Source organism: Gymnoscopelus braueri (assembly GCF_963280865.1).
Source record: "Gymnoscopelus braueri genome assembly, chromosome: 11".
NCBI lineage: Eukaryota > Metazoa > Chordata > Actinopteri > Myctophiformes > Myctophidae > Gymnoscopelus > Gymnoscopelus braueri.
Window position 1 is genome coordinate 20035096 of NC_137613.1, and position 72089 is coordinate 20107184.

General features: G+C 44.8%; 2 protein-coding genes across 2 annotated transcripts in view; both read left to right on the forward strand.

Moving 5' to 3' along the window:
- Positions 1-5344: 5344 nt before the first annotated feature.
- On the forward strand, positions 5345-44063 carry erf (Ets2 repressor factor). The gene is made up of 5 exons (XM_080442002.1): positions 5345-6132; positions 30589-30823; positions 36484-36596; positions 39785-40698; positions 40856-44063. The coding sequence occupies exons 1-5, from the start codon at positions 6111-6113 to the stop codon at positions 41579-41581; spliced, it is 2010 nt and encodes a 669-aa protein (XP_080298128.1). The 5' UTR covers positions 5345-6110; the 3' UTR covers positions 41582-44063.
- Positions 44064-56411: 12348 nt separating this feature from the next.
- Positions 56412-72089, forward strand: part of cica (capicua transcriptional repressor a) — a 56436-nt gene continuing 40758 nt past the window's right edge. The window contains 3 exon segments of the mRNA XM_080443094.1: positions 56412-56586; positions 63107-67067; positions 67540-67816. Of these exon segments, the coding sequence (XP_080299220.1) occupies positions 63381-67067; positions 67540-67816 (3964 nt within the window). The 5' untranslated portion in view covers positions 56412-56586; positions 63107-63380.

A 72089-nucleotide genomic window follows, 5' to 3' on the forward strand; every position in this document is an offset into this window, starting at 1 on the left:
ACCCCCTCCTCTCCTCACTGCCCTCCCCCCCCCCCCATTTCTTCCATAGCCTTATCCCCCCCTTCCCTCCATTTCTGTCCTCTCTCCTCCCTGGCACAAGAGCGTGTTAATCCCATTACACATGTGTGAATACCAGCTGGAAGATACAGAGGGAGGGAGTGAGAGAGAGAAAGAAAGAGAGGAACAGTGAGTACTTGTGTGAGCGTGAATAACATGTATAGTAAGACCATGTTCATGCTTGCCCACTCTAAAGGCCTCTAGTGTAATGTAATGTAAAGCAATGTACTGCAACTGGTAAAGCAATAGCTTTATACAAGGGATACTGCATTATATCGCCCCCTGGCCCAGAAGCTAGTAATCTATTTGAACGTGAAATATTTAAAAGTGGTTTTATAGTTGAACATTTCCTGAACAAAATAAGTGTGTTTTTTATACGAGGCAGCAGAATCCTGAGTGTTAATTTAACTATTGCAGTTTAATTTTACAGTATTATTAAGCATTGCATTGTTAGCATCCGGGTCGTCTCCTTGGAGCTGTGGAGAGAGTTGGGATGTTTGTGGAGGCGTCCTCCTCGCCTCCACATGAGGCTAGACCAGTGTTTCCCAAACACTGGCCTTTTGGGCCGGGAGTCAGGACCCTTTTTTTTTTTTTTTTGTAAATAGGCCTACCCCTTTTTCATTGTTTAAAAAATTATTATTTCGAAAGATTTTCAAAATAATCAGAAAGTTTTTTTTCTAAACAATTACAGAATTAAAAAAAATCATTCCACAACTTTAAAACTTTTAAGAAATAGTGAAAATAGCAGATCTACAAGCTCACAACACGTTGTATATATTTTCACAATTAAATAGGGCTGAAGTAGATTCATTATCTATTTTTGTAACTTTGTGTCCCGGGGAGACACCAAATTTCTTTTTTTTGATCTCGACTGAAGCTAAAAAGTTTGGGAAACACTTCGCTAGACAGTGCAGACAGATCCAATGTGGTTCTGAAGAGTTCAAGCGCCAAGAAAATAAACAAGCCTTTTGATCACAAAGAGCCCATTCACTCTGTCTCTTCTTTCTTTGCCTCCTCCTCCTCCTACCCCCCCCCCCCCCTCCTCTACTTACCCTCTTCTCCTCCTCTCCTCTCCTGACCCCTCTTTTTAAATCCTTTTTCCTCCTGAAATTCTCTTGCCTCTCTCTCTCTCTCTCCCTCCCTCTCTCCTTCCCCTCCATTTCCAGGCTCTTTTCCTCATCAGCTCTCCCTGTCTGTCTGTCTGTCTGTCTTTGTTTTTGAAATCTCGTCTGTCTGTCTTGTTTGATCACACCACTGTCTCCAAGCTTTCGCTGAGACACACACACACACACACACACGTTGGTATTACTATTCTGGATCTAAAAAGGTCACAACGCGTTGCAGCACAATGCGTTGTGAGCGTAAATCAGGAATTACTCCAACCCCTAAACCTAACCCCTACATGTCACCTTATACTAAACCCAACCCCAACCTGAATCTTTTTCTAATTGTCATCCTAACTCTAGAAAACATTTTCAACTAAAACAACCACTTCGAAGGGACCGAGGGGACATTTGTCCCTTGAAAGTAATAAGTACACACACACACACACACACCCACACACACACATCCACACTGACTGACAGACTGACTGACCTCTTTTTCAAGGGACGTACAACCAAGTGTGACATGGAAAATATCGTCATTGCTCCGTCCTTTGCACAAAGCCCTGAGAGAGACGAAAGTTTCACTCTTACCACACAGTTAAATCCACAGCGTTCATGTAACCTTCACATCTGAAAAGGTTCAATGAACACTCTGCATTTAACTGTGCATCCATATACACTATATATTTTGGCTTCATTAAAACATCCAACAACAACGTGTGTGTGTGTGTGTGTGTGTGTGTGTGTGTGTGTGTGTGTGTGTGTGTGTGTGTGTGTGTGTGTGTGTGTGTGTGTGTGTGTGTGTGTGTGTGTGTGTGTTTGTGTCTGTTTTTTATGCATACAGATGTTCTGGTGTGAAGAGGCCTCTCCCACTACAATTTAGAGACTTTAGCGTGCGTGTGTGTGTGTGTGTGTGTGTGTGTGTGTGTGTGTGTGTGTGTGTGTGTGTGTGTGTGTGTGTGTGCGCGCGCGTGTGTATTTGTGTCTGTTTTTTATGCATACAGATGTTCTGGTGTGAAGAGGCCTATCCCACTACAATTTAGAGACTTTAGCGTGCGTGTGTGTGTGTGTGTGTGTGTGTGTGTGTGTGTGTGTGTGTGTGTGTGTGTGTGTGTGTGTGTGTGTGTGTGTGTGTGTGTGTGTGTGCGCGCGTGCGTGTGCACATGCTCACCCGGGGTGTGGCTCTGTTTACTATTGCCCCCTCAGGCCCCATTTTCCATGTTAAAAACTTTGCAGATTTCCTCAGCAGCAACATGCTCGTCTAATTAGAGCCAAATAAAAATGCAAATGCTATATTGTAGCAGGTCCTTCTAGACTCTCTGCAATAAAAGTAACATTTTCAGGAACTAATAAAAAGACAATGGTTGATGACCATTCATTTTACATCTCTTTGGACATAAATTAAATGGGGATTATGCTCTCATTTTGCTTTTCATTTGGAAACAAGTCAGTCACGCTTGTGACTGATTAATACCACAAAAGTAAAACAAACATGACATATAGCAGGTAGAAGATGTCCCTGATTGTTAAATAACATTTAATCAACAGGGTCATCTCTACATTTTAGAGCTGTTAACAAATCAATGACTTTAACTCTTTAATCTCTCTTCACATACTGGCAGCATACATATTCAATATCTACATTTTCCAGGTCTTTGGAAAATCATATCTTTCCAAATTAGTCAAGATTTTTGAGCTTCTACCACCTTAAGGTCACCCTAAATACAGTAACTAACTTTCTCAATTCAGCCAAAGAGAGGGTAATTGCACTTACAATGTCCATATTAATCAGTTGTGATGTCCTATTGTGTAAGCCTTATCAGCAAGTTCTGGTATTCGCCCTCTCGTGTTATTTATGACTTCCACTGATCAAAAGTTATAGGACTACATCATTTCACCAGTCGATGATGAATCGCTGAAATGATTTACTGCTCCTGTTTACTGAGTGGGGTCATTAGCACCATGGTAATGAACTGCCAGCGAGTCTTGTGATCAATTAGTCTCAATCACCCCGCCAATTCACACCTATGCAGCCAGAGGCTCCCCTGCTAAGCCTTTGTTTGTATTCTTTTCACATGCAGCAGGCAACCTCATCTCCCAACATCGCTGACATGGGTTCAGCTTGAGTGTCGTGGACACTGTGGGCTCCTTGTTGTCGTTGTCTCATCAGTAAACTGTTATATCCAGTGGAGCTTTTTCATCTGTTCGTCAGAAAAGTTCCACTTTAGGATGCTCTGTATCTTACAACTTGGAAATATGTAATGATTTATTCAGTTGTTGGCCCCACTTGTACAGTCAGACAGACAGACAGACAGTGTTGTTATACAATGGAGGGTTGACACATACCCCTGTATAGGTAGTGATTCACTCATCTCTGTTGGTTGATTGATTGATTGAATACTTTTATTAGACAGAAATGTAAACAGCACATGGTACAGTCAGACGTTAAAGCTAAAAGGATAGGAAGAAACACAAAAAAGTTGAAGTGCAATTCATCTGACAAAATCTTAATCATTGTGCTTGCGTATCTTCCTCTTTATCACATGGCCGTATGCCCAGATCATGCTGTATGATCCGAGTACATCAATAGTCAGCAGTGTTACATGTCATCATTTTTGGCCCCATCTCAGCCCTGCTTGGCCCACCAGAACGGACACTGAAAAATGTACTGAGACATGCCGTGCTGAGTAGGTGTGCGTCGACTTGATAGCAGTTCTGGGCGTTACACTGTCAGTTAAATTAACCCCAACAGCATCCATATTGAGGGGGAACATTATAGCCAAAAATAGCAGTAGGGTATTTATGGTATTTTTGGTGAAGATTTTTAGCTGTAGACAGGAAAAAGCGGTCCAAGTACAGAGCCAACTCAGGTCCAGTTTACTAAAAGTCTAGAAGGTTTGGTGGTTAACACTCGGGATCTTCCTGTGTAGCGGCGTAGGAGGATGACATTAAAGTATGCAGGCGAAAGGAGGTGGGGATGGCAGCAGAGAGGGCAGAGGTGTGTGTGTGTGTGTGTGTGTGTGTGTGTGTGTGTGTGTGTGTGTGTGTGTGTGTGTGTGTGTGTGTGTGTGTGTGTGTGTGTGTGTGTGTGTGTGTGTGTGTGTGTGCATGTGCGTGCGTGCTGTTGACACTGTTGTGCCACTCAGCCACGGGTGTGCAACAGTGTGACAGTGGCATGAAATACATCATCTTGCTGGCTGGCCTTCACTTCCCACACGCTGCCACTCAACAAAGATGAGGAGGCAACCGAAGATGGAGGAGAGAGCACGACGGAGAGAAACACATACGGAGAGGAGAAAGAGAGAGACCAGGAGAGATCAGACAGAAAGACTGAGAGAGAGAGAGAATAGAGAGACCAAAGTGACCAATGTGGAAGGAATGTGTAGGTTAGTGGAAGGAAATAAAGAAAGCAAGGTGAGAGAGATAGAATGAAAGAAAAACAAAGATTGCTAACAATCAGCACTCACTTTCGTTTACAGGTTACTTCCCTTCCTACCCTTCAATTCACCTCTAACCCCTCTCCTCCGAATCAATCTCTCCCTAACCCTCAACGCACACATTTGTACACACACTCACCCAAACACACACACACAGTTCTTGGAGGAATGCAAGTTCTGAAGAGTGTAAATTATGTTCAAGTGAGTGTGTGTGTGTGTGTGTGTGTGTGTGTGTGTGTGTGTGTGTGTGTGTGTGTGTGTGTGTGTGTGTGGGGGGGGGGTTAATATAATGCCAATAAACACTTCGCAATGTCCTCTGACTCTTGCTATAATCCCTCTCACCCTCAGCCACCACAACCCCTGGCCTGCACTGTGATTTAAAATCACCTGTTGATCGCCTTCACACACAGTCTAGTCGTGAACATATAACGTGCTTGGTTGGATGGATGGATGCCGGCGGCTCTCTTAGCTGTTATTGCAGTTGTACACTAGTGCACATTTACCGGTAAACAGGATACCTCGGCAGCAACGAGTCTCCTCGGCAACGACGTGACGCGCCAAACCGGAGCCGAGCGACAAAGTGGGCGTTCCGTTCCTCTCCCTCCTCTCCTCGGCCGGGCGGGTTGGCGTGGGCGGCCCCGTGTGGCAGAGAGGAGAGAGAGAAACACGACACCCCGACACAGAGCGAGAGGAAAAGGGGGGGGCCAAGGGGGGGGGGTTGGTACTTGGTTGATAATACGAAGAGAGAGTGGAAAAAGAAAAGTCTGTGCGCCGGAGAGAGAAGTGGTGGGAGAGGAAAGAAGAGAATCAGTGTTTTCTCCATTTTGGGTTGATGATACTTTTCTTTTCTGCGGTGCGCTTTTGTTGCGACTATCGGTGATGAAGGATGAGGTGGTGGAAGGGAAGAGTCGACCATCATGCAACATTGTTGTAACAAACGGCTTGAAATAGTAGATCTGTGTTCAGTTGCAGCCGCGGTGCATTCCCCCACTCTCTCTCTCTCCTCTGTCTGTCGGCACGACTCTCTCTCTCTCTCTCTCCCACTCTTGAGTCTACCTCTCTCGCTCAAAGTTAGAGCTGCGCCATTCAACACATCCTGGCGAGTGGGTTTCTCCCCCCCTGAGGCCAGACAGCAGCGCAACAACTTTTTTCCTTCAGCCTCCGTCCGTAACAACACTAAAAACAAAGATATATATAGATACATTATATTTTGTTTTGGTTTATTTTTTTAAGGGCAAAAGTTGTCGCGAGAAACGTCGCGAACGACGCGTATGTACGCAATTAGCGGAACTCTCTCCGTGAGAACGTAACCAGGAGGGGGGCAGGGGGTGGCTGAACTACTTTAGCATAAAGCTCGCGCTGCTGCTACAACGGCGAGGCTCGGTGTTTTTAAAGCCGCTCGGGACGCTCACAGCACCGGACTGTAAAGGAGAGGAGTGGGTGTCAGTCACTACTGCTGCTAACCAGCTAACCCCAGGCTAGCGCAACAACAAGACCTGCGACCCACACAATGAAAACCCCGGGAGATTCGGGTAAGAAACTTTTTTTTTTTTACAGACAAGTTTTGTTATTTTTATGTACAAACAACTTGAAACAACAGTGTGTAGACTAGCTTCCTAAGCTAACACAGTTAGCCTCGCTAACTAACCCCCCCCCACCTCCTCGTCTCTCTTGCTCCGCTGCTCCAGAGAAAGTGTGACAAATTATGGCGCTGGAATGGATTCATCTAAAAAAAAAAACTCTTGTCATTGTTTCAGCAAAAACGTGCAAAGTTAGCATCACTTACATCACTTTGTCTCCTTTCAACTGTTGTGTGAACGGCCACGGAGTGTTTTTAACGGGCGCTGTACAAACTTTAGTCAAATGTAGAAGCAAGTTAGCAGGAGGAGATAGTTTAGCTTCGTAGATTAGAGAACGGGGACACATTCCACACGGTGGAAACGTTTCTGTGTTTACTATAAATTCCGTGCGAGTTGTTAAGACAATGTAGCACTAAAGACATAAACACGGTTTATATTGTTTCACAGTTAGACGTGACATTGTTACACGGTTGTCAGTCGACAACTTTAGAGATGTGGGTGAACCTTCTAAACTCTAGTTCATCATCTTTTAACCTAGAAGCGCACGCAAAATAGGATTCGGTCTATTTACTGGAACGAAGCACTGTGCAGCTCCGTTTGTAGCATTCACATCCATAATGTTTTGGTTGGACCTTTTTATTATTATTTAATTTTTTACCGCATTTGAAGTTAATCTGCAGACTGCTGCCCATGACTTGATGGCTAGTTTGTCGTGACTTTAGATGCTTAAAACCAGGGCAGGCACCATCTAGCAGTTTAAAAACATTTGAGTGGTCAGCTAGGGACGGCAATGTTCCAACAACCTTGGAACTCGACATTTGAGAGGGGAATACCACGCGACAGCACAACTTGTATAATATATACAATTGTATCACAGGTATACACATTATAACCATGCAATGCCTTAAGGTGACCCACTTGTCAGCGAGTCTAACGTTGTTAAACTTTAAGTTTTATTATTGTTTGGTCTATCAAAATATTTGGTCTATCAAATTGATGTGTATCCTCACAAACTAATATACAGGTAATATGAGTATGTATTGTTTTGGAATATATGTTTACGGTTTTGAAGATTGTGGGGTATGTAACCCCTTGATATTAGGCCTAATACAGCCTGCTACAACAGGACCTGGGTCAACCTGTCTTTGGACCTTAAACCGCACATTGTAGGCTATCAGACACAAGGGTGTACATTCAGACATTAAATTTGGGGCTACGTTGCATTTTCCAGGTATCTGGTGTGAAAACATTGCTGTGTAAGTTTCTTAAGCTGTGTGTGTACAGTCAGACCATACCGACTTATAAGGGAGACTCTGCCAAAGAGTATCAGGATATGTATTTGTGAGGTCTGTTTTGATATTTTGTATATGACTTGTGTGAAAATCCATTGTAGTTCATTGCATTTGTGTAAACAACATTTTCCATAATCACCCAGGTCAGCAAAGTGCACTTAATTTGGTTTAAAAAGTAGGCGTGTTTTTTTCTTCTTTGTTTCAGGAAACATTTGCTAGTCCCATTTGTTGGGTTTATTTATGATGTTTTGCTTTTGTTTATATAGTCAATTGAGAGCTACCTACCCATGGCCCTTTTGTAGGAGTTTCTTCTGTTATTAATGATTAACATTAAACATAAGGGAGACGTGTTTTTCTCTGCCCCCAACATGTATGCCACAGTGATAATAGCAGTCAGCCCCCCAGTATTTCACATACGTAGCAAAAGTGTAACCTGGGTTGCCAGCATTCTTTTAAGTTCTCTTTAAAATCCATATGAAGTTGTGACCATGCTATTAAAACAGCCATTATTGCATTATACTTGCCCAATGCCCACAGCATATGGTTGGCTTATTGAGAAGAACAACAGACACTGTATTCCTCAGGTGGATAGAGAAACCAATCTTATTTTTAACTTGACACATGTCACAACTCATAGGCAAGCTGTGTGAATGTGGCCTTATTATAGTTATTTTAGTTTTACATTTTAAGGGACCACCCATCCCCATCATAATATCAAGAGAATCTACCTGGAATCCCAAGCCCTTATGACAACCCACTGTATATGTTTGTTTGTTTTTTGGTTAAATGTTGGCGTTAATAACTACGAGAGTGTAAAACCTGACTTGTAAGCACTAAGCATCCATTTGGGTCAATATTCTACCCTCTCTACACTCTCAACCTGGCATATATCTAAGGACACACATGGTTTCCCAGTCCCTCGGTTGACATCTGATGGTATATATATCCTACTTGCATAGCTCTATTCAGTGCAGCACCACACAGGTCTTTTGTCCTTCTGTTTCCCGTGGTCATGGCGTCAGCCTATGGCCTGTTATATATGTGGGTCAGCCTCCACTCTCTTCCTACCAGGAAGTCAGCCGTCTGGCCCCACCAGCTCCAATTTTCCACTTGTGTTACTCCTTGTATCAACAACACGCCACATGTGAGACGTCACAGCTGTACATGGACCAGCCAGAGGGCCGAGCCACGCTACAAAGTGTATTTGTATGTATGTGTATATGGATTAAATGGAGCTGTACATGAGCAATTAGATGGTGGTACGTCTGTAGGGCAGGCCAGGCCTGCTGTTTTGACCATATGTGCTTCGGAGTGTATGCGCGCCGCACATGTGTTTCCTCATGTCTGTGTGCGCGTGCGCCCATATGTCCGCCACTGTGCGGCTATACCTGACATTGATGTGGTTGGCCTGTGTTCACAACAAAGTGACTGTTTGACTTTTACCAGCGTAACCAAATTGCCCTTGAGGAAATCCATTTGGTTGCGGGTTGTTGAGTCAGCCCATTGTAATTACAGGAAGAAAAACAAGACATCTTTCATGCAAATCTGCGTAGATGTAATAATAATGCAGGCAAGACTAAAAGGCTCTACCCATGGTAGGGAAAATAGAACTCATTTCAAGGAACAATAGGCATTGTTTGTCCTTGAGAAAAAAAACGAGTTCCCCTGAGACCGACCAATATTCCAGAATTGTAGCGTTGACACCAACAGCATAGGGAGGGAGCATGATTGCACTTCAAGTTGAGGCTGAGATGTTTGTTTCAAAATTTTGGAAGCCACTTAGGTGACGGATGCACAGGAATGTGTTTTTTTTTGTTCTGACCTTTTCATCCTGATTTCTGGAACCACAGCTGCTGTTTGAGATTTTTGAGGTTGTGTGAAAATAAAAAGTTAAATGACGTGGACCCTGGGATCCAAATACGATGTAACGAATAGCGTGTATCGAATTGGTAACTCGGACTTCATGTGGTCAGCCTGTGACGTCAGGCGTCTATGACGCATCTCTATGATGTAGAACTCCAAATTTGGGCAAGGTTTCAGACTTGTATGAGCCTCATGAACTTCCATTATTAAATTAAATATGTCAAAACATTTAAAAAGTGAAAAAATGCATGAAGTTGACATGGCAGTGTGTACAAGCAATATACACTCTGGAGGGGATACTAGCATGTCATGTTACATTGTCCATTTTAGATGGCATTTTGTCACTCTACTCCAATTTAGTGTGTGTGTGTGTGTGTGTGTGTGTGTGTGTGTGTGTGTGTGAGAGAGAGAGGAGAGCAGGGGGACAAGACAGAAACTTTATTGTACAGTATGGTTTTAATATTGGAGATCATTATGATTAATTCTAATGTAGATGTAATGTACGAGTACACAGTAGGTATGAGTTCTATGCTTTTGTGTCTACACTACGTCTTCTATACATTCTATACACTGTTCCTTTGGAAAGTCAGAATACACAAAGATGGAACAAAGTGATGCAAAGTTCATCATAATAATAATATGAAAAAGATCATTTGACATTACACTAAACGGATGAATAGGAAGAATTAAAGAACCAATCAGACAAATACAATGTGGGATGGGGTGGATGAAGATGGAACAGAGATTTAGAGTAGAGGAAAGACGAGCAGAGATATTTACCCCAGTAAGTTTCGCTGAGTGGTATTCCATTTGATGTATTTATGTTTTAACCTGATTTATAGTTCTTATAGTTAACTAAAACTAACTAGTCTTTGCAAAGAAAAAGATGACCAACTAAAATCATAGAGAAAATGTCCTTGGTTTCAGTCTCAGCATTTCATACATAAAACTAATATTTTGATTGGACATGACATGTCTTTTCCAATTCTTTTTAGCTGTGCCAGTTTTAACTGTGAATATATCTTTTAAAATGACTAGTTTCTATTTGTTATACAATACTTTTCTGAAGCTCATCCCTGACAAATACCTCCTTTATTATGAAATATAAATAAATAAATTAACTAGCTTGTAGATGGCTATTTTAGGCACTTATAAATCAGGCCTAAGTGTGAATGAGGCCATTGCTAGAATAGGCCATTTGTTCTCAGTAACTTTCCTTGAACAAATACAGTTTTTTAATGGAGAGGGGTACAGAAAAGGTGGCAATGTTGACCATTTTCTGCTGTCTGCAGACAAAAAAACTAAATTGAATAACCGGACAACATGACAGAAAAAAATGATATAAAAAGTGGTATGCTATTCACAGGTGATTCCTTTCCCTTGCTCATACACTCCTATCCAGCTTATTTATATTGACCCAACCACATTCCTAATACCTGATGGTCCCAGGCTAGGAAAGCAAGGTGTGGAAAAAGTACCGTTGGTCGCTATTGCAGTGACGTCAACAGTTCTCTGGTGTGTCGTCTAGCTTTACGTCAACAGTTCTCTGGTGTGTCGTCTAGCTTTTCTTCTGTCATCAGGACGCTGACCCCACCACCTGAACTAAGACCCCAGCCTCTGTTTTTCATGCTGTCCCTCGATGCTACAGAAGGCCTCTTTTCCTGTGTGTGTGTGTGTGTGTGTGTGTGTGTGTGTGTGTGTGTGTGTGTGTGTGTGTGTGTGTGTGAGAGATGACTATGGTAATCCATGCAGAGCAGTGATAGAGTAGAGAAAACACAGTCAGAGCAGGGCAAAACATAAACCATGGGTGTATTAGAAAGTTGTGTAGGAAATGGTTTATCTTTGCAAGTCCGGTTTAATTAGGTTTATCCAGTGCATAGAGTTTAAATGTCGGCGAAAAATGGAAAACCCTTTTACGAGTTTGAAAAAGGAAAAATCTCCACGAGCTCATGATATGTTGGGATGTGACAGTTTTTACGGGGGACCAACTTTTACATCCAGTGTTTTCATCTCTCTCGCTTTGCTTTTTGTGCTTCCAACCAAATCCCTAAGCTTAAATGTACATAACCCTGGTCTTGTTGCAGATATACAAATGACAGATATGTGTTGCTTGCCAAGAATAGAGACTCATAGTGTAGGGCTGTGTAATACATAAATCAGGGGCTCCCAATCTTTCTCATATGACCCATGTTGACATTGGGAAATTACTGTAAATGCATAACTTTAACACAGAGGATTAAGCTAGTCTTTGACATTGTACTGGTTAACTTTAGCTTGCGATGAAGCTTCCCTCTTTTATAATTCTAATAAGATGCCATTTTTTACTGACCACGAGATCCATTCAAGGATTTTGCTTTGGCTCATAGTGCAATGGCAAGGGGGGGGGGTGTAGTTTAGGTGGTACTGGGGGGAGAGGGAGATGGACATGCCAAATATCTCAACAGCGATAATGATAGTTCAGTCCCAATGCACGCTCTCTTGTGAGGGTATGTGGCTTGTTACGGGTTGGTGTCACATGATGTAAAACCAATTATATAATGCCATTGTGGTATATCTTTCTGACATACACACAGGATATACAGTTAGGGATTTGGAGAACTGTTCTCCAAATCCATTTGTACTGTATATCCTGTGTTGTGGACATGTGTGCAGAGAGTAGACCATACATTAGGCAAGCAAACAATACTTATAGCTTAACATTGTGCAGCCGGTCATTTCACATCACATGCCTGATTATGGAAAAGGTCTGACCTGCAGCCCTGTGGGAGCCTGTCTAGAGTAAAGACTAGGTGTTCCACAGGGATCTGTGTAATTTTAGTTTGAGGAATTCAGTTTTATAGCTCCCAGGGAGAAGTATGGGCTAGGTTTAGACAAAATGCAGGCTTCTTCTTGAGACGTTATTTGTAGCTTTGGAGAACGTTGAAAGGATGTGCTTGTCATCCACAAAATGTCTTTGTTTCAGTGCCTGCCTCTGTTGGCTTGAACCTGTGAGAGCTTATGATTGTGTGCATCCGACTTTCTGGATCAATAGAGTTGCAGGATCACTACTTCTCCGACACACATGCACTCAAGAGTCAGAGCCAGGCTCTGTGGCAGCGGACACAGCAGATGAACGGACAAGACAGGCCAAGTGGAACCAACGACTCGCCTCACTGAGCTGATAAGGAAGGCTTTTCAGGGAGTAACTGCTATCTTTGTAACACCTGACAGGATGCTGAGGTTCCGGCATAACCCAGCTGCTCCCTTTCGCTTCAACAACCAAGCTAGGTTGTCATTTTATGAAGAATACAGACTAACTTTGTACCGTTACGTTTGGTTTCCCACATAATTAATGTTTTTTTATTGTATATGTAATGTCATGTTTAAGGGAGGAAGTGAAAGAAGAGCCAGTCAGCTGTAGTCTCATCAAAGACTTGACCATGAGGAAACGTTTATAGTTCATTGGAAAGAGCCTGATTCACCATAGGAGCTCCTCAGAAAGAGTCGGTGAGAGAGCATGATGCTTGTACGATATATTGCCAGTTGTACAGTATATTGCCCTATACTTTAGCGTTTTGGTTGGAAAACCTGCATTTATGTTGCTGTGCCTGTTTTTGGGCATTAACCTAAACTAGGAAGGGTGTGGAGAGAAGCAGAGCTCCCAAGTCAATGATTGACATAAGTGTGGGCCTAGCATTGAATTGCAGATGCACAGCGTAGGAAAGTCTGGCAGAGAGACCTCCTCGCTTTTTGATGTTGGGAGCACTAGTGCCAACTCCAAAAGCTTTAAGTGTTTTTAAGTGTCTTTGCTTGTGCCCTTGTGGAGGGTGGAGATAGTGGAAGAACCCAGGTTTCGGTTGTTTTGACTGGGTGTAGCGATCATCAGAAGGAGAGGTGCTGACCTCAGCCAAGGCAGCATGTCTGAGTCTGTCTGCTATTTGTAGACAGACTCCAGAGGGGTTGACTGGGGAGGCAGGTAGGGTGTCAATTTTGGCTGTTATAAAGTCAACCAGTGAGTGGTGGTGAGATGTACAGTAAGTACACTTCCAGTTTTCTTTCTGGCTGTTTTTGAGAAGCTGAGGCGGTTAACTTCCCCACTGGGTTTTACACAGGAATTGCAGTTTTGGAGGCGTTGTAAAAGTCCCAATAACTTTTCAGGAACCAACACATTTGGAAATGACATTTCCAGTCATTAAGACATCTATGAAGACGTCACAATCTAGAATTGCATTATTGTTGATAATCCTGAATATTTAGTTTGAGTATTACATTATTAATATTCCTGGAGGTTTTGGGAAACATTTTTTAAATCCTTTGCGATTTCCATCTGTATCGTAACTTCATTCCGAGTGAAATTCATTTGAATTCCAAGTGAAATTAAAATGTATTAATTGCAGGAGCTAAAATTGCTTTTATCCAGTTGAAACAAGTTAATGGTTTGGCTCTGCAGTGTTACATTCGGTGCAATGTATCAGAAAAAAATGTACCACAAGTGCCCAGAAAACAACCCAACACAGAGTTAAAGGTAGAGGGAAAGGCCAACCTGCAGGTTGCTGTGGTCGTGCTGTCTGGGGCCAGCGTGGAAACTGAGAGACACAGCACAGCCTGGGTTTGTGGTTGTTTGGACTGGGTCTAACCAAGCCAGGGGTTTCCTGTATGTGTACTCTTGCATGGCCTACCTGTTTTTTCTTTTTTTCTCCCTCTTTTGGTCAGACCACCAAATTGAAAATGTGAAATATCCAAGGCTAAGAAAGGCCTTTAGTAGCCTTTTGCTTTGCTTTTAAAGGTTGCGGAAGGATCATAACTCTGACAACCCTATTATCCCCATTAAGAAATTTAATTTAATCACGTTATTGATAAAAGTAAAAATATAGGTGTGGAATTGTGAAAAGTGCCACATGCAACTTTATCTTGCGATGACTTCTTCCAACTAGCAGTTTATTAGCCACATATTCATCCGTCAGTCTGCCACCACCTGCACATCATCTCATACAACAGTGTGTTTAAGATATCTAGTGACATTTGTCTATTCTAAATAGTAAATTTTATTCTTATCTGTAATGTCAATTCAACTTGCGTTTACCGGTTACGTTTTTATTTTTTAAATGGCCATCCCAATTCTGGTGGTGTTAATGCATCTTGTGAATCAGTATGTAATCAGCATGTATGTATAAAGACGAAATCCGGGGCCCCTGTTACAAAATATTTTGAGATGGGGGTCTGCGGCCAAATACATATAATTTTGGCGGTCCTCAACATGAAAAATTTGGATCACCACTGATATAGCAACATACTGTTTGGATTTAGAAAACATTTTTAGATATGTATTTGGCTGCGGACCCCCATCTCAAAATATTTTGTTCCAGCTTGTATATCTGCTATTTTTGAATAGCCAAAGAAATCTAAAGTGAAACGTATGCGTTGCCTCATTGAATGGGTTAAAAATTCACAGGCTTGATCCCTGTGGCTGCCAGCTCACCCACTAGCAAGTAGCAACCCTTACAGCATAGCAATTGAACCGCTACCTGCTCATTCATCCTCTGAGTGTTGAGTGTTGAAGAGTGTTCAATTGTTGAGCAATAGGCCAACAATGTCAAATGGGTCATGTTTTCTCTGTGAGAAGCGGGCACACCTACTCAATATGCCTGTAGCGATTGTCTTGTCTGGATCCCAGAGACGGAAGGAGGTAGACAAAGAACAAGAGACATGGAAGACGGGACAGAACGCAGAGGACGGGAGACGCAAAGACGGAGGGAGACGGAATAAGAAATGACATTCAGACAGATGGAGAGAGAGAGACATTGGAGTAGACACAGAGTGTGAAGGGTGTCTGGGTGTCTTGTTTGGTCTGTAGCACTGTACCAGCCATGGATCCAGTGGGAACCCTGTGGTTAGCTTCCCCCAATCTCCGCTCTCCTCCAATGGTTTGTTACAACTCGCCTTAGGTCTCTGTGGCTGTCTGTATGTGTGTGGTGTGTCTGTGTGACGTGTGTGTGTGTACAGGGGGGGAGTGTTTATCTGTCTGAGCGGGACCGTGTATTAGAGAAACCAACTAGTTTGTGTTCGAAAGAGAGGGCAAGTGTGTATGAGTAAATGAGTGGATTTTGTGATCAAAGGTTGTGTTTGCTTTCTACTTAAAAATCTAATCATAATGATCCCAGGATCCACATGGCATGGCTCCAAGTGGATCTGGACTTCATGTGGCCTGCCTGTGACATCTATGACTCCAAATTTGCAAAAGGTTTCAGCCTGATCACAGCCCTATGGAAATCAACTACTTAGTCTTCTACTATACATTTTTTATTTAATATTTACAAAAGTATGAAACGTGAAAAATTTTACTTCTGTGGCCTACTGGCAGTGTGCTCAGGAAATTGGGCACTCATCGGTCCCGAGTTTTGCGAGATTGGCGCCAGACAGACAGACAGACAGACAGACCCTCTCATAGACAGCTATTATCCTGCAGAGCCACACCGTAAAAAATGAATGTTTGTGTTAGCAGTGTGTTGTTGGTGAGATTCCGATCCGACGTGCCCTCCCTTGATCAGGGCTGTTTGAAGGCGGACACGATGAGAACGCAGACAGTCTCTCTCACTCTTTCTATCTATCTCTCCCACACACACACACACAAACACACCGAGTCTCCTTTTCTCATAGACTCACCTGCATCTCTCTCTTCCACACAGACAGCAGTTCAGTAGACAGACTCCAAATGGATGCACTCTGTCTCGCACGCGCACACACACACACAAACACGTAGCGCCTGTCTCTCTTTCACACGGACAGACAGAATGTGCACCCTCTCTCACACGTTTACACGCACACCTCACACAACATTGACAGGTCACAGCAGATTTCTCACCTCTGGACAGATCAAAGCTAGACTGCGGGGAAGTGAGCGCAGAAGAGGAGTAGTTGGACAGGGGAGGTGGTTTGGGGCCATCAGATGGCACAGGGCATTGGACTGCTCATTTCAGCAGCATGAAAATGTTTAGAGGATGCCACCAGTGATTTTTGATGTATGGATTAATCATTCCATCCATCATGTGGAGTGATACTGTTCTGAGTAAGTCAGTATGTCTACTTCAGGGTAGTGAAATATTTGTCTTGTTTAGCTATTGAAAGTATTGTTTTGTATTTTATTTATTGACCTTCCCTAATTAAATAAATTATGAGCACACATTATTTGTTAATTGACATGTGTAATTGATACTCTTATCCAGAACTGCTTACAAAGACTGAGGGGGGGGGGGGGGTTCACCACATGAACCCTAGTGTTCTTATTCTGGAACATCTCAGTAGAAATGTGTTGTGTTGTGCCGCATTGTGAGTTTGTAGATCTGCAATTTTTCGCAAAGAGGTTTGGTGTGATGGACAAAAGGAGGGGGCCTATTCTAGACTCCTTGGGGGCTCTTTTCGCCAAAGTATATTGGGTCCAAGTGATTAACACTTTGCACTGCAGTGTAGGTGATATTGTTTTGTTCAAAAAAGGTTCTGTTCAAAAAAGGTTCTGTTCAAAAGTTAACGCTGTATTCTGATAGTAATCGTTGCTATAGTGTTTGTTCAGTAACACAGGTCTCCCCATCTCTCCAGCCCTTTAGTAAACAGAAAATTCATATTTAGGTCAAGATACCAATTTTATCGCCCGGACAGAAAACTCAACAAATGTCGTTGATCAGCTGATTTAATGGTGTTCCAATTTTGTCAGCATTTTTTTTTGTTTCATCACTTCCAATTCCACTTGTTTATTCCGTTTACAATAAGTCCAAGCCTGATTGGTTTGGACTTATGAAAGAGCTGGAGAGATGGAAAGACCCCCGTTAGTGAACAAACAAGCTAATCAACACTTATTTTAACAAAAAGCATTTTGTTAATTGGACAGTTTCGCCTCTGTTGCAGGCAGCCTCGCTGTCACATAAGGTCACTGTCACTATATCCCATGCTCTCCTGACCCAGTACACTCACTCACGCCGTCTCTCATCCGATGCTCTCTTGACCCAACCTCAACGTAACACGCTTTCTCTCTCACCCCCATGCTATCTCCACCAGTATGCATACAAGAGCTTTTTCCACCAGTGACTCTCTTACACCAACATTGTTTTTAGGAAGCATTTTGTTCACATAACAGCAGTTTGTTCACAGAACTAATGTGTCTTATGTAAGCACTGTCATGACGGTAGCAGTAAACGCACGCTTTTTCATTCACACTCACTAGGCGGGAGAACATTAACGGTAATCTGACAAGGTAGGGAGAGCTGACATTGACAGTGCAACACACTGTCAAGTTATTCGAACTCGGCGCATATTCAAAAAGGATGCAAAAAAGACCAGTGTATTACCCGCTCTACATGCAAGTGAGAAAGGGGTTTTATTCTCCCAAACCCATACCCTTTCTCTTCTATATTTAGTTCCTGTCTTTTTTCTTTTTTGGTTTCTTTTTTTTTTTTACCTCAACTTTGTTATGAGTGGGTTGATTTGTCAGGCCCTTGCCTGGTCTGATAAATTACTTCACAAGAGAGGCTATAAATTGTTTCACTGATAACAATGGCACCATTTGACCAGGTCAACACCGGAGATGGGCCATAAAGTTAGTCTGGCCTCTCTCACTCCTCTCTTTCTCGCCTCCTCTCCCTCGTGTTTCCAAACTACTCCCCTACTCGAGCTCCCGAGAGTCTCTGCAGTCTTTACAGCCCCAGACTACATCACAGCTGGGGGGATTTAGCGAACTGACCACACACCCACCCACAAGCTCACATACCAGGCATGTGATTTTACAGTGATTTGAGGACACATAAGTAATCCATTTCTAATGGGAGATTGTATTCCTGCGTGCTGCATTTCTGATATAACACATAATGTTTGAGTTTGGTTTCTGTTTCTGTCGCTCACTCAATCACTCATCTCCTCCATTCTCCCCCCCTCCCCCCCCACACACACACACAAACATTATGTGAGAGGCCCTGGAACCCACACGCTCATGTAAATGGCCGATGCCTGCGTTGCATTAACACACACACTCTTGTAATTCCCCCTCTAAAGCTATTGAGGAGCATGCTCATTTTGGGGTTGCCATCTCCCTGCGGTGACGCCAGCGTGCCCCTGTCTTTAATGTTTTTACACAGAGAGAGAGTGCGAGCCACTCAGTCTAGAGACTAGAGAATCTTACTTTAATGCAATAGACTGGAGGATTAAGAAGCATGGGGGGGCTGCCAATAAGGAAAGACTGACTAAGACGTGACACATGTAGAAAGTCCCCCGTTTCACAAGTTTTCAGCATTAGTATGCACAGACGGTGGTGTAAGGCCTGGAACCGTTAATCACTTTGTCATGTTGAAGAAATTACACTTGTTGGCCATTCTTTGGATCGCAGTGGAAAAAGATGTGAAAGTATCCAATAAAATGTAAAAGAAATTAAAAATAAATGACTGTTGATCCTATTGGACAAGGTTCTGTCCCACTGCTTTTTATCAGAGAAGAAGGCACTGGTTCTTTTTTTTACTAACCCTCCTGTATCAGTTGAAATAGAGTCAACTAGGCAAGGCTGAAGAAACCAAATCAGGTTTCTTCAATGAATGGAGCTATCAAGAAGTTAAACGTGGACAGCTCAGCCAATCGCCGTGGCAGCGTACTGACATTTGTTCACAGAGGAACGTGGTGAAACCAGATCCAACCAGCCCGCCAGTCAGTAGCTTTTGACATTTCTACAATAACCATCCCAATACAGCATAGTGGTAGCACTGGTGGAACCAAATCTCTGCCCCCCACGGCAAAGGGAGAAAAAAAACTGCAAATGACTCTGAGAGTTAGCCTTAAGTCTTCCTCAGTGTGTCTTGGCTGAGCTGGTTTCTGTGTAAGGGAACCCAGCTCGGTGTCACAATCCAATTCTTGATCTTTAAGACGAGGTCTCCAAATCCCTGTCAGACACGAGCATCTCATCCACACTGTGGTTGCTAGGCTCTGATCGAGAGACCATCTCCTAGCTGGAAACGCAGCAGCTGTAATGTTTTAAATAAAATATTTAGATTGTCCTCTCGATCTTCGGTTTAGAATTAATTCTCATTCCTACTCATTTTGCTAAAGAGAATCTTGGTTTTAGACATTTAAAAGATGTTCAAAGATCAGCTCTTCAAAACATTTTAAGATGTCTGTAAAAAGATAAGCTCTTCTAAAGAATTAATATCCCTCCACATTCTCATTAATTTCAGCAGATCTTTCTAATTTCCCCTTTCCTGCTATCTCATCTCCTATATCACTAATGGAAGTGTTTTTCTGGGCAGGACCAGTAGCTAGCTGCAACCAGCGCTAATAGGCATTGGAGACTGTTTGTCTGCGTGGAAAAGATGCTGAGAGGAGGAGAGCCGCCTTAGTGCAGGGCGGCGGAGACGAGGCCAGGGGACCAGATGAAAAGTGATTGGCAGGAATCACTAGACTGACTCACTCCTCTAGGGCCACGGATTTGGAGCAGTGGGCTCCTATTCTGGGCTGTGGTGACATTAGTGTGTGTGTGTGTGTGTGTGGAGAGAGAGCACATGGCTTAATCTAACAGTTGAAGTCACCCAAGTTATTGTCGACAGCCTGGACCCCGTGTGTGTGGTGTGACTGTGCACTTGTGTGCGCGTGTTATTGGAGGAAAATGAAAGTAGTCTGGCAGCCAGACCACAACACAGAAGCCAGATTTAAAAGAAGAAATTTATCATCTCTTTTTCTCTCTCCCTCTGAACTCCCCTCTCCTCCACCATTTCCACCACCACAACTTTGTTTCTCACCCCAGTTCCATAACAGCCTGTCTGTGCCTCTTTATGTCTGACTGGTTGACTCACTATTCGGTATAATCATGTTGTTCATGCATTCTTTATTAGCCTGCAGCCTGTTTCTGGTTAGCTCATTTACTATTCAATACAATTAACACGTTGTCTGTGCATTCTTCAGGCTGCACATCATTTCTGATCCTGAATGTTTCGATTGAACTTCTTTGTGTTTTAACCACTTAAGCCCTATACACGAATATAGCAAAAATAGCCTATATACAAGCTCTGCTATAGATCAGCAATTTAAAAAAAAAATTAATATACGTGTATATATTTTGGAATGCTTGGAAATTACATAATTCAAAAATGTCCGCCTCTAATCACATGCCAAAAATGGGAACGCCTTCGTTGAAAGTGGTTAAAGAGGGATTTGTAGACATTAGTGCCATGTCTGTGTGTGTGCATGTGCACTAATGCTGTTAATTTAATTTCACATTTTCTCTTGCCGCAATGCATCGCTAATGTTCCAGCTATGTGGGGGCAGGCCGTGGGCTCAGAGAACACAGAGGAAAATACTACTAAGGGTGATAAAGCTGTATTAGCAAAGATATGATCCCACATTCCATGGTGTTAATGAGAGCAGCCTGGCTTATGATTTCACTGCCTTTGCTGATATGGCTCAGGCAGTGGTTGGCTGACTGACTGGCTTCAGTCTGTTGGGCGTCAGCCTCAGTACCTTATTACCTGCAGCAGAATGAACAACAGACAACTTATTATGAAGACTGTGTGTTGCTGTGCAACAGATCAGCTAGGCTTGGCTAGCTGAATCAATACTGCTTCAACGCACTTCCGAAATGAAACATCCTGCTCGTGCTTTACCTCGACTCACTTTAATGCTCATTAAAGTGCTCTCTCTCCCTTTTTTCCGTCTTTTTCTTTTTCTCTTGTTATTATCCCCTTTTTTCCCGCATATGACCTCCCATGGCTTTGTTCTGCCTTTGTCTTTCACTCTCTCGCACTCTCTTTCTCACTTTTTCTCACTCGCATGCACACATGATCCAAGCCAACGTTCCATGCTGTCTATAGGAAGTAAGCCTGACTTGTTGAGTCAGTCAGTCAGGTAGCCAGCAGCTCATTATAGCTGGATGTTTTACAGGCTTGTCATTTTCTATGGTGGAAGGCATGTTCAGGCCAGTTTCAGAAACACCTCGGTCTGTGTGAGAGCATGTGTGCGCGTGTGCTTGCATAGTTTCTCTCTGGTAATATAGGTCACAATATGCCCCAAACTGACTGGGTTGCATTTTAGGCGTGCTGATGTTTTTGATAATTACTGGTGTCATTTAAGCCATTTTGGTGTTTTTACACAACATAGCCACCAATTTCGTTTGTCCTACCTATTTTCTTGGTTTGAACCTGTTGGATCCTGCCTGTTGCACAATGTCTTGTACTGGTGCTGAACACGTCACAAATCCTGGCAAGGTTTTTTTAATTAATTGTATTATAAGGATGCGTTAAATTTGTCCTCCTGGGTTTAGAGGTTTTATATCTTTAATGGATGTCACTAACATACTGTAATGTATAGGGTTAGAAATGCCATTGTAAAAGAAAAGAAATGGACCCATTCATGACACTTAGGTACTTTTCATAAAATTATCCACCAACAAGCACGCCAATTGAGGACTGACTTAATAACAGTGTTTGGTGCCTGCAGCAGGCAGTGAAGCTCTTCCAGGACCAGGACGAGACGGCTTTGAGTCTGGTCAGAGAGGCTGCTGTCGTGTCACTGATTACACTAGCTTAGCTGTCTCCACGCGTAGGAAACATCTCCCTACCTGTAATATACTGAAGAGCGTCACCATTTAAAACCGAGGCTATTATAAGTAAAGGGTTACGAGGTGTGAGGTTCAGACCGTGCTGCCTTGTCCTCAAGACACGGAATCCCTACCTGCTCGCTCCCTTCTTACTTTCTGTATATCTAGACAAAATAAGGTTGTATTTTTTTGTCCAAAACTGCTCCGTGCAAGTCACAAAAAAGACCTGACAACTCTTTTAACCATACAAACCCTATCGTCCCTGTTTTGGGAATGTCATAGTTTCCGAACATTGGTTGAAGAGATTTATAATCTCACGTTACATCGCAACACATTGTTTATTTCCTGCCAACAAATAAAGTATTTTTCTAAAATATAAAACTTGTAGGAAGTGAAGGAGCTTTGAACCGTGGGTCTGTAAAGTATTTTGGGGATTCGGTGCTTGTTGAGGCTTTTGTTTTTTTGCCCCTACCTTCATTACACTGAAACGCTGGCCGACACGGGCCTGTAAAAGGATCCATCATGTCCGCTGCCAGACTTCCACAATGAATGTAATTTGTCTTGATCAACAAACATACACTTTTGTTTTACCTCAGTGCTTCACCGAGGTTAGTCTAGTTCATCTGGGGGTTTAAACTTACAGGAGCTTCCAACAAGTCACACATCACTCTCTTTTTTTCTCCCTCCCAATTTAAACGGTTCTTTTCCTCTCCCCCTTCCTCTCTCTGCTTTTGCTCGCCCTCCCTTCGCTCTCAACCTCTCTTCTTTCCCTCCCTCCTTTCTCCCACCATCAGTCTTATGTTGGAGATAGGGATCATGAGGCGGCTGAGGTCAGGCTTCACATGGTGCACCTGTAGCCATCTCTCTTCTGCTCCTTTGATCTCCACTGGAGTGTTTTTCTTGTTCTTCTTCTTCACTGCTTTATCCTTAGCTCTCCTCTCTTCTGCTGTGGTTCCCCTCTTCCCTGTGTGTGTGTGTGTGTGTGTGTGTGTGTGTGTGTGTTTGCGCGTGTGTGTGTTTGCACGCGTGTGTGTACGTGTGTGTCTGCTCCCTGGCTGCGAGCCATTGTGGCGTCGTCCTCTTTGAAACTGCTGTCTTTTAACCGTCATTATGAGATCAACGGAGAGGCATTTAAAACAATAGTTAACAACTCTGCTGTCTGCGCTCTGGACTCCATGGGATGAAGTAACAATTGCGTTTGCCTTCATTAAATTCACAATGGCTTAATTTGGCTTTATTTCACTTATTTGGAGACATTGTCGTTTTTGTTTATTGGGCTTCCCCCAACACAATGGGAACAATTCTTAATTCAATTACGGGCACATTCATTTCATAATGGGAGTTTGGGGATGGTCTCATCACCCCTGTAAGAAACAACTTGGCTTATCAGACAAGTGTTGTGTCGATTTCTACTTTATTCTCTATATCTCCATTTCTGCTATTCCAAAAATGTAGTGTATGCACATGTCAGAAACAAGTGCCCCAGATGCTTGGCCCAGGGCAATATAGAGAAAATATACCTGCACCCTTAGAAGTATTTTTATTTCTCCATCTCTCCATTACCATGCAATGTAATGTGGGAACCACGCTATTCAATATTTCTAAGGGAACAATTGCCTAGTGTACGGTTTTATTTTCTGCTCTCACTGACTCTTCTGTCCCCAATAGAAGAGTTATGTTGTTTTTCTTTTTCTGTGTGGACACACCAATCCAGTTAATTCCCATCGGAGGTTCCCCCTTTTCCTGTACCAAGTCTCCATTATTTCCTGCCTTTTGTTTTCCCGATCTCTACTTGTGATAATAGCAGAGTCCAGCCGTCACAAATATTACACATTTTATCCATTAGGTCAACACAATATCCAGAATTGCCCAGACTCTGCCTTCAAATTAGCTTGGCAGAGTTTCTTCACATGAATGCTGTGTTGCAGTGTTGATTTAGGCGATTAAAACTATGATGAAAAATGTCTGTCGACTACCTTTTTTCACTTACGAAAACTAAATGACGAAATAAAAACTAAGCTGAGATGACAAACTATGACTAAATATACTGACAATTTTGTCAACAAATAAAAACTAGACAAATGTTTTGCAGTGGAGAAGAACTAAAGTAGAACTAAAACAAGTCATCATGGGTACGAGCGGGTGTCAAGACCAAAAATAATTAATCTGCGATGTGTTGTGAGCTTGTAGATCGGCTATTTTCGGCGTGCATCTAAGTGAAAGTCATTTTGATGCCATCATGGCCAGTTGACAAAATCAACTGTAGATTGACTAGACTAAAAGTAAAACATTTCAGGTGACTAAAATATGACTAAAACTAAATAAGAATTTGCTGTCAAAATCAACACTGTTGTGTTGCATTTTAGCCATTTGGGCTCTTGTTCAGTGTGACTGAGTGAGCAAGGAGGAGTTGAACTGCTTCAGTTTGTTGTCCAACTAAAATGTTAGACAGGAGGATAGATACATTGTGGGCACGGGCACTTGTAACTTTTTCCGACGGTGTCTCTGGTGTCTCTACCCACCATGCAACCTCACCGCCTTTTAGCCTGGTGAGGTACATTTCGCACCCTCTCTCTCTCTCCCCCCTCCGCACCATTAGGCCCACAGACAGACACCGGTCGACCTTTTCCATCCACTAAATATAGACCAACAAAGAATTGGAGGAAGGGAGGGAAAAATAAAGGGGGAGGAAATAATGGAGAGAACATAGCGTGAAAAACTCAAATTGGGGAAGAGAGAAATGATTTTTTGGGGGGGAGGTTAAGTAGGGGCGACAGGTTTGTGTTTAGTCTAAGTGACCGTAGGCAGCTGAGACAATGGCCTCCTGTTACGATAGCTATCGGTTGTTTAACGACGGCGTTCTAAAGCAACGTGACGTCAGAACGGGGGGCCACTAATAAAAAGCAAGCCTGTAGAAAGGAGTTGAAAATAGCCTCGGCCGCGTCCGGTCACCGCTTCTACTACAACCTGTGTTTCTTTTGGAAGGAGAATACAGGTGGCTCGGGGTTAACTCTGTAGGCTAATGGTAAATGAGTTTTCTGGCCTGTAATGGTCTGTAAATGGGACAGAGCAAGACAGGAAATGGCGTGTTTTCCCCCAGCTAACGTGTCAATCAGAGTGGACTATTCTTCCAGTCTGGGGTAGAAATGGGCAAATGGCTTCATCATGGCCTCCGGGGGTCATTCGTCTTGCTGAGTTTTTCCTCTGACTCGTGTAAGTCCAAGATCGGGTCACTAGCAGCCGTCATTGACATGCTGCCATCTAGGTGATTGGTAGATGTAGAGTCAATGGGGTTGGAAGACAAGGCGGTGCATAGAAAAATGCTGTTTTTTTTTGTTTTTTTTACAGCGTGGCCCCAAGGAGGCAAGCTGTCTAGAAGAGGGTGTGTTGGCTAATCTTGCAAACCACTCTTGTGCACGCTCCCAGTAGGCAAAGGAAGTAAATCTTGGATGAACCATTTGCTGCATATCACTACCCTACTCTCTCACGTCTCTCTTCACAAAAAAAGTGTGTGTGTATATATTTATTTAATGTATTTTTTAAATACTGGAAGTCAATGGATCTACTGCTTCCTTCAGTCACAGGAAACCATTACAGCTGCTACAAGTTGAACATCCATTTCGGCTTCCACCGCACTTTTCCCGTTCGTCGTTTTCTACGCCCTCACTTTCTCAGTTCAAACCGAATGACCCTTGTCCCTCTGTTTGCCAGCGTAAATGAATGCGGTCACGATTATCAAGTTAGCCTGGTATTTTCCTCAAGCTGCTTTCATGTTCTTTTAGTCTGTCATAAGGGGACAGTGAAGGAGGGGTGGCGGTATGATCTTATGATGAAGCCACCATCGAGCCTTTCACACATGGACAGACACTAAGGCCTTGTGTTCTCCGACAAGCCTTTTTTCTTTTTTAGCAGTCGGCACCAAACAGATGGCTGTGGGAAGCAACAGTCATAGCTCCCTCTTGTTGCTATGAGAACTAGCGATAACCTGTATGAAGCTCGATGCTCCTCTTTAGCCTAAAAGTTGATTTGTTTTTTCCTCGGATAGATTTCCCTCCGCAAATTCAGGAAGACATAATGGAACATAAACGATACACAGATCCAGTGACGGGGCAGGATCTAACGCATGAAAGCCTGTTGGCTGTTCCAGCTTTAGCATATAATACAACATAAACAATATACAGATACTCAGACAGGGCATGATATAACACATTAAAGCTCACTGGCTGTATTTATTTATTATGTGCATCCCAACTTATTATATATGTTAAAAACTAACATGATTAGATTAGGCTCAAAGAGCCTCTGTGTCCACTGACTCTAACCAACTATTTTATTTTTAATTCAGTTTTTCAATTAACATTTCTTCAGTTGTCGAGTTTTGCTATATTTTTCCAAACAAAATCAAAACGAGTTATATAAAATATATGAATTGGGAGAGATAAAAATTGTGTACATAAAAGGTGTCTTAACGCAACTATCATCCATTTCTCTGAGAGAAGGACTTAAGTGTTATTCTTTTGAGGTTACCCTGTCTACTTTACTTCCCAGTAGACCCACTGTTGGACATGATGGGAGAATTATATCCAATATTTTTTGCAAATCATCTTATCTCACGTTGATGAAAAGTCGGCTATGTAGGTCATTCCTGTCAAAATGTGAATATATTTAACTTTGTTGCACATGGGGTGGCCCTGCTGATTGCAGAGGGACGCAGCAAGCTGTCACTGCTACAGGGAACATGCAACAGCACGTCCTCTTCACTGTAAACAAGAAGGACATGGATCCAGCTCTGTGGAGAGAGAGGTCTCTGGTGGGACACGAACAGCCTAATATGCCGCAAACATTCAGGGCCAGAAAAAAAGAAAAAGAAACGCATTCTCCCAACTTTCTGTGACCGATCATATTTGTCGTGACTCAGACATTTATTCTTAGTGCTAAAAGCTTTCGTTGCTAGGAGACGCAGTGTGTCAAGAGAGAGAGAGAGCGGGAGCAAGAGAGGGACAGAAAGAAAGCGAGAAAGAAAAGGGAAGAAAGAGATGGTGGCATTGTGAAGGGGAGAAAGACGGAATCTGAAAGCTGAATGACAAACAAACGGGGTACGAGTCCGCAGGGACATGCAGTGCACACATCACGTGCATGTGCACACACACGTGCACGTACACAGTGGGCATGGTTACTATTCCTGTGTTCTTTGTCTACAGTATGTGCTTTGTGCTACCCACGCATGAACCCACTTACCTCCTCACGAACCTATTTTGTGTTTTTGTACTTCACGTGCGCGTGCGTGCGCACATGTACATACATGTTAACTCGCCCACTCTAAAGTATTGCACCACTTTTGTGTATTTTCGCTGTTTTTCATCCGTAGTCATGAGTGTGTCTGTCTGTTCTCGTGTGTGGATTTGTAAATATCTCACGAATGCCTGTTTGTGTGCGCCTGCGTACATGTGGGTGTGTGTGTGTGTGTACTGTGTAGCACTGAGACCAGACTCTGGTCTCGAGGCCTAACCATCCCCTGCGATAACGGCCTTATTGTCTTCTGTATGAATCATATGCTAGAGCCTTATTAGTAATCTGCCTTCAAATAGCTATTATCAGCTACCCCACACAGCCCGCTGCTGTCTCTGCTCTGGCCCGTTCCCTCACACTCACAATACAAGTAGTTCAGATAGCAGCATGCGGTGTATTACTCACTGGCAGGACTCTATTGAGATATCCACTAATTGAAATACAGATACCAAAGGGGAGTGGATGGCCCTTAGAAGCATTAGTTATGCGTAACGTAAACATCCAACTATGATTTTTTTTCTTTTTTTTTCTTATCAAAGCAAAGCTCAGATATTGATTCATATGTTATTGTAAAATATGGTTTTGTTTCGTGAAAAGACATTGTTTTGAAAGTAAAATAACAAGCTGCCCCCAGTTGTCACTGTTGGGGCGGAAGTACCAAAATACTTACTAAAAAATAACAATATTAAAGCATTAAAAGAACCATTTAACTGATGGTATTAATCGGTCAAAATTCGTATTGTCAGACAGTTGGTGTTTAAACTGTAAATTTTTAACTAGTCATCTCTAGCTCATCCCTAGTATGGTGTAACCATACTTTTTTACCGGTTCATCGTTGCCGGGATTGGCAATCAGTCCTCACCTTGTTGTGTACCAAGTAGACAAAAAAAAAAACATGTTTAAATAACTAAACTATATGAGCATTAGGTAACCTTTTTCCCTCAAAGTGGATATGTGTTTTGAAATGAAACCTTCTAATTTCATCCTCGGTAATCGCAGTTTGTTATCAAATCCCCAGAACAGCTGGGAAAGTCAGGGCGCTGTCATCGCTAGGCCCTTGAGCAAGGCACTATGTGCTGCACAGTTGCTCAGTGGTCAGCCATGCCTGCATGCCTTTTACAACTGGAAGGATCAGATACTCACCTGCCGGTTGTCTGGCCTTGTTTCAACAGCCGTTTAATTTTATAAACTAAAGCAATACATTTGCTTTATTATAATGTCGGTGCATCTTTTTCGAGTGCCCTACACAGCCCAGCCTTTTATGTACAAAGGTGCTGAACTTGGACTTTTAACACAAAACAAGTTGGACTAGTTCACTGTTTATTACTTCAACACGGGACCATTGCTACATAGAAGCTTGATGGTGTGTCACACAGCAGAAACAGCCCCAATTACTTGCTTACTTGTTGCTGGCATGCTGCCAGTTTGGACCCCCAGACAGCAAGAAAAAATCTGGCTGGGGAAATTAATAAGCAACACTTACCCCTCTCTCAATACAGACTGTTGCAGTGCCCTTGAGCAAGGCACTTAACTCCCAACGGCTCCAGTGCAGCTCATTGGCCAACATTATAAGACTGTGGTTGCACTGGGCAGCTCCCAGGGGTCAATGGTGGGTAGCAGGGCGTTGCGGAAAAATAATTTGTGCTGAGCAAACCTACCCTGGATAAGTTATGTTTTAAGAAATGACTGTCATTTGTATCCATAAACTGATACATGGCTGCACTGAGCTTTGTTTTCTTTCTGTCAGTTTGGGTGTTTTTTCCATGCTGGGATCTGGCCGGCATAAAATGTCAACCATGTATTAATGTCACTGCAGGTTAGGTCACTGGTCGCACACACCGACAACGCCACACCACTTTGACAATATGAGTCCTTGACCATGTGAGATATGACCACAATACCACCCTGTAAAACACCAGTGTTTTGCAGTGCCCTTTTAAACCAAAGCTAGAGTTTTTGTACAGGTGCTGGAAATCCTTGCGGATGCCTAGATTAGAATTCAAGTCATCTGTGGAATACACTTGATGTAGGGCAAGCGATTATTCAAATCAATGTGACACAGATGATTCAAAAATAATTTTCTGAGATCATAGGCAATCTCTATAGGATAGCACTACACTTGAGAGAAGTACAGCTTCTCAATTGGAGTGTACTTGACTGAAAAAGTGCAAGGTGCTGGAGAAACTCGGATGCGCCTCGATATGCCTGAATGTGAATTTTTAGTACCTCTCCAAACCCTGCCAGGTCAATAGTCGCAACTACTGCAGTCAGTGTTGTAGTATTAAAGCCTTCAACACATCGCCCTATCATTGTTAACAGTTCACTGTGGCTGTCATATAGATATGGCTGTTCTTTGTTTCACTGTGGGAAACTGATTGTAAGCGCTGGTATTTAGGCTAGTCTATATATTGTGTGTCTTTATTATAATGCACACATAAACACACACACACATTCTGTATTGTTGCAGCATGCCCATATGTTTCCCACCCTCAGCATTCTCAGCCTCACTGCCAAAGCACATCTGGTCCTAATGAGTGAGTGTGTGTGTGTGTGTGTGTGTGTGTGTGTGTGTGTGTGTGTGTGTGTGTGTGTGTGTGTGTACGTGCATGCATTTTCAGCCTCGTGTTGAAATGGTGTTGAGTCTTTTACTGCAAGCCACAGCTTTACAACACACTTTTTACTGTGGGCTTGTGTGTGTGTGTGCGTGCGTGTGCATATTTGTGTATGGTTGATGAGTGTGTATGTGTGTTGGGTGCATATCCATTGTGTTTATACGTAGGTTGTGTGTATACTGTGCAGAAACTCACCTAAATGCAGTCAGGTTCTCACACTAAACAAAGAACATAATTCCTATATAAACTCGTCGTGCGGGGGTATGTGTGTGTTGTGGCTGTACATAGGCTATGTTCCCTACTGTGTGAATGTTTATATCATTTCTGTGTGTCTTTTGTATGCGGAGTAGTGTGTGGACTTGCAGCAGTCATAAAAGCTCAGCTTATATTTTGTCTTGAGGAGTTTCAAGGCCTGTTGAGCTATCTCGGCTTTATTTGCGTTGATTCCCCAGCTTTGATAACGATAGCCGAGCTTTGATTTGACTGCAGAGCTCTGAGAACACTTTTAGCCCCTGTATGTGCTCACACTATCTTCTCCCCGAACCCCCACTCACAGCCTTACCCCTCTCCCACAACCTCTCCTCCAGTCTCTGCTTTCTCGCCCAACTCTAACCCCCCCCCCCTCTGTCATCCCTCTACTGTGTTTGCCTCCAAATCACTGTTCCTCCTGTGGTAACATTAACGTCACCTGGAGAACATTAATACATTTATAAAGGCATTCTAAAATGTCCTGATTGATCCACTTTGCACATCTTCTGTTCCCGATCCTCACATTCACCTGACAACCACCATCTCTCTCTTCCTTCTCCCCCAGGGTTCGCCTTCCCAGATTGGGCCTATAAGCCAGAGTCGAGCCCCGGCTCGAGGCAGATCCAGCTGTGGCACTTCATCCTGGAGTTGTTGCGAAAGGAGGAGTACCACGATGTAATCGCCTGGGCGGGTGACTACGGCGAGTTCGTCATCAAGGACCCGGATGAGGTGGCCCGTCTGTGGGGCGCCAGGAAGTGCAAACCCCAGATGAACTACGACAAGCTCAGCCGCGCGCTAAGGTGAGAGGGACCCTCTTCACTGTGTCTAGATCACTGTTTCCCAAACAGTAGGTCGGGACCAATTCTTATGGGTCGCACAACATTTTTTTAACAACATTTTAAAAAGAATATATTATTTCAAAAGATTTCCAAAAAAATCAATCTGTTATTCATAAATTAATTGAAGGAATCAAAATGTTTTCCAAAGGATTTAATAAATAAAATATCCAAGAAATTCCTTAATAAAAAAAGTATAATTTAAGAAGTAGTGACTATATCGGATCTACAAGCTAGATCTGCTATTTTCAATAGTTTGGGTCCCGGGGAGACTAAATTATCTTTTGGGTCTCGAGCTAAAAAGTTTGGGAACCACTGGTCTAGATCAGTGATTCTCAGCCTTTTCAATTTTACTCCTGGGACCACGGCGTACAGTACACTGTAAAATCCTTAGTGTTAATTAGGCTTGTGCCTGATTTGCATGGTTGGACTTTATACTGACTTTAGTGACCATCATATTCTGCGACCACTTGGGGTTGCACCTTTTTCATTATTCAATGTTTGTCACCTCTTTTGTCGTCTTCAAATCCATAATGTTGCATTATTCCTGCAGTTTTCATTTTCTTTGACAAGTGAGTCACTATGGCAGTGACTCATTTCTACAGTGACTAGTCACCAATTTTGGTACTGCCCTTCGCGTTCATTGAATCTGCTTTGTTGACAAAGACGGGTTCATGTTCATTGAATCTGCTTTGTTGACAAAGACGGGTTCATTTATCATGTATGTATCATGATTAACAGGCTACAGACACTGGATCAGATAAACTTGACGATTAAACCGGCAGCCGCTGTGTTGCATTAGCAATAGCATTCTCGACACTGCAACTGCACTTAAAAGCATGCGTCCTAAACCTCATGCTGTACCATGGTGGTTAAATGACATCACTCGTGCTTCTAGGCGAGAATGAAGGAGAGCAGAGAGGTGGGAAGAAAGATGGAAAGATTCTTTTTTTTATTCCATTCTTGTAGCTCCACAATCCACTTGCCTGGAAGCGTCAACTGAAGTGCGATTGCCTCTATTACAGCTCCCATTTCACTCCCCTCTTTTGATCCCTCCATACCTGTCGCCTGTTCGGCTGTCTTCAATCAGTTTGAGCCTGTGTCATCTTCCTTAGTCGACGGTCTCAACTCAAACCTGCATCTTTGGGGCATTTATTGGACGTGTAACAATTAGATGAGTCACAGTGAGCTCAGCTGTCTCCCAACGTGAGGGAGGAATGAGAGACGGGAGCGTTTCTTAGGAAATGACAATGACGGACTGACAACGAGTGATGAACAGGTGCTTTCAGTGCAGCATGACAACATGGAAAGGTTCTGTTCAAATACATGCCTGGGGACATGATGCGGGAGAGAATAAGTGGAGGTCAGACATGCAGCGTGGATGTGATTAATGTGGCTGACAGTAAAATCCAGAAAGTCACCAGGAGAGAGAGTCGGCACATGTATTCAAATATACAACATTGTCATCTGCGCATTTGAGTTGAAGAATTAGACGAGAAAAGGAAGTGTGAGTGTGTTAGAGATTGAATGACTAGGATAAGCTCCGTTGTAGAATGTTGATGTGTGGTTTGTTGCGAGGCATGGCATTAACCGCAAATCAGCAGGCCATTCAGGTAAAGGGGGGGGGGGGGGGGGTGAGTTTGACAGGACACCAGGAAGTATAAACCACATATCAATTGTGATAAGGGTAGCAGAGCAAAAAAGATAAGACAAGATGCGTGGGTGTGTGCTCGTGCATGTGCATTTGTGGTTAGTAGCAAAGGCAAGAACTTTAAACACAAAGGTAAAGGAGAGGAAACTAAAGTGCGTGTGTGTATGTGCCGTTGACTCGGAGGGACCCGGAAGAGTTGAACTTTGAATGAACTATGATAAACTCTACAAATTGCCTAGATAAAGGATAAGGTGTGTGTGTGTGTGTGTGTGTGTGTGTGTGTGTCGGGAAACTAGGAAGTTTGAACCTCAGATGAACCGGGATGAACTCAGAAGAGCTCTAAAGTAAAGGTTAAGTGTGTGTGTGTGTGTGTGTGTGTGTGTTTGATGGAGGTCCAACATTTTGTCCCTTAGATCAGCTGGTCTAATCTGAACGTATAAGAAGTAGACAGGATGGAGTGATAGAGAGCCATGGATTGAGTTGAGATAAGAACTGTGTGTGTGTGTGTAAAAGGTATCAGACATATCCGTTGTTTGTTTTAACCTGTTAGGTTCCTGCACGGGTCCAGTACAGGGTATGTGCAGCTGTCAGAAACAGAAAAGAGGGACTGTGCTGTCACGCCACTTTGTCTTATTGAATTGAAGTCTGTTTCATCACTTTTTCCACATTAGTCCTTTTCTTTCTCTTTTTTTCTCTATTCCCAAAATGGGAAATTAGATTTACAGCAAAAGCAATACCACGGCGCACTTGCTCTTAATAGACTAAATACACAGAAAACACAGTAATCAATAAAACAGACACACAACAACACAAGGCATCAAAGAACAGAGTGCAGGGGAATGAACTGAGGAAAGTGGTCATGTGGCGTCTGTCTCTTTTCCCTCTCGCGCCGTCACTCCACTGTACAGGATCTAATAAAACACAAATACCAATTTAACGAACGGAAGATGAAAGGAGGAAGAATAAAAAGAGATTAAGCCAGTTTTTTTTTTTCATTCATGACTTGTGTGTCTCACAGATCTTCTGCTCGTGTGACAGCTAAAATAGACACGCACACACACAGGCACACCATGTCCCTCTGTGCAGCACATGAGATGTTTTATTTTCGCTCCCTGTCTGTTTTCTTATCATCTTTGTACAAAGAAATACTGACAGATACACACGCACGTGCACACGTACACACACACACACACACACAGACACACACACACGCACATGCTCAAGTACACACACACACACACACACACACACACACGCACGCACACAGTGACTCATCGGTGTAACATCCCCCCTGTGTCGGAGGTTGGTGTGGGTTATAGCTCACTATGGTGATGACTTGTTACACTGCCTATTCACCCCACACACACACACACACACACACACACACACCGAGAACTCGCTATATGTCAGCCCTCCTCCAGTCCATCTGTGTCTTGATTGTCTCCAACGTTCCACCTTCTACAAGATGCTTTGACCTGCCTTCCCTTTGGCCCCACGACAGTATGGTCTCTGTTTACACCTGTATTCATCATGTCACCCTCAGCCCTGGACACACCCAGGCCCCTTTTTTTATTAAACACATGGGGGATTTCTTTTGTGTGCCATTAGAGTCCTTCTGACTAACTGTATTACTGATAAACCTATGGATCATGTCACAGAATCTTCTCCAACTCAACTGGGTAAAAACGGAGGTATTGGTCTTTGGCGAGAAACCAAAAGAGAAACTGTCTGGAAGTGTTCTGGAACTGTTCTGGAAGCATCTGAAGAAAGTGGGCTTGACTTGATGCAAGAAGATATATGAACATGCCCAAAGAGCGCACTTTCAAATAAATTCCACATTGTATCTAAAAGTAGAAGTAGTTTTAAGCTGCAATTGATTTAATGGTAGGCTAAAGGAACATCTACCGGTTTTATTTTTAAAACGGGCCCCCAACTGCAGTTAAACATGGCTTCAAACTCCCTCTGTACTTTATGAAGCTCCTACACCAATGAAGCTCTTAATTAATTCTGAAATCACAGAGCGAAAGCCTTTCACCCCTTAATTGTTAAGTGCTTGATTCATATTGCACACTTTGAAGTGTGTGTGTGTGTGTGTGTGTGTGTGTGTGTGAAATGAGCTGTGGTATAATATATGCTGTACAGTAGAAGTCCTTTCTACTTTATTTGAAGTGAGTTCAAATGCTCTTCAAAGGCCCAGAGCAAGCTTGAGCCCGTATGTGAGTCTGGGTCTGTCATACTGATGTAGTTCTGTGTGTGTGTGTGAGTGCACGCATTTCTTGGCATCTTGCCCACTATGTGTGATGTATGTGTGCAACTGTATGGAGTCTGCATATTGTACGGGTATACCTGTATATTATCTTGCCTACGTTTATGTGGGCATGTATTATACCTGCCTAGTTGTGCAGAGTGTGTACATGTGAGTGAGTAATCATCTCTCTTAACAGCAGCAGGTAGGCTTTGAGGGTTGAGAGGTCCTTCACTTACTGAGTCACACACACACGGCTAAAAGAACTTCCTGTTCAGTCAGTCAAAACTACTTTGCTCTGTTCCGTTCCGTTCTGCCGTATATCATCAGACTAGCACTCTATTCACACCGAAGTAGTCATGTACGATGAATGGAGAGCACTGCTTTCATCTCCATCATGAGAGAGCCGGGTGCTTCAAGCCTCAATGCGGTCGTATGACGAACCTAATTAGGGCTTTATCCCGTTAAGACCCGAGGTCGATTCTACAAGTGCCTTCTAAATCGGTAGTTGTCAAACTTTTTCACGATAAAAAAAAATCAAAAATGGCAGATGTACAAGCTCGCAGTGCGGCGCGAAGTGACGCGCTGTGAGCTTGTACATCTGCTGTTTTTGAATAGCCAACGCTAAAATCTAAAATTTGCACAGATGCTTTCCCGGTTTTAATGGGTTATGCTATTAGTCAGAGATGTGCAATTTTGCTGATGGTGACCTACTCTTCCTGCCTCTGGACCACTTAGTATATTTTATCATTTGGGATGACTAAGTCTGATTTTATACTTTGTCGTATGACGGTGCCCCCTTGCCAAAAAAAATAGCAGATTTAGAAGCTCGCAACGTGACGCCTCTGCGACGTGTCGCAGACTTGTAAATCTGATATTTTTTTGGGCGCGTGACACTGTCGTACGACGGAGCACTAATTAGGCATAAGTCGCTCTTCGTAATGGAGGCGGCTAGCTATTAACACTAATGATTAGAGAATTGCAAAAGAGGTTATGTGACATTACCGCACCGGCGATGAGGTTTGAATTATGATTTTTGCGTGCGTAATTCATACACACACCATACCGCAGTTTTGACTGTCGTTCACTCATCCCACTGCTTTCCTTTTTTCTTTCTTTCTTTCTCTCCTTGTTTTAACATTCTGTCTCGTCCCTTTCTCATTCTTTCCTCTTCCATTTCCATTCCAATTTCTGTCGCTCCTTTGTTTACACTTCAACTGTACCATTTTACTGCATCACTGAATCATCCGCTCTGTCTCTTCATGTCTCTCCTGTCACGCTTGCTCTGCGTATTATCTAATAAAAACAAACGCTAAACAAATAACATCCAAATGACTTAAAAGACAATTAAAGACACATGGGCCTCTGCTAAGTTTTCTATTTCATCTTGAAAATGTGTCAATCTCGCCATATGGCGTTCTGTACTTTCTGTCGCTTTATATGAACCCAGGGGACTTAAAATGAGTCTTATTGGGGCCTCCTAACCACAACATAATGTATTAATCTTGAAGATTAAAAGCTATTCATATTCCAAGATGCTGATGATGAGGATTAGCCTCGTTTACCATTCAATTTTCCCGGGACATGCGATGTACGGTAAAGCTTAGCCTCAAGGAATTCTGAATAAAGACTTTGAAAAGCCAAGTTAAAACCTAGAAACAGCTGTTAACTATGCTGTAAGTTGACCACTGTCTACTGTATATAATATGTGGTTTCTTTTTCTTTTAGATACTACTACAACAAGAGGATCCTGCACAAGACCAAAGGGAAGAGGTTTACATACAAGTTCAACTTCAACAAACTGGTCCTGGTCAACTACCCATACATGGACATGGGAACTGGTATGTAAAAACGCACACATGCACACAAGAAAGCTGACTAATAACTATGCAGTCATCCCTGCTTTATACTTGGCCGCCATCTACAACCTCACAAAGCATCATTATAAATCAGGCCGTATACATGTGTCCTCTCCACACACACGGAGTCAGTCAATTCAATTTCAATTCAAAGGAATGCTTTATTGGCATGAGAAAACATACGTTTACATTGCCGAAGCAAGTGTCAAAATATAATAAAAACAGTTGAAAATGGGTAAAGTATATACAGTTGGAGGCAGTACAGCATTGTGTTAAACATGTCACATTGCGTCGTTATATACATTTTATATGTAAAGGGTATAAAGCTTTTTGAGACAAATGGCATCAATCTTTTGCAGTCACTTTGGGACAAATGGCAGCCTTTTTACTCAAAACTATTTAAATGGTATACAAAAAAAGCCTCAGATTTAAAATGTGTTTAAAGGTAGCAGCTCTGTTTATATGTGCCGTAGGTCTAGAGGTCTACTCGGTACAGATAGTGCAGGAAACTCAATGGTTAGTTAGTAGTCCTTAGGGTGGTTGTATTCCATTGGCTAACCTTCTTTTATCGCAACAGTTCACAAATCTTGCTGCTGTGTTGGCACATTGTTGTATTTCTCCCAGTAGGTATGGGAGTTTTTTTGTCGTTGGTCATGTTTTCAAACTCACTTTGCAAGTATGTGTAAGTCACTGACCTATAAACACTAAACAGTGTTAACAGTCATATACATAATAGATGCACGCACTGGGGCTGGGGTAGCATAACTGTAGTAGTCACTAGGGCAGCGACAGGGATTGCCTCCCAGCCCTACTTCCCACCCACAAAAATATGGCCTGTTGCGTCTGGCCAAGCTGGATGCACCGTGGAGGGATCGAGCCCCAGTCTCCACATAACTGTGGTGGGCAGGAACTTTACCCCTGTGCCACCCATACGCCTCCATGCTCTGTAGTGTTTTCAATGACTTTGGACAAATGTACGACAACTGCAACGTCTACAAATCAGAGCATGTGCTATTTTAGGCAAAGAGATTTGGTGTCGTGGGAAAACCGAGGTGACCAAGTATAGACCCTGGGGAGACCCCGATTAACAAAGTATATCCGGTTTAAGTGATTTAAGGCAAAATGTATGTACGGTATATTGCCGAACCTGATGTGTTTAGACAGTTACAGGTGTGGTCCTTCAAAGGGGGGGTAGAGGAATCGATTTGGTTAATTGTTTCCTCTTCCTCAACTGTTGAGACATGCAATTAAAACAAAAGGTATTTTGCATAAAGCTATTGTATTTTTCATACGTTTCCTGACAATATATATCCATCATAATGGAGAGTTTGATATATTGGCCAGCACTAGTGCCACGTCGCTGTTTACCCTTAAGCCCCCCCCCCCCACCCCGTATTTTCCCTCCTCTGAAGTATTATGGTCCCAGTCCCGGCCACCCAGTATAAACAGAGGCCATATGGAGCAATGGATACTGGGTGACATAAGTGCAGCATGAAGATTTTATTATAGGCACCCTGTGATGTGGCTCCCAGTCTGACATGTTGTGATATGATGGTTACACACACACACTTGCACGTGCATGTGCACGTCACCCTGCGCTGAAACACACACGTATGCAGCCACAGGTTTTTTTTCCCCCTGGCGTGTGTATGTATGTGCGTGCGTGCGCGCGCGCACACACGTCACACGCACACACACAATATCACAAAGTGTGCGGACACACATTTATACATGCACACACACGGCTTCGCACACGCACAAGCCCAGACTCAAACACACACACACACGTTCAGTATTACTGGAAAATACGGGGCAACCCAACCCATGTTTGTGATGGCAGGCACAGTGACTTTCCAATATTTAATCCTGGCACGTGCTCGGACGCCAAGAATTTATCACAGTGCCACAGTCTCACTGGCAGGAGTGAGGAGAAGATGCAGACAGAGAGAGCATGAAGGAGCAAAGAAAAGAGAGGGAGAGATGAAGATGGAAGCAGAAGAATGAGGGAAAGAAATGGAGAGAAACTGAGAAGGGAACAAATGGCTTACGGTGCAGATACACATGACCTGAGCGTCACGCCTGCGCGACTCAATGCTCTTGGTGGGTGTGTCGATCTTGAGAATTGGCTAAAATCAAAATGCACTACTTTTTATACAGTACTTTTTATGTAGCAATTGTAGGTATGAAATTAATCCTGATTGAGCAACAACGTGGCCTACTTGGTGACAAACATTTATAGACAATCAGGCTGTAATAGATGGACACAGAGCCTCTTTGTTTTGTTTATTCATATTGGGTGCATAATATTTGGATTCTGTTAAATGCAGCCCTATTAATATTGCCATAGAGGAGTTGTGATAAGTTTTGGGATCCGGAACCGCAGAAACTGGATCCAACATTGAGGAACTGGAATCGGTTCCATATTTGGAACCGTTTCCGGAACCGGTTTTATCACATCGTCGTCGCCTGGCTAAGCATGCTTCTCATTTGCATAAAGTTGAGCAGAACTGTAATTTTTTTACACCTCTTCAAGCTTCCCCCGCCAGCTCCTACCCCTTCCCAATCCCAAGATCCCAAATTTTCTTTTTGAAACACATTGGAAAAACAAGTTTAACTGTTACTTCAGTCTTGTTATAATAACTACGACAGACGCTAGAAAATGATAATTTTTCATGGACAGATTTAGCTGCTGTGTCTGCAAATGTAACACATGCATTTGATTTGCACTTCATTCCGTCTGATCATAGACGATTATATACTGTTGCTCACAGCACGTCTTCTACCGTTTGCTGTGTGTGTTGTAGGGGCTCGCTAGAGCCCCCTACATTAGTCTCTGGTGTTTATCTTCATACGTCGAGCTAAGATCTGGAGTTAATGCGGACGGATGTGTCTTTCCCTCCTTCGGGGGACAGACGACCCCGCCTTTTATCTCGTCTCCCCTCCGCTTGCTGCAGGCCTAGAGAGCAGAGATACGGCAAGCATGAATGAGGCTTTAGTTTGTCCCAGAGACGTTTTCTGTACGTCAGTGACCCTCTGCTGGTTATGTGACAGATTATCACATACGCACACAAACATACACTACTTTCTATATACTATGCAATTATTCCTCTCTAAAACAGTGTCCCTAACCCTCCTCTTTCCCCCCCCATTTCTTTCTTTCTCTCTCCCAGGTCGTGGCGTCCCCCAGAGTGCCCCTCCCATACCCAGCGGGGGCACCCACTTCCGCTTCCCACCCTCCACTCCGTCCGACGTGCTGTCCCCCAACGAGGACCTGCGCAGCCCGGGCATGTTCAGCAGCGTGGCCCGCCGCATGGCCCGCGGCTCCGTCAGCGACTGCAGCGACGGCACCTCCACCAACTCTGAGCTGGAGGAGGCCGTGGGGGCCGACGAGCGAGGCGTAGCGCTAGGGGGGCCGGAGAGGGCCTACAGGAGCCTGGCCTATCCCCGCCTCACTCATGACTCTCTGTTCAGGGTCTACGGGGGGGCGCCCAACCTCCCGAGGCCAGCCCCCAGGGGGCCCCACAACGAGCCGCTGTCCCCGTTCCCCGTCTCCCCGCTGCCGGGCCCCGGAGGCCACCTGGCGCCCAACCTGTCCCCGGCCCTCTCCATGACCCCCGGCTCTCACCTGCCCTACACCCCGTCCCCGTCTCTCTCCTCCCCCATGCTGGGCTCCCACTTCTCCTTCAACCAGGAGGACATGAAGCGCTACCTGCAGGCGCACCACCAGTCCGTCTACAACTACCACCTCAGTCCCCGCGCCTTCTTCCACTACCCCAGCATCGTCATCCCTCAGCCCCACCGCCCCGCCCCGGAGAAGCCCATGGCCGCCCATCACCTCCACGGCCCGCCCCTGCCGCTTCCCCATTCGCTGAGCCGGCCGCCGAGGGAAGAAGGAGGGGGGGAGGAGGGCCTGGGGCAGCAGCAGCACCCGTCGCCTTTCAAGTTCAAGCTGCAGCCGCCGCCGCTGGGCCGCAAGCAGAGGGATGGAGGGAGTGCTTCTTTAGGCTCCTCTTCCAGCCAGTCCTCTGCCTACTCTGGTTCAGGCCTGCTCTCTAACTCTGCCGTGGGACCTCCTACGATCAAGGTGAGATCAGTGGAAGATGGAGAAGTCGTGTTTTACTTAATCATTGAACACATTTGACATGTTTTAGCTTGGTGCCTAAATCAATTGCATGCAGTCTTCTATGATTTTTTGTTTTTTTAAATGAAACTAGTGCGAATTCTATTTTTCTTGTCCCCAGGTGGAGCCGAACTCCGACATCGAATCAGAGGAGGAGGTGGAGGTGACAGACATCAGCGAGGACGACGACCTCAATCACCACGACAACGACGAGGACGATGAAGGCGACGTCTTCACCCTGGCCGCTCACCACCACCTCCACCCGCTCCGCCGCCCCCACCACCATTATCACCCTCACCCTCACCCTCACCACCACCACCTGACCAACGGCACCGCGCCTCCTCCTCCTCCTCCTCCTCACCACCCCCACCCTGCTTTCCCACTGCGGCAACCTCACGTCAACTCAGAGGACCTGGAGGAGGACGAAGATGTGTTCAAGACACCCGCCACCCCGCCCCTGAGTGCCGTCCCGGCGTTCCCTCTCGCCAGCCTGAAGAGCGAGCCCAGTCCGGGTCCAGGGTCGTCTCCCATCAGCCCCGGCGGCACCCGCTGCATCCCCCTCAAGCTGCGCTTCAAGCGCCGCTGGAGCGAAGATCAGAAGATGGAGGCCGACGGCGAGAGGGACGAGGCAGAGGACAAGAAGGTCCGGGCCGAGAAACGGGAGGAAGAGGGTGTCGAGAGGATGAGAGAAGAGCCGGGCAGGGGAGGAGGAGAGGTGGAGAACGGAGGAAGAGCGGGAGCTGTCACCTTAGGGGTGGTGTTGCCACCTCCGCCCACCCAGCGCAGAGCGAGCTCCGAGCTGCAGAGAGCCACGGCACAACTGTCTCTGGAAAACACAGGGTGCTGAGACACACACACACACACACTCAACACCAGGGTTCTCTCTCCTAGCATACAAACGCACAGCTCTGGAATTGTTCTCGACACACTCACTACACATAGACACACACTTAACACACAGATTTTAGAGGAAAACAAAGTGCCTGTGTAGCCTCACATGTTGAGAGATGAGACATATTGCCTTTTTAACCAAGACACCTTATTCGACGTGAACACAGCAGGCAGAATAGAATGGCTGCAGATTGAAACACTAAGAAATAACCATATCTAGCCTATTTACTGACTTGTATTTTTAATCCCTTCATGATATTAGCGAGAGCCTAAATGGCCCTTAGACATTGCCCACTGCCTTTCCAATGCCTCTTTAGTCCTCTTAGTGCCAGCCATGCCAGTCATTCCACAAGAGGTAGTCTGTCAGGGATGCCCTTTGGGCTCAGTCACTATTATGAAATGTTCTCAGTGGATGTACTTTGGTTGCTAGCTTGGTAAATGTGCACTGGTATTTCATAGCTAGCTACTGCGGATTTGTCAACCATCCCACCCATTATCTCGTCTCTCTTTCACTCCAGACAGATGAATGATAAGTGTTGGAAGTAATTGAAAGGCTTTTAATGAATTTCTGACCCATTCACCCCCACACACACACACACACACACAAACGGACCTTGATGTTACTTAAAATGAAACACAGAGAGGTTTCGTTGTCCCAACCACCACCAGTCGTTTACAAGTTGAATGATCAAAGTGGAGCCTTGGACAGACTGATCTTGTGGACTGAGGAGTGAATCTAAAAACAAACTCTTCAGTTCCGGCCTGAAGACATAAGACTATTTTGGGGTTGAGGGGAGTGAGCTCTCCGTCAACTAGGCATTCTTGATAATCCTTTCCTCTACCCATAGCCCACAGTGTACAATTCTGACTGACCTACACATGCTGTACAGTGCCTGCAGATGTAAACGAGATGTGGATGAACTGAACAGATTCAGGAGTCATGCCATGGTGCAGAAAACCAAGTCTGTCAGGCCTTAATACATTTTCTGGAACGGTGGAGCCCGCCGGAATCTTTCGGACTTTATTGGTCTCCTCCACTGTGGCACAAAGTCATCTTTTGGAAATCAGGAACTCGGATCAAGGTGAAGAGCCTGCAGTTAATGGACATAATGGACACAAAGTTTGATGTGAAACATCGGGCCTTGAGAGGAACTTTTCAGAGTACACCACTCAGACGTGTGTGGGCTCTCTTGTTATAGGTGACTTGGCACAATCTTTGAAAAAGAGGGAGCAGGTTGAGGCGACTGGCAGTGTACAATACCTTTATTCTGCTCTCCTCTGTTGTACAGACTGTATTCCTTCCATCTAAGGACACTAGTGCCTCTTAAGGACATGGACAGTATTTTTGGATGCTGATTTTAAGGGCATTTGCCGTGATCTGAGGGTTTTTAATTATTTTCTTTATTTTATTCGTTGTTGTTGAGATAATAGCCTATCTAACATGTTCATATGATGTTATGAGGACAGGGACTCAACGATTCTGAGATGATTTGTCTGCGGAGAGCGGGAACCATGATATGAATGTGGAGCCTCAAGGCTAACTCAGGCGAACCTTCGAGTAAGATGTTTAAACCACAAGACCATTTTATCAGTGCGAGTAAGAAAAGATATTGTGCCCCTTTTAATGAACAAAGAATTCCATGTAAGATTGTGCCTTTTTTAAACCATCAAAAGATTTATTTTCAGTGACTACCTACTCCCACCCAGCTAAGGTTTTAGCAATGCACACACACACACACACATACACACACACACACACACACACACACACACACACACACACACACACACACACACACACACACACACACACACACACTGACTGTACCACCTTGCCTTCTTTTTTTTTATAAAAGAGACATACAAGTAAAAAATACACATATATTTTATTGAAATATATATTGAAAACAAATGTTATATTTCAGTACGGTCATTTGATACAAATCAGGAAAAGCCTACTATTTTTAATGGTTAAGATATATTATATATTGTTATCAGGCATATATTATCAGTATGATGCAGCCGCTGCCTTCTCCCGGCCATTAAGCTGCATTGAAAAGGCCACCGAATTCAGAAATGTATTTTTTGTTGTTGTATAATAATGCAGGTATTGTGTATTCAGGGGAAGGAGGACCGGGGGCGAGTTCAGGACAAATGATTGACAGCAAACTTGTAACCAAATGTGGGTTGAGTAGTATGTACAAATAACATTTTCTTCTTTTTTTTTGACTACACTGCGGCGTACCACGTGGGTGGGGTCTAAACCACATCAGTACTATTCCCATAGTGTCAGGTAGGCAAGCCGGCCACGGAAAAGCATGCGGAATTTACATTTGCATACTTTACTGTGGTTTCCCTCCCAAACATTCTCACACTCATTGCGTCGTCCCTTTTCACTGCCCTCCTCCTCACCCACCTGGGCCTCCCAAGTAGTTTAACCCATTAAGACCTGAGGCCGCTTCTAAACATTTTCTAAATCTTAACAGTTTTTCGGAAAAAAATTAAAAAAAAAAGAAATTTCACGATTTTTCAAAAATAGCAGATCTACAAGCTCGTAGCGCGGCACTCGGTGCCGCGCTATGAGGTTGTATATCTGCTATTTTTGAATAGCCTAAAGAAATCTAAAAGTGACACAGATGCGTTCCAGGTATTAATGGGTTAAAACAAATGCCTAAGAAATGTTTGCACAAGCTATTCCACTGGGCTCTGTATAAAAGATGGAGACTGAGGCTCTGAGCTCATAATGGGGGACCTGGTAATGGACTTGTTGTTCCTGGAACAGCCCCAGGGTGTAGATGGACTGCACACAGACATAAAACAGGTGTCCATCTGTGTCTCAACCTCTTCCCCTCAATGTGGGGGGGGGGGGGGGGGGAGAAGGGTGAATCGGAGGCTCTTAGGACCACTTTTAAGGACATGGGTGGACTTTACTTTTAAGCTTGGACAGTTGCCTCGAGCAGCTTTGTGGACTTTTGTGTTCATGGGGTGGTCTGAAGAGTACTACCCCATATGTACAGACAAACTTAACACAGAAAACGCACTGACATGCTATGGTTAGAGAGTGAGGCTTCTCGGTGGCTGGAGTTAAGGAACATGACTTCACATACGACATCAGACACCCCCGCTTGTCTCTTGTGTAGACGGCGTAACCATAGAAACCACACGCACACACAGGAAATGACATCACACAACCTCAGAAAGGAGTGGAGAGAGAGGGATTTCCCGTGATGTGGGTAGTCGACTGGTTGGTGTGTGTGTGTGTGGTGAAACCCCCTTCTTTACCAAACAGAATGTACACACACAAAGCCACTGAACACAGCTCAGAGAAGCCTGGTCAAATAACGTTTTGGCTATAGTGGTTTAGTCCTAGTTTTTCTTGTCCAGACTGTCCAGTCATCTGTATCCTAAACAGACCTAGGTCAAATAGTATCGGCTGATAATCCAGAGCATTTGGAAAAAGCTTGAATTCCCATGTGTGCAGTCAGTTTCATGTGGTGACATCCAGTGGGCATTATGGTGCTCTTTAACATAAAAAAATATATATATAATCTCTTCAGGCTCTCTGTCCTGAGGAGTGAACTGAAAACCGGTTGAGTTTTTTTATTTATTTTTTATGCCCGATTGAGTAGAGCCTTTTAGCTTATCTCCTTGCCCTGCTCAAGAGTGCCAGAATAACTTAATTTCTATCTAATCCCCAGCATTTGTTTTCTAACCCTCTGTCCCAGGTGGGTTTGGTTTGCCACATACTCCAGTAGCAATGGAAAGTTTAGACAATCACAAACACATATTTGAGTGTCAATTCAGTTATAAAGTGTACTTTTCTGTGATCGACAGCTTAACTGAAACTGTTTAAATTGTTCTTTGGCCGCAACCCCCACCCATCTGTGACGAGAGAGGAGGTTAAAGCAAATTACTGGAAAATACAATTTGACTGAGTTCTGATCCCATAACCAACTGTCCCGCCTGCACTGCGTTAAGCCTAATTCGTACGGTGGCTTGTCAAATATGACAGATTTTCGACAAGCGACGTTATTGAGCAGCTAGGCTTTGCTAATGGCTCTATTGAAGACTGATAGAAAACACTTAACCTTTTCCCAACATGTTGATATTTACTTCCCTCAGTCTCATCATTGCTGTTTTTTTATTTTATAATTTTCTTCTATATTTTCCAAGATGTATTACTGTTGCTATTGTAATTATTCTATTATTAACATAACAATTTTTTTGATGAATTTTGTACCCCCTCGCCCAGGGCCCACCTCTTCTCCATGATCCTCTGGTTATTATGAATTTATTTCCCTCCTGTCATAAGTTGGCTTGCTAGATCACTTCAAGAAGCCTATTATCGTTTTTTTTCAAGCTCACCGGTTAACCCGGTAACCTTGTTACCATGGAGAAAAGAAGAGGGGGAGGGGGTTCATATAACCCCATCACATTATATTGAAGAAAAAAAAAAACATTGTTCTCATTTGTATTTTATTTTTCTTGGATCTTGTGTATATATATATTTTCCATTTTGGAGAGGTGGGATTTCTGTAAAGAGAAAAAAAAGAAAAAAAAAACATTGTATTGTTTAACCGTTGTATTATTTGAAAAAATGTCCACCCTCTCCTTAGTTGTCTCTCTCGTCTCGGTCCCGGTCCTCCTCACTAGCAAGCGGCCACTGGTGAGAGAGCGGACGGAGAGGGAGAGAGACTGGCGCTCGTCACGTATAGGAGGAAGCATCTGTACTTCTGTTTCGCTCCTTATCTTTTCATCTTTATTTGTAATTAAAAGTGTAATCAGGGTTCATTAAAAAAACAAACAAAAAAACTGGTAAAAACGGATCCGGTTGTCCTCGCTTCATTTCACTGTGTCGTCTCCTCGCTCTTTTAGTCACTCAGTTATACATGTGTTCATTTATTAGGAGGCGAACTGAGTATGCTGTATTAGTCGTGACGGTCACTTCATTGACACTGGTTATTTTTCAGTTCTAACGAAGATATTAAATATGAATATTGGTTATTGCTTTATTATCTATGCTGCCTGACAAAGCCATATACCAGCATCAATTGTGTCAGTTTATCTCCTGGCACTACATTGTTGGTACAGAAGGAGATGACGTCGAGTAGCACTTGACATGAATAATTTGTGATATGACATCACATGACACCACTAGTAATCTTTCTCAGTTAAAACACTAGTTGGCCTCGTTTGGACAGTTTGGAAGAATGGCTGATGGAAAATTCATTGTACTACACAATTTAGTGGGAAATTATATGCTCATCAACAGTGGATGCTGCTGGGTTAAGTGCAACAAATGCCACCCTTTTAACATTGCCCTATGATAGCGCCACCAGGACACAGATTTTTGCAAGTAGAACCTGCCAGCCAAGCCCACATTCAGATTTATTTTGTTAACGCAAACATTTGACACGGTTTTGATCCATGGTAGATCTTTGTCAGGTCAACACAAAACAATCAAAATCATCCCAGGAGGCGGGCATGGCCAGCTCCTGTGGTAAGTTGCATTACGTTCAAAAGGTTGATTTCCTTCCCGTGAGACGGAAGGACACAACAGCTAAACTGTGAATCTTGGAAGTTTACATGGTGTCAGTGGTGTCATGTGTCTCGTGTTCTTCTTCTCCCTCCTATTCACTGTTCTCAGAGCAGAGTCTGCTGGTTGTAAGTATCAGATTCATCATGACTGTCCTCTTTGGCAACGCACCTCTCTATTCGGTCACAAGTTCACAACTGTTCCTCCTGTCATGGCGGTGAGTGCTGCCTAGTGTACAGACACATGGATATGAATCCATGTTTAGTGTCCTATTACTTGGGTCATATAAAGCATTTACATTTTATGTTTAGCTGATGACTCTAGCCAGAGGCAGTTTCTCTAATGAGTCCAATTGTTTTTACACCTGCAACCAACTGGTCTGAGCCAAAGTGGTCATTATCCCTGTGATCCTAGAATAATCGTATAAAAGAAGTGTGCTCAGGGGGAAAAAAATACATGAGGGAAGGTAGTAGGCTATGTATTGAAGCATGTAGAGATGGAAGATGTGAGAAATGGGTATGATTCATCAGGGGAGCGTGAGAGAGCTCCTTGACCCTTACTGAAACTTGAAAGGGGAGCTCAGTGGAGCGCAAATCTCCACCAGGATGTACACCCCTTCCTCCCAACATATGTGTCTGTGGTGATTTATGATGACATTGATTTGGAATTGTGCACATGTATGAAAAGGCACAGGGCGTTGGATGGATGGGGTTGGGAGGTTATGGTAAAGTGCTGATGCCTTGTGTCAGTTTTGTTTGTAAGGGGCCAGACTAACACAAATCAGGGCGGAGAATGATGGCAGGGCCCATGTACTACAGTAAAGTATGTACATAGATTGTAAAGGAATTCTGGCCTAAATAAGAGACCATATCGGACCAAATCATGTAATAAAAATGTTCTTAGATTGAGTTAAAACAAATGATCAAATGGGGGTCCATGGCCTAATGCATATCAAATTGGGCAACCTTGAAATTAGAAATGTTGAGGCACTGCACCCATGACTGCATCACACACAGCTCCAAATTGGTGATAGGCCTGGTCACTGACGACAGGAGAGACATTTTTTACTGTGCAAAATACATGACAAACACAACCTTGTGTATGTCTTTGTGATGTATTTTGCTCAGTAAAACCTTTCGGAGCTAAAAGCGGTTGTTTACGCGGTTTACTTTTTCTTTATGCTATTACTTACCTTGTCCTGCACCAGTGACAAATGGGTGTGCGTAATATTTTTCTTTGAAGGTAAAATGCCCTCTCTCACAACATTGACAAGACCTCCGGAGCTGATCGGAGACTACAGAAAGGAGAGACGCTGCATGGGCCCCATCTACATCAATGGGTCTGCTGTTCAGAGTCAGTATAGCTTCACGTTCCTCAGCATCCACATCACCGAGGATTGGTGAGGATCGGTGATGATGCCGCAAGAGTGGCCTCAATTTGCCTCAATCCTGAGATTTATGTTGGGTGAGAGGGTATAGCCTACTGGGGACAGTGAAACCTATGTATTATTATATTTATATTTATCATTTAATAAATAAATTAAGTTCAACACTTAAGAGCAAAGGGGCCTGGTTTGAGCAACTCACTAATCAGACCTGAATATGTATACATTGGTGCAAATACTATGTAAATTCACACATATCCATATATCTCATCATCACACAATTAAATGGTAGTTGATGTCGACTCTATATGTACAACTTCCTTTAGTAAACAAACAATCGAAAAATGCCACATGATTAAGACACTTATTCCAGTCAAGATGTCTAGAGTAAGTGAAGCATCACCCAGCTTGATAGTTAATTGAAATGGAACGATAGGGTGACCGTCTATGAAGGGGGGCCGGCGTCCCCCTTTATAATGATTTATCACCATGAATAAATAATGATCCTTCATAATGTTTTTCACCCCAGAAATCCTATAATAAAATTTGTGAACTTTCAGAATGTATCAATATTCTGTGCACAGCTGTTATAAAAGACATCTGTGAAGGGTAGTTACCTCTGATAACCCTATTAATATAACTGTAATCACCTTTAACATCGGTGGACTAACAAAAGAAGATATTATTATTAGCCCAAGTTATATAACTATACCATGACTGAAGTCGACTGAAGTCTGCTGGGAGTTCCTGGGCTTTAACTGAGACTCTAGCCCCATCTGCTGACAATTTACATTATTGCAATCTTGAGATGCTAGTCTAGTAGGCTCTGTAGGCTGGTTTTGTGAGCTAACGTTGACAGACATGAGCTAACATGTCTGTCCCATAATGCATTTTTAATTATATGTTTGCTTAAAGATTATTTAGATACCTGTGTAAACATAGAATTATGTCTAGACATCCTAGTAGACTGCCTAGCAACATATAAGATGTACACACAACTTATGTAGGCCTAGGTTAGGTTAAATACATTGACCCGTATGCACTGCATGACTTTTGTTGCCTGCAGCTTTTGGCAAACGAAGCCCTGTTGACAAGGTACAAGTATGTAACAGTCATATCCTCTCTGTCGGGTGGAAACCTATGTCCAAAACTTTACTTTACAGGATTCAAATTCAAAAGTAGCAAAAGTAGCAGATCTACAAGCTTTAAAAAAAACATGATTGGCGCGCCAACTTTCGAGCTTGTAAATCCACTACTTTTAATACTTTTGTGTGACACTGTGACCCTCCAGAAAAACGTGGGCAAAAATCCTTGATTATGCGGGCTAAAACTCTTGATTATGCGGGCTAAAATCCTTGATTTTGCGATGAAATATGCGGGTTTTTTGCAATTTTATGCGGTGAAATTGCGGGAAGTTGTGAAATATGCGGAAAGTTGTGAAATATGCGGCAGTATGCCAAATATACAATATGCGAAAAGTTGAGAAATATGTGAAAAGTTGCGAAATATGCGGCGATATGCGAAAATACCTTACCATACCTACTACAGTAGTAGGTATGGCTATTAATTTACAAAAACACAAAAAGTTAAAACATGGAGATGGGAGGTTTCTGCCCGACAGAGACGATATATATATTATATATTATATGTATATTATATATTATATATTAACACAAAAAAAATGTGTTTGGTATATTATTTAGTGCAGACCACTCCAAGAGAGTGGTCTTGCAGTGGGATCCTATGGGGAGACACGGAGCTCAGGAGGTGCTATAGAACGGGTGGGCAACATGTTTTGCCATACTGACGTGACTACGAAGGGCCATTAAACATTTATTTAATATAATACTTCACTATGTGTTTCAACACATAGTGAAGTATTATATTAAATAAATTGGTAGACACAAAATGGTGACTTTTATTTTATTTTACAGCTGTATATGATATTACTTAGCCTACAGTATTAAAGCCTACAATCCACCTCAATGTATTATCAACTTTTAAATTAGCCTGCTAATTTCTATCTTGCCAATTGCATCATATGCACCACTTTGTGGTGTGCCAATATTTGGAATCGAAAATAATTATTTGCCTCAAAATCTTCAGCTTTTATCATTGTTTCCACCAGGCCGAAAGGCATGTCTGAGACTGTTTTGCACCCTGTCTGTCTGTCTGTCTGTCTGTCCATGTGTGTGTAGTTCCGTCTGTGGACAGCTAATCTCCGGCACCATTGGCTTGATCACAGCGAAACTGTACACACATACTCCCTGGATGCCAAATTTTTCACATGGGCCTGTCATAGTGCCACCGGGAGGCTGATTTGTGCAAAACACATCTTTTGACAGTACTCCTACAGATTTTTTCCAAACATCACGCAAATCGGTACACAGTAACAAAACGGGTCTTTCAGATTTTTTTATATTCCATCCTGATTGGCTTAGATTGACGTCTAAAGTTCGCAGGAGTGGCCCGTTTTGAACAAAATGCCGCAAATCATGAAAGCAGCGTCCGATTGCGGTGAAACTTTGCCCGCACATTCGCACTACGTTGAGGAACAAATGCCACCCTTTTAACATTGCCCTATGATAGCGCCACCAGGACACCGATTTTTGCAAAACATTTTTTCTTTATATTACTCCTACACATTTTTTCCAAACATCACGCAAATTGGTACACATTATCTCTAAAGTCAAGTGATCAAGACGGCTCCGTCTTATTTTTCATATTCCATCCTGATTGGTGAATTCCAAACATTGCTGGCCCACACTTGACCTGGTGGAGACCTGTGACCTCCGAGGAGCACTTTTTCTAGTTTCCTTTGAGGGCGCCATGGGCCGGATTGAGGTGGTTAGGGACCGGGTCTGGCCCCCGGGCCGTGTTGTCCTATAGACTCACCTCTCTGTGGGAAAACCCTCCATAAAAACAGAGGTACTCAGGCCAGCAGGTGTATGGGAAGAAGAAGGCCTGTCCCTCTATGTTAGAGTGGGATCCTATGGGCAGACACGGAGCCCCCCGTGGCGTGTATCTCATGTACCGGGTACCATGGGTACAGCAGAATAAACTGTTTGGCATTGGCAGAGATTTTTCATGGATGCAACCAGCTGTGCTGCTCATCCCACAAATGCATGTTCCCTACAAATGGGACACCATTTAAAAGGGAAATAAAAACAGGCTTCCCCCACACACACACACACACACACACACACACACACACACACACACACACACACACACACACACACACACTGTACACACACACAGTGCAAAGTGAGCTACTTAGGACTGTAAGTTTGATTACAAGCGGGATTACATCACTAATTACCTGTACAACTGAATGGGATTTGTCTCTTGAAACGCATTCTGAAAGTATCCTGTGCATTTGTGCGTGAAAGTGTGCATGCGTGTGTTTGTGGTATTTCTGGAGGGAGATTGGCTGAGTATAGGTGTGTGTGTGTGTGTGTGTGTGTGTGTGTGTGTGTGTGTGTGTGTGTGTGTGTGTGTGTGTGTGTGTGTGTGTGTGTGTGTGTGTGTGTGTGTGTGTGTGTGTGTGTGTGTGTGTGTGTGTGTGTGTGTGTGTTCGTGTGTGTGTTCATGCCAGATGACCTCACTAATAGGGATTGATTAAGTATGTGTGTCACATGAAGGGAAAGTTGGTAGTGTCTCTACAGAGGCCTGTCGTTGCTGCCTTGTCATCATGACATGCACAGTAAAATCCTCAGTGAGCATTTAACTCTCAGGGGTATAAGAGCACTCACAGTTTAAATTCACACTGAGGATTTGACCTTGTATGCTTATCCAGCAGTCCTCAGCATTGGGGTCAGGACCACCCACAGGGGCATTAGAGGATCTTAAAAGGGTCACATTGTGACTTACGGCAGTGGCGTGCATCACATACCATAGAGATACTAATTAGCTTTCCCCTCTCTGGTTGAACAGGATTAAAATCAGCTGATGCGGTTTTTGGTTGGAATGCTCATCCCTCCTTTGCACCTGATTGGATAGATATAGTTTTTCTTTCTTCTTCTAAAGCAATCTGACGATGTTGATAAGTCACGTAATTTGTTTGATATCATTATTCAGCATTTTATGTGTTGTGTAAACTATGTACGGTTATGTTTGTTTGTGTTTCAAGCAGGAACTTTGCCTGTTTGTTTATAATAATTAGGTACACTGAGTCCCAGAAAATGATTACTCATTCAGTGGTGACAGTCAATGGAATTGAATAAGAATGTACAGATGCATTTCTTGCAGTTGAAATACACACATGAGTTGATAAGGTATTTGGTCAGTCACAGTGCTGCCTATAGGCCCCCAGGGCTGTACTGGAGTCAAGTGGCTGTAATGCATAAGTGGCAGGGATTTGAGCTTATAGCCACAGCTCCCTGCCTCGTTCTTAGAAAGTGCTCTGAGGTGCTAATGCTGGCGGGATTTATGTGGTTCCGTCACAACAACAGTTCAACTTCTATTGACTTTCAAAATACCAAATCCTCTTGCTGTGTCACCCTCTATCTATACTGTGTGTGTGTGTGTGTGTGTGTGTGTGTGTGTGTGTGTGTGTGTGTGTGTGTGTGTGTGTGTGTGTGTGTGTGTGTGTGTGTGTGTGTGTGTGTGTGTGTGTGTGTGTGTGCTTGCTGTGTCACCCTCTATCTATACTGTGTGTGTGTGTGTGTGTGTGTGTGTGTGTGTGTGTGTGTGTGTGTGTGTGTGTGTGTGTGTGTGTGTGTGTGTGTGTGTGTGTGTGTGTGTGTGTGTGTGTGTGTGTGTGTGTGTGTGTGTGCACGCGTCTGTGTGTGTGTGTGTGCACGCGTCTGTGTTTCTAAGGTTTATTGCTATTCCACTTTCATCTTCTCCTAATTACTTGTACACAATTGACTGTAGCTCTCTGGTGTGTCGCTATTACTCTCTCTCTCTCTCTCTCTCTTTATGTCTCTCCGAGTCTTCCTTTTACTCTCGTGGCATCTCTTTCTCTCTTGCTCTGTTTCTGTCTTTCTGGATGTCTGTTTGTGTGTCTCTCCTTCTCTCTCCCACAGTTCTTATTCATCTAAGAGTCTCTCGCTTGATCTTTCATCTCAAATCTCCCTCTATCTTAATACCCTGAAGTTCTGCGGCAGCTTTTCTGAAGCTCGAGTCTTGAGGCTTTATCTCCCTCCCTCTCAATTTCCAACGTCTCTGTTTGTCTGTCTGTCCGCCCATCTGTCCTCTCTCAACCTCTGTGTCACTCTGAAGGACTTAACGAAAACAACTGTCCCACAATGTTGCGTGTTCTCTGTACTTGCCCTACATTTCTGAATAGATGCTGTATGGTGAATGAGCAGACAATCACCCTGCCATCAGGCAGGGTGACTCTGCAGGGTCTCTGCGGGCATGGAACCGTTTCGCGTACTTTGTGTATTGTGTTCGCCTGTTCGTGTACACGCATGCACTGCATGTATTTGAGTCTACTTTTGTGTGTGTGTGTCTACTCTGTCTGTGATGAGTTTGTTCAGACTCTTTTGAAGCACTGTGTGTAGTCTAGAAATTGCATGTAACAGGATTTTAAATGGCAGAAATTGCTGTAATGATGGTGTGGCATTGTCGTGGGTTTGTGGTACTGTGGTTACTATGCACAGTATTTATGTTTGTACGCATGTTTATAGGTCACGCTTGAATGTGCGTGCACACAAAGGCTATTTATGTGTGTCGACTGCACATAAAACACTGTGTGTGTGTGTGTGTGTGTGTGTGTGTGTGTGTGTGTGTGTGTGTGTGTGTGTGTGTGTGTGTGTGTGTGTGTGTGTGTGTGTGTGTGTGTGTGTGTGTTACGATACTGTACATACAACTGTGTGTCTTTTGCGTGTGGGCGTGCGTGCGAGCGTGAGTGTGTGCGCACATCAAGGGATGAGCAGGGTGTCTGCTAGTGCACACGTACAGCTTATGTAACGCCCAAGCGTGTTGGAACGCTGCGGTATAGATGCTCGCTCTTGTGCTCTCGCCCGATTCCAGAATATTTGTTTATGTGCATTTACCTACCGCCTCACTGTGAGTGCATGCATTAGTATTGACCTGTGTGTGTGTGTGTGTGTGTGTGTGTGTGTGTGTGTGTGTGTCGGTGGGTGGGTGGATGGATGTGGTTTGTGTATTTATGTGCGTGAGCTGTGTGTGTACGTGTATGCATGTGTGTGCGTGCGTGTGTGACAGTGGCAGTCTGCAGTGCTGCATCTAGCCAGCTCTGTATCAACACTGACCACACTGAACCATCTGTGGCTGTCAGCTGTAGGGCCAGCCTGTCGCACTGCTACAACAACAATACCGCTGGACGTCTGCATTCACGTGCATACATGCGCGTGTGTGTGTGTGTGTGTGTGTGTGTGTGTGTGTGTGTGTGTGTGTGTGTGTGTGTGTGTGTGTGTGTGTGTGCGTGTGCGTGCGTGCGCGTTTCTGTGCGTGTGCGTGTGTGTGTGTGTGTGTGTGGAAGTGATGGGTCACACTGGTACAAATACAACACAGACATGAAAGTGTGCGTGTGTGTTTGTGTGTGTGTGCGTGTGTGTGCGCGCGTGTGCGTGTGCATGTGAGTGAGTAAGTGTGTGGGCTCCTGTGATGGTATGCATTAGTACTTGTGTGCCTTTCTCTAAGCATCTCTTCTGAAAAAAAAGTGCTGTTTGTGCATAGCACATGTTTGCATGCTTCCCCGACATGCACATGTGTCTTGTGTATCCCGTTGTGTGTGTATTTTAATGTGTGTTTGCATGGGGCACTGGAATGTATATATGGGTCATTCTCTTAGGAAGCGTAATCCCAGGTTTAGACCAATTTACTCTCTGGGTTTCCTTCCCACTCTTCCTGTTTGAGCAACATGATGGCAACAAGCGCAATGACCTCACCACAGCACACAGTCATTGGCCTACAGACCTGCCATCTGTCGGCCAATCACAGACAGCTCTGGTGACGTACAGCCTCTGAAGTCTGAAGTGATTGGACAGAGAGGCGGGACGTAGAGATCCTCTGACATCTGAAGGATTCTAATTGGCTGCTCGGCTAGAGAGAGTAAAACAGAGGAGTCGTGAGAATTTGGGAGTTGGTGTTCTTATTGCCACTCTTTAAAACTACACCTCATCTACCTGTAGCTTAGTTACACACTGTGAATTGTGGACAAATTGCACTTTCAAGTGAGAAAGCAAGATATAGAATATGTGCTGGATGTGGAAACACAACCGCAATGCTGTGGGGTTTCTTAAGTCTGGGACCTGATTAAACAAACAAAATGAATGAAATGAAAAACAAACAAAAACATCTCCTTTCGACAGTCCTCAGTGACTGTTTCTGTACTTTTATGTCAGTTGTCTGCATGCCTGTCTGTCCCTGTTTGTTGTTTGTAGGAGGGGAGGGGGTACTGATTGAGAGAGAGAGAGAGAGAGAGAGAGAGAGAGAGAGAGAGAGAGAGAGAGAGAGAGAGAGAGATTGAGAGCGAGAGCGAGAGTTAGGGAGATGGGGACACACACACACAGAGAGAGAGAGAGAGAGAGAGAGAGAGAGAGAGAGAGAGAGAGAGAGAGAGAGAGAGAGAGAGAGAGAGAGAGAGAGAGAGAGAGAGAGAGAGGTATAGAGAGGGAGGGAGAGAGAGAGAAAGAGTTTCTGTGACGCTGCGCCATCATTGGCCGTCGCAGCCTCGGTCCCTAACAGCTGTTCTGTGTTTTCCCACACCGCGATTGGCCCAGGAGGCGCGTCCGTCAAATTTCACTTCGCCACGCGTGCTCCGCCCCTTCGCGCCGCTCCCGAGGCTCCCATTGGCTACTGTATGCGTTTGCGCTCCGCTCATTGGCCGAGCGGCCTGGTTGTCAAGGCTTCGGGGGCTTCATTCACCATTTTGCGACTGTAGTGTAAGAAGGTACAGCCAGGGCAGTCAGTGGAGTTTTTTTTTCTCCTCCTTTTAAGTTGCTTTGCTGGAAGAAACACGTAGCGGGGCCGTTACATATCCCCCACATTGGACATTTAAAGCGTGTTATTCTGCCCCGTTTTCCCCGCTGACCGGACAGAGCACCAGGCTGCAGGAGGACTCGGGGTGAGTAAGAATTAAAAAAAAAAAAAAAAGCCCACAAATCTTTCTCCTCCTGCAGCACTGCTGCTGCAGTAACAGCTTGTTGTGGCTTTAGGTGCTACGTTGGTACATGTTTACCGTCCATACACAGAGACTACAGTATGGTGGATGTATGGGGTCGATATCGTTGTGTCTGCTGTCATTTTTTACAACAAGGGCTGCGGATGAGGAATAATATAGAGGGCGGATAGGATTGGGTGTCTGGGGGTGAGAAAAAGGGAGCGGTTGTTGTAAGTGAAGCTAGAAACTTTTCCACTAGAAATACATTCAACGCCATTATGGCGTTGAATGTATTTCTAAGTGGGAAAAGTTTCTAAGTTATAACTGCCATTGGGGACTTCCCTACAACCGTTCTCTCCCCCGTTATAATAAAGCAACGAAAGCTTCCACAAAACTACGCACGTATATATTATTGAGCTCTCCTTTTCTCACGCCATGGATATAAATAATAGGCTTTAGTTTCTTCCTCTTTTTAATGAATCAATGTGGCTATTTGGTCGTAGCTTTTAACGTTTTTAAGGGCGTGCGGTGCCGGGGCCTTGATCTCTGTTTTTTTTCGGCGACTTTTTTTTTGTTTGTTACAACGTTACGACTTATGGTGGGTCTTAATACAACGTCGTTACGATAGTACACACACCCAGAGGATCGATACACAAAGTTGCACCGAGGCTTCGGCGATGTTTCACAATGACTGTCACTTTTCGGATTGGCAACAATAATGACTTTACCTGCTGTTCGTCGCCGGAATCGCCGCCGTATGTTATGTATAGGCTTTAAGTGGCCCGGATTGACAAAGTACGGTGTTTTCCATCGGTGACACTTTGATAACTGTCGTGCACACGGACGCACACGACACCATCGGACGAGATCACGGCTTGATAAAGGTGTTAAAAGGCGTTATTTGACCGTTATTTCCAAGAGGCCTTGGTGTTGTAGTGTGTAGAGTGAGGCCTGCTGCCCTGCACACACCGTCCACGGCCTGGTGGTGTGTGTAGTAAGCAGATAGTAATCGCAGCACTACGAGGGCTTGACACATATACGGTACTATTGAGCTAAAGCAGAGGTGACGACATTCCTCCGGTTTACTTTGCATTTTGCAGTTAGTGTGCCTTCGCTTGAGGCATGGATCAAGTTCTTTAACTGTGGGAGGGAGTGTACACTGTTACACACAATGGAACCAGATGGATCCTCACGGGGTCAATTTGGTTACATTTGTTATTTGTCGTAGAATGTATGAATACAAAAAAAAACATTGAGGATTTTACTGTATACTTTCATTGCTGCAGATATGGAGTGTGCGTGCGTGCGTGCGTGCGTGTGTGTGTGTGTGTGTGTGTGTGTGTGTGTGTGTGTGTGTGTGTGTGTGTGTGTGTGTGTGTGTGTCAGTGAGAGGGAGACGTGTGTGTGTGTGTGTGTGTGTGTGTGTGTGTGTGTGTGTGTCTGTGTGAGACATGTATGTGCGTGCGTGTGTGTGTGTGTGTGTGTGTGTGTGTGTGTGTGTGTGTGTCTGCGCATTTATTTCAGCCCAAGTTTGGGCTCCATGTAATGATTGCGCCATTAACTTAATCGACGCTATTATATGAACTGCTTATGGTCACGTTGCTCCAACTATGTTGTCCTAATGTTGTGCTGTAGTACTATTCCACCAGGAAACGGTAATAGCTAGGCAATAACATAACATGGTCATTACTATTAGCGTATACGACTTGTGGGTGCCATAGATACTAGCTACTATACTTCCCATATAGGCTTCTATCTATCTATGCTCCATATATTTCACTATGGCAATATCTGTTGCGTCAGTATATCTTGTAAAGCTGTTATCATGACTCTGACACCAGCTGTTGTACACAGTACACTAACCCTACTGAGTAAACACATGGAGCATACCTCTATCGTGACCAAGTAAGGCAGCCTGCCAAATTATTTTATGGCGGCTGTTCTCTACGAGTCCCCTGTCCTAAATAGGAATTTACATATAGCACACATCATGCAGGCAGTGATGATGACTGCTTGCTCTGTAGACTATAGAGTAGGCCTATATAAACTACCGCCTATCATCGGATAGGTGTTTGCTATCTCTCTCTCTCTCTCTCTCTCCCTCTCCCTCCCTGTGTGCGTGATGTGGCCTTGAAGCCGAGGGGTAGCTAGCTACTCATCCTCTCTGGAGATGGATGTTTCTCTCCAGCCGACATGATGCATCCCATATTAAAAGGCAGGGGTCATCGCAACGCTGGCTTGTGGTGGACATTTTTGTCAACATCTTTGTTTTTCCCCCATGGACACACAAATGAGTGGACAATAATATGAGCCAAATCACATAAAGAGCTATAGCCTTAAATAACCTTTACAGGTCTGTAACTCTCAGAGTTAGGGGGGTCCTTGAAAATAAAAAAGTCAGAGAATCACTGTCCTAGTGGAGGAAAACCTGGAGACTGACATTCAGTAATTGGGTCTTATGATCAATATAAGAACATTATAATGTTATGTGAAAATCTTACAATCTAAAATTTGCCACTGACAAGGCCAAGTCTTGCCACGGACACATTTGTCCGTGTACGGACACATCGATGACCCCCTTTTAAAAGGACATGAGCTTGAACTAACAGAAGCTTTTCTAAAGAGGCGCAAAGTCAGACAGGCAGTCAAGGAGACAGACACATAGGCAGCATGCAGAAAGACAGACAGCATGGTGGGAGTAAACAGAGATTAGCCGTATAGACACTTAAAACCTATATATACTTTGTTGACCGGAGTCCCCTAGGGGTTTATACTAGGCACCCTCCTTTTTCGCCATTACATCAAATCTCTTCGCTGAAAATGTCTGATCTACAAGCTCACAGCGTGTCACATTGTGACGTATTGTGAGCTTGTAGAGCTGATATTTTCTCCAAATGTTCGCCCGCAGAATAGGGATGCTAGGGTTCATACAGTATGTGGTTACATTACATTACATTACATTACAGTCATTTAGCAGACGCTTTTATCCAAAGCGACTTACGGTAGACATACACATACAGGTAAACAGGGTAAAGGACAGACGTGCAGATAGACAGAGACTTAGGAAGGCAGTCAGTCAGTCAGGTGGTAGATAAGACGAGTCGATAAGACAATAGAGGTAGGCGGACAATGAGACTGGTGGGAGGACAGAGAGACTGGTAGAGAGAGAGAGAGAGAGAGAGAGAGAGAGAGAGAGAGAGAGAGAGAGAGAGAGAGAGAGAGAGAGAGAGAGAGAGAGAGAGAGAGAGAGAGAGAGAGAGAGAGAGAGAGAGAGACACTAGCAGACACTTGACCTATAGGCAGGGCAGGCAAAAGTGTATAAGCAAGCAGGTGGACATGCAGGAGAATAGACAGACAGGCAAGATAAATGGAGATAGAGAGAAAGACAGACAGGCAGTGCAAAAAGACATTTTAAAATGTCGACAGCCTGGATAGAAGGTACACAATAAAATCTTCCGAGTTAATTTAACCCATTAAAACCGGGAGAGCATCCTTGCCATTTTAGATTTTAGCGCTGGCTGTTCAAAAATAGCATATATACAAGCTCACAGCGCGTCAGTTTGTGCCGCGCTGAGAGCATGAATATTAAAGTTTGAGAACTACTACTTTAGAAGGCTTTTTTTTTTAGAATTGGCCTCAGGTCTTAAAGTGTCAAAGTGTGAAAATTGACCCGTAAGGGCAGGAGTGTGTGCATAGACAGACAAAACTAATAGATATTCAGACAGAGACGGAGTGGTGTGTAAACAGACAGGTGATCGATGTGACAATGACAGGCAAAGGACAGAGGTAGCATCATTAAAAGGCTGTTATGTTGGAGATAAGGGGCTGTTTTGATTCTCGCTGTTGTGCGGTAGTTGTTGTTGACGTCTCGCTGTAGCTCGGAGCTCGATGGAAACTCCTGTGTTGGAACAAATGAGGCAGAACACACACACAGTGACCCGGGCATGCCCTGCACATACAGTATCAGACACACACACACACACACACACACACACACACACACACACACACACACACACACACACACACACACACACACACACACACACACACACACACACACACACACACACACACACACACACAGTGCTGGATGGAAGAAGAAAGAGCAAACACAACCTACTCCTTTTCGAATTACAGGCATTTCTCACGCAAGCCTTCGTCAGCAAAAAATTATATACATATTTTTTTAAACATTTTGTCAATGGGAGCGTGTCTGTAAATGACCTCTGGTATAGTATTAGAGTGATTCCGCATGGAATAAGAATATATGTATGGATTAAGAATGTGTGTACGTGTGTATACGTATATATAGGTACTAGGGTAGTAGTAGTATACTAGTAGCCAGAGAGAGAGGGGGGGGTGGGGGTGAAGTTGGGGGAAGTTAGGTAATGGTCTTTGACAGGAAGTGAAGATTGTAGGGGTGGATTTACTTGAGTATGAAATATACAGATAAAGGTCATCACAGAGAGAGAGAGAGAGAGAGAGGGAGAGGAGGGGGTGGTACACAGATATGCAGAAATGTAGAGAGGTATACAGATCACACTATGGAACAACAGCGAGAGGCATAGCAGACAGAGAGAGAGGAGGGGTACAGACAGAGAGAGAGAGAGGCATACATCTCACTGTAGGGACAGATAGAGACAGATGGCAATATAGAGTCGGAGAGAGAGAGAGAGAGATGTGCACACAGAAATACAGAGAAAGAGAGAGGCGGATACAGACAGAATTGTAGAGACGGCACGCAAGGGGAGAGATAGTGAGAAAGCTTGCAGAAGAGACAGTGGGAAAGAGACACACAGACTGACTACGTGAGAGAGAGAGAGGAGGGAGGGAGGGAGGGAGGGAGGGAGAGTTTCAGAATGCGAGTGAACAAGGAATTCCCCCGCCTCTACTGCCCTGGCCAAGAAACCGTAGTGTGTGTGTGTGTGTGTGTGTGTGTGTGTGTGTGTGTGTGTGTGTGTGTGTGTGTGTGTGTGTGTGTGTGTGTGTGTGTGTGTGTGTGTGAGTGAGAGCGTGAGCGAGCAAGTGTGCACATAAAAAGGCTTGTCTGGGCAAGCACTTGTAAAGTGCTCCTCACTATTTCCATACTGTGTTGTAAGCCCCATACTGTGTTTACCCTAAAATATGGCCTTTTGCTTTTAATATGTATCTTGCATGAATGCAGGCCTTGCGTAACGTGAGTAGAACCTATTATGTAATGATTTAATGTGTAATGAATTTGTAAATAAGTACAAGATGACTGTAGTACTATGGCATGTCATTTTGTAGTGAGTGACTAAACAGGTGGCTGAAGATGTCATTCTTTTTAATGTACACACGTGTGGCCGTTAGCTTTTACTTTGAAATTAATTTACTTTGAAGTTAACATTTACTCTGAATTACTTTAACATTGCTTTTTAAATAAAGATAATGTATTTTGGTGCCTGTAGACAGGTGTAATGGTTAAGATGCTGAATTGTACAATGTTGTATAACCCTGCTAGCCGATTTTGCTTGTGTAGCTACCTGTTTATTCCCTGCACTCTTTGTTGAGATTCTATTCTCATTATAATAAGGAAAAAAAGGGAAAGGATATGGAATGACCACATTCCCTTCATGAAAGCAATAATTAGCTATGGTTTTAAGTCGCATTGTGGTTTTTGTTAAGCACAAATATCAAAAGTACTACAGAGAAAAAAAACATTTAAGTAAACATTTTGGTTTGGGTTTAATGAGCCACTTTGCTTTCAACATCATACATTTAGCCAGTGATGTAAAGTAACTAAGTACACTACATGTACTCAAGTACTGTACTTAGTACAATTTTGAGGCATTTCTACTTTACTGGAGTATTAACAATTTTCAATACCTTTACTCCACTACTTTAAAAAATATATATATTATTTCAAATCATACATTACCCCCTTCAGCCCTATATATTTTTTTTGCCATTTTAGAATAGCCGATCTACAAGCTCACGATGCAATCTTCTATTTTCTTTTTTAAAGATTTATTTTTTGGAGCTTTTTATGCCTTTATCATGGCAGGACAGTAGGCTGACAGGAAAGGGGAAGAGAGTGATGGGGAGTGACACGCAGCAAAGGCCGGGACTCGAACTCGCGACACGCTGTCAGGCTACATTGTAGCCTAGATGCCCGGACCGCTACGCCAGCGGCCCTCCCAGATATACTATTTTCAAAAGATTTGTATACATTTGAAAACTTATGCAATGGGACATTTTGCATGATGAGTACTTTAAGTACATTTTGATACCAATACCTTTGTACTTTTACTCAAGTAAATTCTGAATTCCAGACTTTTACTTGTAACAGAGTATTTGTACATTGCAGTATTGATACTTTTACTTTAGTAAAAGATTTGAGTACTTTTTCCACCACCGCAGTTAGCTCTACCTTATACAGTGAATAGGCTTTGTGCGTTATGTCACAATACGTTTACCACATGAGTAATCCTCTCTCTGTGTTTCCTCTTCTCTCTTTCAGAGTCTCTCGAAAAAAGGTGGAAAGTCACAAAACGAGGAGGAAAGTACGGCACGAGAGAGAGAGACCCCGGAAGAGGAGGGAAATAGAGACGGCGTGGCGAGAAGACGAGAAATAATAAAAACGAGGAGTAGAGCGAGTGTGAGTGCCGAGAGAGAGAGAGAGAGACAGAGAAAGGGGCAGAATCTCTGGGTTAAATAAATAAACAAATCAAAAGGACTTGTCTGGTGGGAAAGCGGGAGGGAAGGAAAAAACAGAGAGACATCTAGATGAAAAGATGAAGCCGTTAAAGAAGCAGGGCCGGCGCTCCCCTCCCTCCACCCGGACCAAAGGAGGGAAGCGTCGCGCGGGCGACACCCCCGACAGAGGAGATAAGAGAGACCCAGACGAGCACAGAGACAGGAGCAGATCCCCGGAAAACAAAAACCACACCTCCTCGCCGTCGTCATCATCGTCGTCCTCATCATCCTCCTCCTCCACCTCTTCTTCTTCAAACTCAGAGTCCTCCCAGGAGGAGCCGATCAGGACGCGGGCCACTCTGGACGGGGAGGGTCTTCACAGAGACGGTCCGAGGCTCTCGGAAGCGGCAGGGGGCGGGGCGCCGGCACCGATGGACCCGGGGAGGTTGGCGTCGCCGGCCGTGGCCGTCGCCGGCCACAACGACAGCGGCAGCAACAGCAGCAACAGCAACAGCAGCACGCCCAGCGCCAACAACAGCCCTAACCCCGCCTCCAGCAGGAAGACGGCCACCTTCAAAGCGCGCATGCCCAAGAAGAAGTACATCTCCGAACATTGCTCGCCCGCCGCCGGTAGCCATGGCAACCCCGCCTCCGGCACGCCCACGCCCCCCCCACCCCCGCTCCCTCCTGCTCTCCCTCTGACCGGCGGGGTCATAAGCCAAGGGCCGACGGGAAGCGACGTCGGCGGTTCGGAAAATGGCGGTCAGACGAGGAGGCCCATGGAGGACTTTCACAACAACAACGGCGACAGGACCAGCATCAGCGGCACAGGGACCCCTCAGGACGACTCCCCGGGACCGCCCACCCTACCTCTGTCCGCGGGAGGGGACAGAGACAGACCGGGGCTCGGCGAGGGGTCGAGAGAGGCGGAGAGAGTCTCGCCCAGCCCGCTGCCCCGCTGCTCCTCCACGGACACGGCCAGCGAGCACTCGGCCGACCTGGAGGTGGTGGGAGACGCGCACACACGTCCCCCGATGCCCACGCACCACAACCCCAACAGCCTCCCCGACGCACTCACCGACGCCCTGGCCAAGGGGCTGAAGAACCAGCGTGTGCTCGCCCGTCAGCTGAGACGGCGGAGCGAGGAAAGGATGGACGATGGAGGAGGAGGAGGAGGAGGAGGAGGAGGAGAAAAGACAAACGGGGAGTGTTCAGAATCGGTGTTCCGCGCCGGTGTGGTCCGTAAGGTCAGCGGTGAGTTCGGCAGCCTCGAGGTGCTGTTGAACGGAGAGAAGGCGCTGTGCTGCTACCCATACCGCCACCAGCAGGGCGCCACGGGCGGCGAGGAGGAGGTGGACATTATCCTGGACGCTCCTCCTCCAGGCTCTCACCCGGTACCCATCGGCGCCCGTGTGTGCGTGCCGTTCGGAGACCAGGACAACGGCGAAGGCCAGAGGCAGTGGTACCGGGAGGGCGTGGTGACCCAGGTGGACTCTCACCCGGCCGTAGCCCACCCTTACCGGGTGCTGCTGACCGAGGACAGGGGGTCGGCCACGCCCCGTCTCAGGGACGAAGAGGGGGACGGCAGGGGGTCGGCGGCGGGTTCCACCAAGGCGGTGTGGGTTTCTCGGCAAAGTCTCCGCCTCCTGGTGCCCCCCTGGGACCTGGACCTTCCCGCCATCTGTACCTCCGGAGGAGGAGGAGGAGGAGGAGGAGGAGGAGGAGGAGGAGGAGGAGGAGGGCGAGATGAAAGGGAGGGAATCAGGGAGAGTGAACGCGAGGAGCGCGAGGAGATGGAGGTAGAGGTGGAGCAGGAGCTGTGTCATCGGGGGATGGTCCAGACCAGCATGGCTGCCATGCTGGGCCACGGTGGCGGACTGCCCTACCCCGGCATGGTCCCGACCTCCTCGAGCACGCCTTCCTCCTCCAACATCAGCTCCCCCATCACTACGGCCTCGGTCCTCAGTCTGGCGCCGGGCCGGGACTGGGAGAGGGAGAATGAGCTGGAGCTGCAGAGACAGCAGGACATAGAGAGGGAGATGAGCGTCACACATCAGCAGCAGCAGCAGCAGCACCCGTACATGCCGGGTGCCATCGAGGATATGGAGGTGTCCCACTTCAGCATGGTCCCCATGGGGACCATCATCCCAGGGGCCAGCCCCATCGGGGTGTCCCAGCACCGCCACATCATCTCCAAGCCTCCGCCAGGCTACCTCAGCCCTCACCTGTCTGTGGTGCGGGGCATCGGGATCCCCCAGGCCCACCTCGCTCTGAACCCGCACCCGCCTCCCTCACCGGTGCTGCTGGGGCTCGACCCCGCCACGGCGGTCGGGGCGGCCGTCCTCGCCGTGCCCCAGCTCCCTCCTCTCCCTTCCATCTGCTCTTCCACCGCCTCCTCCTCCTCCAGAGCAGAAAAGGCCTCCTCGGGCAGCGGAGGAGGAGTAGGAGGCTCCTCGGGTGCAGGAGGAGGCTCAGGTTCCGGCGCGACATCTTCCTCCTCCTCGCGTTCTCGCACGCCACTTACGGCCGCACAGCAGAAGTACAAGAAGGGCGACGTCGTGTGCACGCCCACCGGCATCCGCAAGAAGTTCAACGGCAAGCAGTGGAGGCGGCTGTGCTCCCGCGAGGGCTGCTCCAAGGAGTCACAGCGCCGGGGATACTGCTCCCGTCACCTCTCCATGAGGACCAAAGAGATGGAGGCCAGTGGCGGAGGCAGGGAGCGGGGAGGAGCCAGCAGCACGGGCACCCTGACCCCCTCAGACCTGCGTCTGGGCGGCGGCAGGGCTAGCTCGGAGTTTGACTGGGACGAGACGTCGCGGGACAGCAGCGAGGCCAGCAGCCGGGGGGGAGACTCCCGTCCACGTCTGGTCCTGCCCTCCCTCCTTCCCCAAGACCTGTCGCGCTTCGACTTCGACGAGTGCGAGGCGGCGACCATGCTGGTCTCCTTGGGGAGCTCGCGCTCAGGCACGCCCTCCTTCTCCCCCATCTCCAACCAGTCGCCCTTCTCCCCGACGCCATCGCCCTCTCCCTCACCGCTGTTTGGCTTCCGCCCGGCCACCTTCTCTCCCATCACCGCGCCCCCTTCGCTGACGCCACGACGCCACCGCCAGCTCAGCGGAACAAAGCTGCCGGGCACACCGGGCGAGCGAGAGCGCCACCTGTCGGGCATCATGCCCACCTTCCAGACTAACCTCACATTCACCGTGCCCATGAGCCCCAGTAAGAGGAAGCTCGACAGCCACCATCCTCCTCCGCTCCCGGTGGTCCATGACTACCACATCAAGCCCGAGCTGCATCAGCAGCAGCTGATCGGGGTGGGGATTATGGGTGGAGGGGTGGGGGACCCAGCCCTGGGTCTCAGCCCCGCCGCCTTCCGCGTCCTCTCCCCCCACAGCCAGCCAAACACGCCCTCCTCCCTCTCCTTCCCCCGGCCTCGCAGCGCCACCAGCCGCCCCCCGTCCTCCGCTGCGTCCACCCCTCCGCCAATGCTGGTGTCGCCGACCCCTCCCTCCCCTCTGCCCCAGGAGCCCTCCCCTCGACGCATCGTGCCGCTCCGGGACTCGCCCGTCATCGTGAGGAACCCGGACGTCCCCCTGGCCAAATTCTCGGACGGTCCGCTAGGGAGGAGGGAGAGGAGCCGGTCCAGGGAGCACAGCCAACCTCCCCACCTGGCCGCGCCTCCCCCGGACCTCCAGGTCCCCGTCCCTATCAACGGGACCGCCACCAACGGAGCTGTGCTCCTTCGTAACCCAGCCTCCACCCTGGTACTGGTCACCTCCAGCTCTGTAAGAACATCACTCTTTCTAGTCTCTTTGATTTTATGTCTGTAAAAGCATCAACTCAGCCTTTAGAATAGATCAATGGCTCCATACCTTTTTTGAGCTCTGGACCGCAAGCATATTTCAAACAATTGTCAAGGACCATCGCACCCCATCGCCCCACAACAATATAGATATATTTAAGCATAATTATAAGAAGGCATAACGTATCATTTCTATTTTCTTTCTATATAAATCTATATATTCGACTAACATTGAACAATTATGATCTTAAAGCTGGATTTATATTTAGTTGCGCGCTGGTGTCGTGTACCAAAATAGCCGATCTAAAAAGCACTCACCGTTTTGCAGCGCGACACATTGTAAGCTTGTAGATCGGCTATATTCGATGCGCTCATTTCAACAGTCACATGTAATTCATAAAATGTATAAAATAAATGAATAGATTTTCAAACTAACCGGCCCACTTATCTCCCAGTCTCTAACCCCAGGTACACCAGGCCACTCTGCCCTGTCCTCTCCCACCACCCTGGGGTTGGTCACCACCTCCACTGGTTCCACCCTCTCCTCCTCTGGCTCCGGGGGCCGGGAAAGAGAGAGGAAGCCAGGGGGCCACCAGGACGCCTCTGGAGGGGCCCTGCCACAGCCGGTGGCCTGTCACCCCTCGCCCACTGCCCTCCTGCCCCTCATACTGCCAGCCGAGTCACCCCACCCCGCCCCGCGGAAAGACATCATCATGGGACGTCCAGGGACAGGTAAGGAGGCGGAGGTGTGTGTGTGTGTGTGTGTGTGTGTGTGTGTGTGTGTGTGTGTGTGCGTGTGCGTGTGCGTGTGCGTGTGTGTGTGTGTGTTTTTGGCTCAAGGAGGTGATAGGTGTTTTATCTGTGATCCTTGCACTCCTTACTTGTTGTTTGTTGATCTAGATATGAAAGCTTGCTCTACTTCTGTCCTCACCCTAAGGTTTTCAAAGTGTGGTCCCTGAGGGAGTTCCACTTCAGCCAAATGAGCAGTAGTTGAATTTAACAAAAATGATATTCACTTTAGTAATTGATGTAATTATTACAATGCAAAAAAATGTACGACTCACATTCTCACAATGTGTTTCAATATCACTATGAATCTATTTCTCAGGTACATGTACAATTTCAATTAAATTTAGACAAACCATCCTTTCAGGCAAGACAACCTGAATAGGGTTCAGTGGCCTAAATGTGGGGGTCCTCCTTGACAAAGAGTTTTGAAGAGCCCTGCCTGCGCTAACCTATACTGTGGATTAGAGCACAGGTTACAGTGCATAGTTATAGAAAAGGAACAGAGAGTCATATCGTTCTTACCAACACAAATTATTGAACAAATGCACAATGCAGCCTCTCGTCAACTAATAGATCTCAAGGACAATTGATTTGAAACTAACAGGCTTAAACTCAGACCCATTCCACTCAATTCCTGCACACACACACACACACACACACACACACACACACACACACACACACACACACACACACACACACACACACACACACACACACACACACACACACACACACACACACACACACACACACACACACACACACACACACACACACCGGTCTGTGTGAATGAGCGGTGTTCTTTCTGGTTCATATGACAGGGATGACTGTGCAGTGATAGCAGATCTTTGTGAAGCACAGAGGTGTGGGAGGTTTTAACATTAACTGTGGTGTCTCAGGCAGTGGTACACTATGTGTGGGGGTTGACTCAGAGTACAGTAAGTGTGTGCGTGTGTTTGTGTGCGTGCGTGTGGTGTGCTGGTGTGAGAATCAATGACTTCCACTGCTGTGTGTGTGTGTGTGTGTGTGTGTGTGTGTGTGTGTGTGTGTGTGTGTGTGTGTGTGTGTGTGTGTGTGTGTGTGTGTGTGTGTGTGTGTGTGTGTGTGTGTGTGTGTGTGTGTGTGTGTGTGTTTCTTTGTATGCAAGGGCTGTCATTGATTGTGTGCTTTGTTTGTATTCCTATATGTGTGTATGTTTAGGGGATTCACCGAATGTGTGTATCCATGTCTGTGGATAGCGGTGGTGGAAAGTAACTACGTACATTTACTCAAGTAAAATGTTGAGTTACTTTTAGTTTACTGGAGTATTTCAATACTTGTGCTTCTACCCCCTACATCTCAGAGACAAATATTGTACTTTTTACTCTACTACAATTATTTGAAAACGTACTTATTACTTATAATTTTTATTGTTATTACAGAACATACATTAACCACTTCAGTCCTATTTAAACTTCGGCTATTTGAAAATAGCTGATCTACAAGATCTCACAAGTTGTGCAAGATGTTACTTTAGAGAGAGTTGTGTTTGCACTGCATTGAATTATTTTGTAGGGGCGATACTGATGACGTTTGTGTGCGTGTGTGGGTGCATGCTAAAGATGTCAGTGGTTAGCCGGTTAGCCACGAAAAGAAAAAAAGATCTGAATATGCTTATTGCAGGGGTTGACACTAAGGTCTCAGAGGCACTTAACCATCGGGGAAGTATAGGTCATGTTCTACTTGCCCAAAGGTCATGCCCACTTGCCCGAAAAGTAAATCGTGATAGGAAAAAAAAGGATTTTAACTTTACTTGCGAATTCTGGGGCTGTGAGATATGGACATACCTCAATATTTATGCAAAATATCTCAATAGCTATACAATATGACTTATTTTAAATCCACAGATTTAAAATAGATTTAAATTCCACAGACATCTTAAAAAGATTTAAATTCCACAGACATCTTGTGTTGTGTTTATAGCAAACTAGAGACAGTTGCTTCCCCACTCAAACGCACCGGCCCGTCGGGCAACCTGAAAGCCAACTCCACCTGCCCGAATGTTTTATTTACTTGCCACGGGCAGTCGGGCAACCGTTAGTGTCAACCCCTGCTTATTGGTTTATTTGCATTCTTTTTCACAATGATGTTTGGTTAACTGATGGGAGAGATGTCATTATTTGAAACACATTTGGGCAGGTGCAGTAACTTAGAAGAGTAGTTTCAGACGCACAGCTGGTTTTCCTGCATTTCCAGTACATCTAGCCTAATTTATGCTCCGTCGCGTGATGGTGTCACAAAGTATAAATTGGGCTTAACGCTGCTAGCTGACCAGAGTAAATGAGAGCGCATCACAAAAAAACTAGCTTGACTGAAAAACTACGGTTAGCCACAAAATGAAATGCTTTAAAGTGTAACTCAGTTTGGGATAATTTCACAAGTTGTGTGTACATTTGCAAAATGGTGCTCTAATACATCGGCAGCACATGCAACATGATACAGTTTATATCCAGCTGTGTAGGCTACTGCATTTTACTAGCCGTGTAGACACAATTTAGGCTATTATTATTATTATTATTGAAAGGAGCCTTATATAAATAGCATTCTTGATAAATGGTCATTCTGCGAACAACACGTTTTTCATTTCTGGCTGGGTATGTGGGTCATAACCATATATTTCAGCCTCACTAAAAGTTAATTAACCGGATAAAGATGTGGACTAACCGGTTGCAAAACGTATTCCCGTCCCATCTCTAGTGCATGTGTGTGTGTGTGTGTGTGCAGTGGTAGAAGAAGTACTCAAATTTTAGACATAGTCCGTTACAAGTACAAGTTCGGTATTAACAATTTACTTGAGTCAAAGTACAAAAGTATTGGCATCAAAATGTACCAAAAGTAGAAAGTACTCATTATGCAGAAGGTCCTATTTCACACATTTTCAAATGCATAAAATGTACAGTATAAAAACCTTTAGAAAATAGCTGATCTACAAGCTCACAATGCATCGCAATGCAACACATTGTGAGCTTGTAGATCTGCTATTTTCAAATGGCCGAAATGTATATGTAAGGCTGAAGTGGGTAATGTATGTGTTGTAATGATAATCCAAATCTACAAAGTAACTAGTAACTAAAGTTTTCTAATAATTGTAGTGGAATAATAGTACAATATTTGCCTCTGAGGTGTAATGGAGTAGAAGTAAAAGTACAGAAAATTGGAAATACTCCAGTAAAGTAAAAAATACTTCAAAATCGTACTTAAGTACAGAACTTGAGTAAATGTACTTAGTTACTTTACACCACTGCGTGTGTGTGATAATTGTGTGCTAAAGTTCTCGCTGAAACTTTAAAAGGGTTAGAGTATTGACATGTCTAGACATGCAAGGCTGATAGAACAAAAGAGAGGGGGCAATGAGGACATTCACAATTTCACATACACATACACATTGAGCCGTGTACTCACTCACACACATGCGCACACTGCGTGCACGCACGCACACCCACACACACACATCACGCACACGCCGCACACCCACACACACTCGGTTAAATGTAGCAGACAATCAACAACCTCAGACAGGGCACCAAGGGCAGCTCGGGCGTGATGTGAATGTTTCTCGTCCTCTCAATAGAAAAAAAAGGGGGGAGTAATCGTATTGCCAGCGTGTTGTCATGGATACGGTGTCTCGCTCTGTAGAATTAGTGCAGTAAAGTGTTCAGGTCTAGGCTGATTACAGGAGGAGCGCTCCTTCACTCTCTATCTCTCTCTCTCTGTCTCTCTGTCGAAAGCACACACACACACACACACACACGCACACGCACACACACACACACACACACACACACACACACACACACACACACACACACACACACACACACACACACACACACAGATTCACACTACATAAGTACGTAAACCCACATTCACAGGCATCCCCTACACATGTACTTTAGAGATGTTTCCACTTATAGACACCCTGAACCACACACATACATACAGTATATACGGTACATCAACACATCCAACGGCTCTCCCTCTACACACGCAAAGAAATGTACACACACACACACACACACACACACACACACACACACACACACGCACGCACGCACGCACGCACGCACGCACGCACGCACGCACGCACGCACGCACGCACGCACGCACACACGCACACACATCTCCTTAACACTTTTCCCAGCCACATGCCTGTGCAGTGTAAGCGATTGTTCTG

Coding starts and splice junctions, on each gene's coding strand:
- erf (XM_080442002.1), top strand. CDS start 6,111: ATGAAAACCCCGGGAGATTCGG. Junction 6,133..30,588: donor GAAAACCCCGGGAGATTCGG/GTAAGAAACTTT, acceptor CTTCTCCCCCAG/GGTTCGCCTTCCCAGATTGG. Junction 40,699..40,855: donor TGGGACCTCCTACGATCAAG/GTGAGATCAGTG, acceptor TCTTGTCCCCAG/GTGGAGCCGAACTCCGACAT.